Here is a 72,089-nt window from a genome sequence, read left to right on the forward strand (position 1 = left end):
ACCATCGGAAATTGTTTTACCTACCTCTCAGAGTTATGCAATGAATTCGCAAGGCTTGCTTACCTGTAACAATGCAGCAGTAAACCCGAAACGTGCTTGCATTGTTCTGAACTCAGCGCTGTCGGTCCTGACATCGCTAAAACGGCCTGGAGGCGCTCGACGTGCGGTTCCTCTTCCACAGCTGATGTTTGCAGACACAGGACGACAATCTAAATTTTGTCAATGGTTCTGTACTTAACACCAAATATTACAAAGTGTTTAGCTAATGAATGCTAATAAATCTTAGAGTTAATTCTAGCCGGGCACGAAATTCCTGGAATGCAGACATCTACCTTCCTAACCCATTGGCGTCTGCAATTAAGCTTGATGCCATTTTTGTTTCTGTGTGATGCTTGTGGAATTAGTGAGTATGAATATCCTGTTTTGTAATCATGAATTCCCAAAATGCACTAAAACAAAATAGTCGTCCTTATTTGTGCCCCTCCTAGCATTATGCAGGGTTTAAATCGACTATCGAGGGCTTGATGAGTAATCCAAATATGATTACAACATCAACAATCAGCCTAAAGTTGGCAAGAAAAGGGAGATAATTTGCCACCAGTAAGCATATCAAAGAGTTTGCAGCAAGGAGAGTTGTGCACTACCTCGAAGTTTTAGTCTGGGTGGAATATTCCTCTTTAACCCGACGAAGATAAGCATAACGCTGAGCGATGAAATAAAAAGTGGCTAAAATATTCACACTGCTCAATAAAACAGGAGATAAGGTAGAAAGCCAATGCGCTGGCGAGATATGAAAGCAAAAGGAAGATTTTCAAACAACTACTGGGGTGTGAAAAGGGTGAACCCCGAAGATAGAACTACGTGAGCTGTCCAAGCAGAAAGTAAGTGAGGTGAAACATCTACAACTCAAAGTTCACTAAAAAATGCCACAAGGAGCCAGCATGAAAGTAACAATCAAAATATTGAGCGTTGATAGAAGCTAGATGTACAGCCTTTGTCAAAAGTTTAGAGCCCAGGCGGTTTGCTTCTAAGCACTATTGTGGCGCTCCTTTAGCACTCGTGGAAGTCCTACGCATCGGAGGGAGCAGGACCAAAAATCTTCTTACCTTCAGGAGATTTGGGACGCTGAGGATGCATTACGAGCAAAGCAGTGTGGCCCAGAAGCAAACCTCCTGGGCTCTATAAACTTTTGACAAAGGCTGTACGTAAGATAAAGCTAAGACAGCCATGTTGTTATCTATTCGCATTAGACAGCAAATTGGCAAACGAGTTCTTACGGCACATATACTAAACGTAATTGCGCGTACGAATTAGAAGCTTTGTCGTTTATTAGAGAATTATTACAACCATTTAGTTTAGGCAATTGGTTGTGTAAAGAGGAAGACGCTTAGCAGACGGAGCAACAGAACCGATGCGCGGCGCGAGGCGAGAAGACGATCGGCAGCTGAAGCAGCAGAACCGACGCGCGGCAAAAGCATCAACTGTTCCGGGACCGGACCTGCCCTTGCCCGCTCTAACCGGCCTTAACAACCGGTCATCTCTTGCCAATAAAGGCCGCTACATCTTGGTAGCGGCCTTGGTGGCGCCCCCAAAGGCACGATAATTTGCGAATTAGCGGCGCGAAGCATAAAACCAGATAGCGGAGTCATCACTTTTCGTAACTGGCGGCACAATTTTGCACTGAGTACAGATACAGCAGCACCGGTGTCAACAAGCGCGAAAGCATCGGTGCCCTCCACGGAAACGGTGATAAGATTGGCCGGAGAAAGTCGAGGTCTTGAGCTTGGCGACGAGCACGCAGTTCTTGCCTCCGGAACTGCGGGCACTAGTTTTCCGAAGGGGAAGAGGGACGACGGCGCATCGGGGAAACCGAGCGGCGACGCGGAGTTGGAGAACGGCGGCGAATAGAGGGGCTGTAATCGGAGGAACCAGTGGGCTCAGAAGGCGACGTGCGGTGAAAAGGCTGGGGAGGGGCGTAGGCGTAACCTCGAGGGTCGGTATCCGCAGCAGGGGACGAAACTTGGCGGCGGCAGTGACGCATCACGTGGCCAGGAATGCCGCAGGCATAACAAATGGGTAGGTTGTCTGGTGTGCGCCATGGGCGGAAACGTTGCGGTGGTGGCCGGGCAGGACGAAATGGGGTCGACTGCGGTGGATGTTCGTACGACACGAATGTGTCTGGGCGGGGACGCCTGACTGCTTCGGCGTAGGTTAGTGGCGCAGCGACGGGTGACTGGGAGGAAACCGGCGGCAGGGCCTCGGACACTTGCTCCCGGATCACGTGCTGGAGTGTCGGAGTTAGGTTAGATGGACTCGGAACGGTAGGAAGAAGCGAAAGCTGCCGCGCAACCTCCTCACGGACAAACTGCTTGATCTGGAGCAGTAGCGAGCTGTCCTCTGTCGTCATGCTGTCTGTCTGTGCAGAGGGCTGCCGAGTGAAAACGCGCTGTCGGCGGAGCTCGTCGTAGCTTTGGCAGTGGTCGAATATATCGGTGACAGATGTGACGTTTTTGCCCACAAGCATATTGAAAGCGTCGTCTTCGATTCCTTTCAGGACGTGTTTAACTTTTTCGGCCTTCGCCATGGACGCATTGACGCGCTTGCAGAGATTGACGACATCTTCTATGTAGCTGGTGTACGATTCACCACTCTGCTGTGCGCGAACGCGAAGACGCTGCTCGGCGCGAAGTTTGCGTACTGCCGGACGGCCGAAGATGTCGGTGAAGCTGGTTTTAAATTCGGTCCAGGTGGTGAAGTCCGATTCGTGGTTTTGGAACCAAAGGTGGGCGACGCCGGTTAGGTAGAAGATGACGTTGGTGAGTTTCATAGTGTCGCCCCAACGGTTATGAGCGCTCACCCTGTCGTAAGAGGACAACCAATCCTCCACGTCGTGATCGTCCGTGCCGCTGAAGACAGCAGGGTCGCGCTGGCGGAGCGCACCGTGGCAAGCAACGGGTGCCGGCGAGGAGCTGGCTGGCTGGTTGGCGTTGGCAGGCATGGGGGTAGTGATGGTACGGTTACGTAGCTCCAGGACGGAATCCCGTAACCTCCACCAAGATGTAGCGGCCTTTATTGGCAAGGGATGACTGGTTGTTAAGGCCGGTTAGAGCGGGCAAGGGCAGGTCCGGTCCCGGAACAGTTGATGCTTTTGCCGCGCGTCGGTTCTGCTGCTTCAGCTGCCGATCGTCTTCTTCTCGCCTCGCGCCGCGCATCGGTTCTGTTGCACCGTCTGCTAAGCGTCTTCCTCTTTACAGTTGAAACAAAACAACTACTGAGATGATTACCGATAGAAGAAGAGTAGTACAAGGGAGGAGTCTAGCATTGGAAGGTATATGCTGTCGTAAACTGTACGCGAAAAGAGACGACCTTTCTGTGACAAATCTCATTAGGGAGAAAGGTAGTGAATACAATGAACCTATATATACGTATAGGGTTTGGTTTATGGTTTGTGGTGGTTTAACGTACCGAAGCGACTCAGGCTATGAGGGACGCCGTAGTGAAGGTGTTCTTTGACGTGCACTGACATCGCATAGTACACGGGCCTCTGGAATTTCGCCTTCATCGAAATTCGACCGCCGCGGCCGGCATCGAACCCGCGTCTTTAGGGTCAGCAGCCGAGTGCCGTAACCACTGAGCCACCACGGCGGCCCATATATATATATATATATGTATATATATATAGATATATATTCAGTAGGGGTTCCAATGGCCCAGTTTACTAGTTTAGGTGCAGTATTACGACAAACGCGACTGTTCTTTTAACGTTTATTTTGCCAACAGTTTCGGGAATGGTATTCCCTTCGTCAGGGCAGGCTTATCGTCAGGGCAGGCTTGTAAGCCTGCCTACAGCGAAAGTCTGCGAAGTCAGGGCATGGTCTAATGCATGTAAAAAAATTAAGGCGGGCACTTTGTTGACCTAAAGTGCAGTGAGGCGAAAGCCTTTATTTAGCGCTGTGTTGCTCCTTGTGTCACTGATGTGTGGTTAAGATGTTAATTAAGCACACAATTGTTCGTGCATCTTGAATGCTGGAGGCAGTGGAGGCCGTTTGTGAGGCATCCGTCTGATTCGACGTCTTTCTGCAAATGCTCTCCGGCGTCCTAGGCGAGGAGAACTACATATGCGTTGGCAGGAAGTAGCGTAGCCATTTGCACGCTCGGCTGCGGAACGGAAGGATGATGGTTCGAATCCCATTGTGCACGAAGATTTCTTTTCTGGTCTGACTAGAAAAAGCGTGACACCTCTGCTGACAACCTTCTGCTGACAACCTTCTGTCGAACGATAAGGCATTAAAGGCTTTCGCCTTAATATAAGTGACACCTGCAATAAATGTGCCTCGACCATAGGCGGCACTGGAGCATTTAGACAACAATAACTGGAAATGCTCATAAGGAAGGACGCAGTCGCTTCGATGTTATTCTCTGCATGCTGTAACGGGACCTTTTCAGAGGGGTTGGTTTCGAAGAACGTCGCTTTGGGCCTTAGCACGAGAAGAAATGAGAGCGACGAAATAAAGCTGGGCCACCAATTAATTTCTTCATATTATCAAATCTTGTCTTTGCTTGCGCGTCCAGCGCTACTTCCGCGTCACGCGTCAAGCCATGGTGCTGTGTCGGTGACTGCTTGAAATATTTTGGCCATAGAAAAAGATGCGAGAAAACCTGGTGTGTGCATGCTGCCAATTCCTCATTGCTTCAAACTCCCACACGACTGCTCTTAAGGATTTTCTTTTCGTTCGCTCACTCGATGCGCGTAGTTAGTCGGTGCAGAAGGAAATGTAAAATGTGTATGTCTGATGTTGTAATCATTTGCCACATAAAAGTAGGATGTCAAATCTCGGTCTCATTAACGGCGTTCGAATGTGCTAGAACAAAAATGCTTTGGAACGCAGAACATAGTCAGACCCAGTGAGGGACACGTTTTTTATTCACACTAAGCCACAAAATTATTTCTTTTCCAGTTCCGTCAATTGATTTCCTTGGCAAAATTGGACGGGTTTTCAGGCAGAAAAGCTCTTTTTCACAGGTAGAAGGGGCTGGAGAATCTTTAACAATTCAGTACGTGAAAACTGATGTACAACAATATGATGTACAACAACTTCACATACACTAAGGTGCAGTAGAGAATCAAGGCTAGTAACAAGGTGTACAATAAAAAGACAGGGAACTAAGAAATTTGTACATGTTTTACAAAAAGAACGCGACAAGGAACGAAGTAAATTTTGAAAAGAAAAATTAATTTTTTGGCATACAAAATATTAGTTGAAGTTAATAAGAGTAAAGAATTAAACGCATTGGAACAGCCAACACGAAGAATCGTAATGTCCAGTGAAAAAGTAGGATAACAACTTCATGAAAGCAGCAAGAGTATGAATACTCTCCAAATATACACTGTAGAATACTACATAATAATTGCACTTGAGCATAAGGGAATCCTTCGCAGAAAAAGTAATATCCATATTTACAAAAATAACTAAAGACAACACCGCTCAAACACCTCAAAATAACACTATTTGTCAAAATAACCACGTATGGAGACAAAACTACAGGCAAGCAATAAATCAATCAGGCCAGCCCAGTGAGAAGATGAAGCAATGTAATTATGGCAGTTTTCCTAAACGACTAGATTAGCTAGGTCATATGTGCATAAGCATTTGAAGCTGTGGAAGCTTTGATATTTGATATAAGATATTTGAAGCATTTGAATTAAGCAAACAGAAAGATATCAGTGACAAAACATATGCTTTTTTTTTTGGAGGGTGGGGGGGGGGGGGGGGCACTAGACCAAAGCGGTTGCCTTGGAAAACAAACGTAGAAGGAAATATACTAATTTCACGTGCCAGTAGTTGGTAATTCAGGCGGCACGAACTGCTAAGGTTTATTATTGTTCGCCTTCTCTGTTTAGTTTCGTAGGTTCAATTTTATCCAGTTTTACCATTAAATTGAACAGCCAGTCTTTATGCTATCATCGTAATCCAGAATCCGTATTCCATAATATTGTTGAAGGTGCTATAGTTTTATCAAACCGCGGCAACTTATTTTAATAATTTCCAACTTCCATATGGTACACCGGAATAAATAGCTACGCATGGAAATTGATACAACTGGGAAAACTATAAATACAATAAGACATAAATAATATAGTGAGCAATAATATTTAAGGATATAATGACGCAGTCTCGTTAAGTATACATAAGGAAAAACTGCGAATAAAAAAAGCAAGTTACACAAATACACAAAATATAGCTAAATGTAACACAAACATAGCTAATCATCCCAAAACAATGAAGTAAAAAAGGAAGCAAACTCATTAAAGATAACAAAAATAGCATAAACAGCACTTGATGTAAGAGAAGCTGCTGCTCGTCTCTTATAGTCGTTTGCCTCTATGCAACACAGTAGAGTACCTTATTATTGCTTTAAAACATACGCCCTCATGTTCATCCTGAACAAAAGCCTACAACCACGCTACGAGCAAGGCTTCACCCGCGTTGACAATGATGCATTCAGCACCCTCATTACTCCGAAGAGTCGATTATCATATGCCGGCTTCTAGACTACACGTGGGGACATTGTCAATAGCTTAATAAATAACTTCCTTTCGTGCATGCTTCTCTCTCTGCTTTTCTTATTCTCTCCATATTTTTACGTCTCTCATATCTCCCTCTTGTACCAGTGAATTGCAGGCGACAGCTCTTAACTCGACATTCGAGGCGCAGCCAGCCCTTCCTGAGCAAATAACAAACAATACAAGTGCCAGTAACATTAAAATCACCATCAATACCACAACCTCTACAACCACCATTGCCCTAGCCACTTAAGTTGCAGTGCCGCATACGTATTCGAGTGTAATAACCGAATTCACTGCCATAACGGGAAACTAGGTTAAGACGTTCTGTAGTGCAAGCAGTGAACGTCCAATGCAAGTAGTTCGTTGACCGGTGTTAGCCAGTGGTGGTGTGAACTAGAGCACTGCACGGGCCTCAGTCTGAGGCCCAAGCCCGGCCCGGGCCCGAGACCTGAAGCCCGAGCCCGGCCCAGGCCCGTGGCTTGAAGCCCGGGCCCGGCCCAGGCCCACTAAATTATCGCCCTAGCGAGCCCGGCCCGGCCCGTGAATCCCGAAGTGAAGCCCAGCCCGGGCCCGGCCCGGCCCGTTTGCTCCCACTGAGCAAGTAGACTGCTACTAGACCGATAAGAAACTGGTCGGCAAAGGTTCTGAAACCACAGTTTGGCTTGCAGAAAGTTGGTTCTTTTTAACCCTGAAGGAAGTGATTAAGAGTAGCTCTCGCCAGGCCCGTCTTTTGGACAGTGATCTCGTGAAAGTGCGCAAAGTTCCGAGAGCCAAATAAAAAGGGCTGCATACGGGCGCAATAGACTACTTCGCATTCCCCCATGATTTTAATCAATTATATATTGCCGCCTGGAAGTATAAACATTAAAGCTGCCTAGCAAGCAGTGGGATGTCATTTTTTTAGTGAACGCGATCTCAGAGGTTGAATTCATAGCCGAACTGGTCGCCTTTCAGCAGAAACGAACAGCTAAAAGGCTTGAGTATTTCATGGTGTATGTTTTGAAGACTATGAGCGTCCTAAACTAGTATGTTCTTCCCGAATGCATTTCTAATAGTGTATAGGTATGTTTTGGGATGATGAACGATCAACGGCCAATTAAGACCGGGTGAATTTTATTCTTACTGGTGGAGCAGAACATAACGCGCGAACCATGTGATAACTTACAGGGCAAAAGACTTGTCATGACAACCAGGCTGAAGAGGCGAAGAGGGATATATGTGGTTATGAGATGAGATTTACAAACTCACGCGAGCTTTCGTGGCTGTTTCATGTGGAGACGTTGCGGTCAGCTGATCAAAAAGAAAACCAAGCGCGCTTTAGTTTGCGAGTTTTCTCACCCGAGAAAAATATAGCTGGAAAATAAAAGTTATGTTTTTGTGGCTGAAGGGCCCAAGGGGAGTCAGGCTGTGAGAGACACCGAAGCGGAGGGCTCCGGATCATTTCGACCACCTGGGTTTCTACAACGAGCAATGACACTACAAAGTACATAGCTGTCATGCCTGCCGCCTAAATAGAAATGCGGCCGCCGAGGCTAGGAGCAAACCCAGGTTCCCTGGCTCAGTAATCAAGCGCCTTGACCACTAAGCCACCGCGGCGTGGACATAAAGAAATAAATATGTCAATTGATGAATAAAGCTTAGTTTTTTTCTCAGCGCGTCCTATAACCCATTGCTCATCCGTGTCGCTACTCCAATGCCGCAGTTGTGTACTTCACTCTGCAATAGTGAATGAATAGTCGGACACCAGCCGTTTCTGTACGGACCCAAGCTCGACTCGGGTACGCAGCTGTAAGCCCGAGCCCGGCCCGGCAAAACAGATCATGTCCCGGCCCGACCCGGCCCGCGGGCCGGGCCGGGCCCGGGCTTTCGGGCCGGCCCGAACCCGTGCAGTGCACTAGTGTGAACTGAACTATTTTTTACTGGGTAATAAATTGTTTGGTGCCCCGTAGCACTAACATGGTGGAAAGCAATACATTATAAAAATAAACATACATCCTATGGGGATCGGTTCTAAGCCACGCACACCTGGCTCATTTTGCACCGTCAGCATTGGGAACCACTCGAATGAAAGGGAGTTTCGTCGTCACTACTCCGAGGCTTGCACACGTTCAGGACAGCTAGAGAGCCGCAGCAAATGGATTATAAGCAAACCTCTTGAGTTTTATATTGACTGGCAAAGGCTACACAAATAGTCGACCGTGTTTTGGTAAGTATTCAGTTCTGCTCTCGTTCTTTCCACACCAATGCTATCACCTTCCCTCCTTCATATGATGGAGTGCAGCCGTATATTTTCCGCCTACACAAACCGCTATTGTCGTTGAATGAATTCGGGCGTCAGATGGCCGCACTTTTTCACGGTACAGGTTTATTTGTTTTTTCACATGAAAGAGTCGATCAATTCTCAGCGCACGAAAAGCACCGACAGAAAGCCGTCATGTATACCTTGTCGACCTTTAAACACTTGTAATTTCTCTTCCTATTGGCTGTTACGGAACAACCCACTTCAGCAGGAGGCCCAGTGCTTTCTTTCGTTGCATACCCAACAATCCTGGACAAGAGAATGTTTGAGCGGGAAACTTTTTATGAACGCATTTTTTTTTTCATATAATGTAAGGTTTTTCTATAACAATCAATACATCCGTATATCTCCCTACGGTAGTCTTAAATTTTTTTCTATTAACATTTTTGCTATCATCAAAGCGCTCCTCAATGTTTTTCTATATGGCAGTCTCAACTGTTCAATGCGATCGATGGAAACACTTTAAAGTAAGTTTTTGCTACATATCAGAAACATGGACCATTACCTTCAATATTTCCTTAACAGTATTTCAATTTTCAATATTTTGGTCCAAGAATGTTGGATATGTTTTGTACAAGTGTGCTTCAGTCGAAAGATGTTTTGCAGGCTGTGTGATTGCGGAGCCTGACCACACCTTAGCTAGGGAGCATTTGGGCTGCTTACGTGGAATTTAACGCCAAAGATTTCTGGCGTCGCTGTCAGTAACATTTAAAAGTGGTAATAGGATCAGTCATTTGCGCGGTGAACAGCATTCGACAATGACGCTGCCAATGGTACTTGATCATGCCACTTTCCATAGCACAGCATTTCATATGTAAGAGGGTCTAGGGTTTCCTCACTGCAATGCGAAATAGCAGCTATAACCTGGGCCCCCTCGATTTGGTTGCAAGCGTGTCCAAATAAATGAAATGAAATAATTCGGCTGGCCAGCAGCACTTGATCGTGCTGCTGGTGATAAGCATTTGATAGTGCAGTTGGTGGTAAACATTAGATAGCGTCGAATTATCGCTCACCGGGGAAGCCGACGTACATGATCTGTCGGCTGGTCCAGGGGTTGTCTGTGGCGCGGATGGCGAACCCAAGTGCTGCTCCGCCTACCAGGCCAGCAGCCATGAGCAGAGGAAGCAGCCGGCTGGACACGCCCTCCACCACCTGTTGTGGGCGTTCCTCTTCCACCTCCACCGGCAACGGACCGCTGCCGCCCGATTGGACACCACTCGACGACGACGGGCCTTTCTGCTGCTGCTGCTGCTGCTGCTGTAGCTGTTGCTGCTGCAGCTGTTGCTGGCGCTGCTGCACGAGCGAGGTGCCCGAATTCTGGACTACGGAGTTCCACGGAGAATTTTCGGCGCTGGGGCCACCGCCGTCCGCTCCGCCGTACCCGCGTTTCTGTGGGTTGGAAACCCGCGGAAAGGCAATGGACAAAACGGAACGTTTTAAAACATTTGAAGGGACACGCTTAAAGTCCGCCTTAAAGGGAGACTGAAGCACTTTTTCTGAAAATCGGGCTGGCAGCGGCATCCTATAGTTTTCCATACTGTATGCTGGAATATCGCATCCAAATAAGGCAAAAACAAGCGCGAATTGCCTTTTTTAGCCGAAATATGCGGCCTGTGCCGCGGGGCACGCCGCGCGGCGCGCCGCCGCCCGTGATTGGTCAAGAGAGGTCGTGACGTCACTTTGAGGACTGGAGAAGCTGCCGATGCGGATCTGGCGCTGCGTTGGGGGCAGATCGCAGCTTTCCGTGTCGTTGTAACAGCGAATACGGCGACTATTTTTTTTTACTGACCACCGAAGAAAAGGATACTACAGTTTGCTCATTCCACGTATCGCCTGAAACCAAAAAAGACACAAGCAAAAAATTCTATGCCTAGCACAAGCATACGCCAGCGTCAAAGACGCGATACAGACCATGCGTAAAAGGTGCCAGCACAACATCGGCTCGTATTCTCGGAAAGGAGGGAGGGCGCCACCAGCGCCACCGTGATCGGCTGTGCGCACACCGAGCTCCAGCAAAATCACGTCTACGTCCAGGTTCCTGACCTCGGATCGCCACCAACCGGTCTATAGGAGTGCTACTTCATCGCCTGTACGCCTGGTAATCAAAATTCCAAGCGTTCTGCGCCGTTTTCTGGCACATCAGCATCTGGCTGGCCGCCCACGCCGGGCGCGCTAAGCCAAGCCTGCATCTGCACCGCCGGGGCAACGCCCCCCGCGCTCGCCAGCATGCTCGCAGCCGGAACGGCGGGGAGCTCGCCTAGCCAGTCAGCAGCCCAGGCGCTGAATCACAAGCACTGTGCTCCCGCGGCGCCCCGGCAAGCCACCGCAGCCACGATCGTCATGAAATTTGCGAACCACCTCAACCTCGGCAACACTTTATTCCCTGTGCTCTGTCGGTCCGTCATGGATTCCGCCCGCCTAACCAAGACTGAACGTGACAATACCTACATCAAACTCCGCACCTCGCAAAACATCCTGGCCATCGATACCCACCGCCCAGCCGCTGCTGACAAGCTGCTCCAACTCAAGCAAGTTTCACTGAACAACACCCAGTACGAAGTCACCTCGTACGTAGCTAACGACCCCCTTAACGCCCGTGGTGTTATACACGGCATAACCATGGACTTTACCGAAGACGACTTTGCCGCTAACCTTCGTGTTGACGGCACCCGACTACTAAGCGCCCGCCGTCTCGGTCGTACCAACACACTTCTGCTCACCGTCGAAGGGCCCCGTCTACCACGCTATGCCGTCTTCTACAGCGGAGTGTACCGCGTCTACCCGCAAAAGCCCCACAGCAAACAATGCACGCATTGTCACGCCATAGGGCACCGTGCCGACGTCGGTCCTAACAAGCCTAGCCTTGCTCGGTGCTCGATTTGCAGCCAACCGTTTCCTCCTGACCAAGACCCAACGACTACCCCACATGAATGTGAACCACACTGCTGGAACTGCAAGGGCGACCACACACCGTCTCATCCTGAGTGCCCCGCAAGGAAAGACGCCGACGCTGCAGTCCTAAAGTGGCACCGCGCCCAACGACGCCATCGCGCCCGCGCCGCCCCTCCACCCCCTAAAGCCGACGCGACCATCTGGCCGCCCCTGCCTACCTCGAACCGCTACGAGGCCCTTCAGCTAACCTGCAGCAGCAACAGCAGCAGCAACAGCAGCAGCAACAGCCCGGGGCACGAGACCGCGCAAAGAAGTCAATCTCGAACCAAGCCCTCTGCCAAGCGGCCACCGTCCACCACTGCTGGTGCGGCAACCAGCACCTCCACCTCCTCTACTAAACCGCAAGCTTCCGTGATGCAGTCACAGACTCCACCAAGTCACCAGGTGAGCGGTCCATCTCCCACATCCATCGCACCCCCTCCCCCGTCCTTCCAACACCGGTTTTACTCACGTCCCTCCACACCTACTCCACTTTCACCCCTCCCTACCGACAACGCTATTGCTCTCATACAGCAATCCCTTGCTCCCGTCCTATTGGACTTACAACAACTGACGGCTCGCGTCGAGCAACTAGAGCACCATCTCCTCTCCCTCGCGTCCTCTGCCCCATGCTCTCCCGACACAGACTCCAATGCTCCCCCTCGAAAGCGCGCAAGCGCCCCTCCTGTGCCTAACCTCGACACCATGGAGGAAGACCCGCATGATGAGTGATATCATGCGACACACATCTCCACCCCAAAACCCTCTAATTATTTGGCAGTGGAACTGCCGCGGTTTTCGTCGCAAGAAAAATGCCCTCTTGCAACACATGCGGATTACTGGCGTTAACCCAGACGTCATCGCACTGCAAGAAACGCACGGTGCCTTTTCTCTTCCAGGTTACGACCATTTTACTCAACCAAGTATAGTCATGAAGAGAAAAGGACATCAAACGCCCCCTCCTCCGCCGACTTTGACGGTTACATACATACGGCGCACGATACCCACCATTCAGGAAGATACATCCCACCTCAACTCCGGGACGAAAGAGCATGTCCTGACACACTCCACCTATCAGGGTCACCGCATCACAATTTTAAACTGCTACTGGACTCCCTCCGACTCTAAAACCAGCATCCCACCTTTGCATACGGCCCTCCCTGCCTCTAATGTCCCTACTACTTTCGTCCTTCTTGGTGACTTCAACTGCCCACACCCTGCATGGGGATACGACCGTACTTCAGCCTCCGGACGAAAACTCGACCGCTTCGCCAGTATTCATCACCTCACCCTCCTGAATGACACGTTCATGCCTACACGTCTAGGATGTGGAGCACAATCCGACACAAACCCCGACCTTGCTTGGATTCGCAGCGATTTCCGCGCTTCTTGGAGTAATGCGGGTGACACGATGGGGAGTGATCACTGTATTCTTCAGATAACGCTCACGTCCCAGCGACCCTCCAGACCACCCGGAACACATCTACCTCCCACTATGCTCGTAGACTGGCCAAAGGCTCGGCCGGCCCTCGACTCCTTATCAGTCTCACTCGAGGACCCCGAAAAATGGTGTAGCGCCATTATGGAGACCGTCTCCCAACACACCAAACATATCCACCGATCTCCCGACTATCCATACATTGACACACACCTACTTGGGCTATGGAAACAACGTCGCCGGGCCATAAAAGCTTGGCGCAACTGTAGGTCTAGCCACGCACTGAAAAGAAAACTTGCTGAACTAACGCAAGCAGCCCAAGAATACGCTGACCAACTAGCCACGAACAACTGGCTTCAGCTCTGCAATGACATGGTCGAGAGACTCCACACTCCAAAAGTCTGGCACATTATGCGCACTCTACTTGGACAGGGTAAACCTCGTAACACACTTCAAAAGCTACAGTTGGCCCTCTCCGTCTCACAAGAAGAGCTGGCTGAGCAAATCCGAAATCAATTTTACCCATCCTCTACTTCTCCTGCCAGCTCCCCGTCATACCCTTACACCGAAGAAGAAGCAGACGAGCAAGGAATGAATTCTGACTTCACATTCGCCGAACTTCAGGCTGCTCTACGCTCCCTTAAGCGAAACACAGCACCCGGCCCAGATAAAATTACCTATGGTATACTCCGTAACCTCCCCGATTCAAAACTAGACGAACTTATTCAGATCATTAATACTGTTTGGCGCTCCGGGAAAATTCCCGCTGCGTGGAAAGAGGCACACGTAATTATGATTCCGAAACCAGGAAAATCCTCTGCGCTCATCACTAACCTCCGACCTATATCCATGACTTCTTGCCTAGGGAAGCTGATGGAGAAGATGACCCTTACCCGCCTCGAATGGCACCTGCATACCAATCGCTGTCTTGCTCCCACTATGGTCGGATTCCGCGCCCACGTATGCACACAAGACATTGGACGGCAAATCTAAGAGGATTTGTACGCCTTCCCAAGCAGCGCACAGCTTCGAGTTTTGACCGGCGTGGATATCAAAAAGGCTTTTGATAATGTCGCCCACTCCGCAATTCTCACCAACCTGGCAGACACTCTGCCTGGGGTCCGCATGTTCAACTACATCAAAGACTTTCTTACAGACAGGACACTCCGAATCATTGGCCCCGACGGCACACCTTCCGCCCCCTTTCCCCTCACCGCAGGTACACCACAGGGATCCATTCTTTCATCTATGCTTTTCAACTTGGCAATGAAAGAACTGCCCCGAAAACTCGCTGAAATTCCTGCCTACGCCACGCTATATATGCGGATGATATCTCTCTCTAGTCTACCACAGGAAACGCCGGGGAACTAGAATCCACTTTGCAGCAAGGCCTCGACGTCGTTCAGGAGCATGCACGCCGCATAGGTATGAGTTGTTCCGCCGAAAAGTCGGAATACATCGTGGTTTCTAACGCTCCTCAAAAAACCGCTTCTTCCTACCGCGAACTCATTCAACTCTCTCTCGCGCAATCCCCTATTCCCCGACGGAGCCACATCAAGATCCTTGGCTTCACTTTTCAACAAGATGGCAAGTGCAACGTGTGGCTTAGCCAACTCCTGCAACAACTGGACCAAATTCGCCACATGCTGTCCCGTATATCTCGTCAAAAGCATGGACTCAGAGAACACGAACTCCGTCGAGTTATAGAAGCACTCGTTTAGTCGAGGGTCATGTACGCCTACCCCTATCAACGCCTCACATCCTCTCAAGTAAGCAAACTGGAAGCGTCTCTGCGTCGCTTCACTCGATTAGCCATGGGAGTTCCCATCTACGCCGCAAATGCTCTGATCGCAGACGCCGCCATTTTAAACTGCCTCGAAGAACGCGCAGCAGCACACCACCGAGCCCAGATACACACCGTCTCTCTACCTCCGAGCAAGGCAGAGACCTCCTCAGCCTTTTCGGACACACCATTTCCCAACTACCCTCGCTTCAACCATCTGCTCCCCCGTGGAAAAGCCTCCCGCGTCTTACTGTAAAACCCATTCCACGCCACATGTCTCCAACGATAAATCCCGGGCGGCGTGAAGCACTGGCGAACCATTTACCCGCACTGGGCCACGACACTTACTATACCGATGCCCATATCCTCGAGCACCAAGTAGTTACTGCAGTAGTCGGCCCTCGAAGCACCTCCACGCATCTCCACACAGGAGTGCCCTCCTCAACCGACGCAGAAACGCTGGCCGTAGCAGAGGCGATTACGCTTCACGACCACCTTTCCTCCACCATCACCATACGTGCAGACTCTCAGGCTGCCATACGCTCATTCGAATCTCAAAAACTCCCTCCCCATATCCTAGACACTTTGCTGCAATACCTAACAGCCCACCCTACGCTCCATATCCGCCTTGACTGGATTCCTGGTCATCAAGGTATACCGGAGAATGAGCTTGCTCATGCTCTGGCCCGTGAAAAAATACCACCGGGCCCTCCGACTGCCTGGCCAGCCCATTATAATCCAAAGGCAGACCGCGCTACACACCGACAGGACCGCCGCGAACACCTTCGCAATTTGCGCCACATGCGACGAACCCTTCCGTCACCCTCCCATTTCCTTTGCCGTGCTGACGCCACTCTAATTCGACAGGCACAGACTAACTCCCTTCCCTGCGAACTGTATTCCCACTACATCCTTCATAAACCGGGCAAACCCGCCTGTCTCGTGTGCGGAGAGCACCCCTCAAACATTCATACATATTTGTTATGCCCCCGCGCCACTAACTCTCCCACCATACCTTCCTCGCATACCTTGCCTCCCCCCTTTCACCTCACGTGGGCCCGATGGACCGCTCCACCAACCTCTCTGCAGCCCACCCTCTGGCCGCTCCTCGCCGCCCACATCCGACGCATCCAAGGGACACGTGGCCCCACTCCGCCACCGCCGATAAATAACGCCCACCAAACGGGCAGATAAGAAGGCTCGGACTTGAGCTGAAAAATAAAAGTTATCTCTCTCTCTCTCTCTCGGAAAGGAAGGGGTGCGAACAATACTCAAGTCAATTACCACCACCGGACGCCTCCTGGCTCGCCCGGAAGAGCGTCATCCTAAAGAAAAGGCCCAAAGCACTGTGTAAATCCTGTTCTCAGTACCCGGCGTTGCAGGTTGGGGCAAGAAAGTATTTCAAGTGAACGATGAAGGAGCACAAAGTTGGTGTCAAAATTAGCGAAGCGCAGTGGCCAAGCACTGCGAGGCATGCGACCACAAGATAGTGACGCAATCATGGTGCGCTGGAAACCAAGCCAAATACGCGCACAAATACGCTTCACTCCTGGCGCGTTCAGCAGATGCCAGAAAATATTAATCGCTGCCTCGGAAACGTTCGCCCTTCCTAGATTTGCAGTTTAGGTTTAGTGAAGTAGTTGCCAACTATATGTGTGTTTAAAAGCCAAGCTAGCGGCAACTCAACCGCTGCCACAACTTGATGAAGAAACCGAGTAAGGTTGCGGTGCTTTTTTTGCAAAAACTCGGTTGGCATTCATTTCTCTCATAAATTTGCATCCGAAATCAACGTCGAACGCTTTCATTTTAATTGCTTAGCTAGGATTAAACGAGATGCCGCATATGAAGAGCTTCGATGCTTGCTTGCTTTGCTTTATTGTGATTTGCTCTGCTTGCTTGCTTGCTTGCTTGCTTGCTTGCTTGCTTGCTTGCTTGCTTGCTTGCTTGCTTGCTTGCTTGGACACGTCGAACCGAGTATAAAATCACTAACCGAGCCTTGCTGAGCACGTCTCAGGTGGTCTGGCCGCACCTAAGCTGAGGGAGCGACACATGCTTAAGCCTCTATATGGTTTCTTCAGGGGCTAAGTGAGCATGTTTCTACTTTTAAAAGAGGCGCTTCTTCAGAATGGTGACACGCCTCTTATGCGCGAGGAAATCGATGGAACTGTGTCATGGTTCAGCCGCGCCTTTTCGACAGAAATCTCCAGAAATCACACTAGGACACGCTCTGCCTGTAGCCGCTCTTACGAAAGTGTTTCGAGCAGAGTAAGCTTGCTTTAGTCGGCTTGAACTCTTCGTCACAGCAGCGAGCGGTTGCGCTGCGAGCTTGTGGTCTTGCGGAAAACAGTGGAAGACGACACAGTCGCGGTCGTAGTTGTTCGTGGACACGAACGCAGAGTAGCACCTGCTGAATCTGATTCTCAAGGTCGGCTGACACGCTTTGTACTTCGCAACGCACGTAGTACGAGGAACAACGCATGCAGCACGAGAAACAACGCGCGCTGAAAGCGCGCTCGGGTGCGCCGAAGCATCCCCGGCTCCTCAACATGACGTCACGCAGGCCGACATGGACGAGGTTTCCCTCTCCGCTGTTCCCCTCTCCTGCGCTCGCGCGGGGCGCGGTAAATTTAAACATCGCGTTTTAATTGGTGATTGCGCCACTGTTTTAGCCAAAATCGAAAAAATAATTTCACAGACGTGATCAGAAATGACACTACTTCAAAAGCCTAGAAGGTTAGCCGATTCGAAAACCGCCTCAGTATCCCTTTAAGGGTATGATGCGACAGCGTTAATGAGTGAATGCCCGTATATGCGGAATTGGTCACTCTGGATTTTCACCACTCCTGGTGCAGTGGTGCAACGGTTAAGCGATGCGCCACACTCTAAAAAAAAAAAGGTAGTTGAGGTTACTACATTTTGGGCTAGCAACAACCGTCACATATATGACTACCTATGTAGTAACTGTGCGTAGTAACTGGAAGGTAGTAACATTTACTACCTCTGGAGAGGTAGCAACTGTAACTACCTGCAGTAACATTTGCTAGATTGTTAGATTTGCTGCCATTCAGGAAACCCTTTTCATTATATAAAAACATGGGGCACTGAGTAGCAATCTCACCAGGAATGTTAGTGTACATACGTGTGCATATTCCTATCATCTATTTCCAGATCAACGTAGTAATGGATACTACCAGGGTTATAATGAGGTATTACAAGTGTAATGACTGCCAAAAAACGTAGTAACAGCAGAAGTCTCTACCTTGTTACTACTTAATTTTCTTTTGAGGTAGGAACAAGGTCGTATAGGAACATAGTACACAGGTACTAAGGGTTAAAAAAAAGGCTGCAACAACTACGTTTCCACTACCTTTTATTTCACTGCCCTGCCATGGCAGGTGCTGCCACCGGTGGGTCTTGTGCGACCACTCGTTTTGGTTTGGTTTGGTTTATGGCGTTTAACGTCCCAAAGCGACTCAGGCTATTAGGGACGCCGTAGTGAAGGGCTCCGGAAATTTCGACCACCTGCGGTAATGTCAGTGCACGTTAAAGAACCCCACTCGTTTTGGGATAGCTAATCGAATGTAAGGTTAGACTCCTGAGAAAAGAAAATGCGCGGGAACTTCCGCAATAAGATCGCACAGCGACTGGTTGTAGCTAAGCGCCGCTGTAAGGGGTCTGGTATTTCGATGGTTGCAGATGTCGAGAAGTCAGCCCCGCTCGTTCGTTGGAGTTCGCGGAGATCTCTGGGGTTCACGTTTGGGAAAGGGGTCGAAACGCGTCTCTTCTTTTGTCCTGTTTAATCACGGCAGCTATGCGAGGGGCTAAAATGCACGTTAATTTTTCACGCTCACCAAGTTACGGTCCTGCATCTTCGACCCCTTCCAGATTGTGGACCGAACACCAAGGAGGACAGACCGTGAAGACGAAAGCTCGCGCTTGCCGCATGCGTGATCGTTTTCGCTGCAGTGGAATAAGTTTTCTGTCGCGACATAATGCCTCGACCAAATGCGGCCCCAATGATGTTTGCGCAGAGGAAAAAAAATCCTACTGTCGTAAATTAAAGAGGTGGTTAGAGCCAAACAAAGATTGCTGTTTTTCTGTAGATTGGCCCCCTACTTCTGATTAAGAAGAGGAAGACGAGAAGCCATGCTCGCGGCTGCGCTCATTTTTTTTCTGTGCCTTGGCCACTCCCCCGTAGTGGGTATGTGCCATTTTGTTTGAGGCCGTCCAACCAACTCATGGTTCCATGCCGCACGAGCCAGCAGTCCACGTCGCCATCTACAAGACTGGTCGCTTTCCCTAGCAGCCATCTTTCTCGGATCTGGACTAACTGGGCGTTGCTCTAAGTGTACAGCATCACCACCATCATCATCATCAGCCTGACTACGCCCACTGCAGGGCAAAAGCCCCTCCCATGTCTCTCCAATAACCCTGTCCTGCGCTAGCCGCGGCCACCATATTCCCGCAAACTTTTTTATCTCACCGACCCACCTAACTTTCTGCCGCCCCCTGCTACGTTTGCCTTCTCTTGGAATCCACTCCGTTACCCTTAAGGACCAGCGGTTGTCTTCCCTTCGCATTACATGCCCTGCCCAAGCCCACTTCTTGCTCTTGTTTTCAACCTCTTGCCATATTTGCATTCGGGCTGGAAGCACTGTACGTCACGGGGGTATAACTCAGGTCGATCTGCACTGAGCGGCCGTAATTGACCTAAATCTGGAGCTGGACTACGAAGTGCGCACGCATTCAAACCGCTTTCAACTCTCGGTCCCGCCTTAGGGAAACCGTCCGTGACGGGTAATGTGCAGCTGGGTTTATCAACGTTGATGAAATCTTGCGCAAGGACCGCCGTTCATATGAGATGCGGTGCGATAAACCACAGGTGCAGTGAATAGGAAACGTCACAGCGGAAGTACCATGTGGTCATTTTTTTTTTCCTTTCTATTCCTGGCTTGTCTCGTTGTATATCACAGTGAATTGACCAACTTGCCCAGCTTTATAACCTTTCTAATCGGGGTGCAGGATGGACGCTGGTGGTTAGGCTAGCGATCTTCAGGACGGCGGTTTGTTATAGCTCTTCCGTAAATGCACGGGTAATTGCCATTGGCCGGTGCTCCAGAGAGAAGTTTATAGGCTGCTGAATAGTTCTCACCCATAGGCAGGATAGTTCTTACCCATAGGCAGGCCCATGAAAATCCTACTTTTGTAGGGGAGAATTTCTGGGCAGAATTAACGGCCTAGTTCCATCCCCAAACGTTGGTTGAAAGTATACATTATAAAGCTCATCATCCAAAGGCTCAACTTCGAAGAAACCTTACCGGCATTCCTCAGCTCTAAATAGATGGCGAGAGCGTTGTGCACGTAGGCGATGGCCACAGTACTTCGACTATTTCTTTCCTATTGTAGCCTGCTGAGAAATAAATTCCAACGTTTAAGTTGATTAAGAATGGAGGTATACCCTTAGATCACGGTACTCCGTTGACAACTCTACATTAAAACGGTAACGCATGGACACCACGGGCACTTACTACAGTCCATGTACTTGGGGTTTACGTGCCCTTCTGTGCGCTCCTTCCTCTTATAGAGAGACCTGCCTTATAGAGACCTGCATTTTCGGTTCGCGAAATTTAGTGCGTGCGAAATAATCTAACGGCGAAATCATTAGCAAGACTTTGAGGTATAGAATAATAAGTTTGCAGTATTCGCCGCAAAAGTAATGTGGGTGGTCCGTTACGGTGAAGTGATAGCACTCGACACCCCGCACTTCCGTTTATATACTCGCACAGTCAGATGTTGTCACGAAGGCAAAAAATGCACAGGAACACCTAATTACATTGACTTTTAATTCGATAGCATTAGAAGCTGTTGAGGGCCGCCGCGGTGGCTCAGCGGTTATGGTGTTCGGCTGCTGACCCAAGACGCTTGTTCGATTCCGGCCACGGGGATTGAATTTCGATGGAGGCTAAATACCAGAGGCCCGTGTGCTGTGCGATGTCAGTGCACGTTAAAGAACCCCAGGTGGTCGAAATTTCCGGAGCCCTTCACTACGGCCTCCCTCATAGCCTGAGTTGCTTTGGGACGTTAAACCCCAATAAACCAAACCAAGCTGTTGATATATTTAGGGATGTGACGTCACTTCCGGTCTAGTGATGTCCCTGCCCTCCAGCCAATGGGAATTATCAGGTGTGGTGACGTCACCTTCCTTCAGCCAATGACCCGGTCTGGTGAGGTCTCTTACCACCAGCTAACGAGAATGACCAGGTCTGGTGACGTCATTTCCCCCAGCCAACGGGAATTATTCGCTCTGGTGACGTCGTTTTCCTGCGGCCAGCGGTATAATTTTATGACCGATGGCACAATTTTTTTTTCCCCGATGACACTTTTATTGCCATCGCAATAACACTCCAGGCTTACTCGTGGGGAGCCGGGTAAAATTATCCTTCATGGTGCCGTGAATGACGCAGGCGTGATCGGTGCCCTGGTGGCCACCGCGGTGGACCTGCTGGTGTTCTCGGCGAGCCCGCCCACCCTGCAGGTGTAGATTGAGATCCTCATGACGGTGCCCATCCTCTGGCTTCCTACATACATCGTCACCCGCGGACTGGTAAGCTCCATGTTCTCGATGCGCTGTTAGAGCCCCGCGGGAGTAGGTCAAGAGCAAATTCAAGCACTCCTTAGAGCTGTCAGATCTTGATACTCGTTGGTGAACACCGGGCAGGGCCGGATTAAGAAAAGTGGGGGCCCTGGGCTAATGCGCATCTAGGCCCCCTCTCCCTTTTCCTCCACTGATCCCCGTGCCCCCTGCTGCACTACTCGAGCCGCCGCGGTGGCTCAGTGGTTATGGCGCTCGGCTGCTGCCCCGAAAGACGCCGGTTCGATCCCGGCCGCGGCGGTTGAATTTCTTTGTGGGAGAAATTCTAGAGACTCGTGTACTGTGCGATGTCAGTGCACGTTAAAGAACCCCGGTGGTCGAAATTTCCGGTGCCCTTCACTACGGCATCTCTCATAGCCTGAGTCGCTTTGGGACGTTAAATCCCCATAAACCAAACCACTACTGGAATGTATCCCATGTTTCATTGTAATTCCACCTAATTAAAATGAACGAAGTGCGATCAATGGGATTCGTGTAACAGTAACGCAATAGCATTAGTTTTGCGCACAAAACACTACGGGACTCTTGGAACGCGCGACACGTGTCCGTCGGTGCCCGAGCGCCGAACGCCACGGAAGAGCCGCGTGAGCCGACCGACATCATGCGAGGCTGCATTGCAGCTTAATTGCAGCGCGCTGCGTGCGCCGCCTACTCTCCTTTTTCACTGACACCGTGCACAAGCCGACAGACAGGTTTTTGTTCGCAGCACTGTTTTAATGCTAACGCATTAAAGAAAAGCAGGCTGAGCTAGCTTCCAACAGTCGAGCTGGGTGCTTCGGCAGCGACTACGAAATAGAAACACTCGTTAATTAGTGCCCCGAGAGGGTAATATTAAAAGTTGTTAAAATTAATTTGACTACACGATGAACGTTTACTGCTGCCCTCACGAGGCGCATTTGAATAGCAGAATTAAAGTCCTGGATGAGTGGTGAGCGTGCTCGGCGCTGAGCCGAGTATCCGGGTTCAAATCCAGCCGCACGGCGGCCGCGTTTTGATGGAGGCGAAATGCAAATAGAAGGAAAAGATGTTGTTAGTCGCGGCATCTACCGTCGAATCCTGAAGCACATGAGCTGCGGCTAGCGTGAGTAAAGGGACTGGGAAAGGACCGTAATAGGGGAAAGAAAGAAATGAGCGATAGGAAGAAAGGATCGATTTGTTTCAGGCTTTTCCTCTCAGTATTTCTTTATATCCTTATAGAGCTCCATCAGAGCGTCAATACATTACTCCGGCCGCCATGGCCATTCAATAATTTTTGAACACTTCAGGCGCTGTCGCTGCGGTGTTGTTGGCACCCCGAAATATAGTCTCCGGTACTTAAAACCCCTATACGTAGAGGTTCCGAGTAGTCGAAGGGGGCTCTCCGTAATTCTTTCATAATCACGTGATGCACAGGACTGTTGCGCATATTTTTGTTTCAGCAGTTTGTGTATTAAAGCGTAGGTGTGTAAACGCGCCTGGTTAGCAAAAAGTCAAAATCGCCGCTGTGAATAAACGGTCACATGGCGGGTTCGTCATACGCTGAGATAAAATATGTATGAGGCTTGCCGCATTGTTCCGGCTCATTCGGGACGTTACAGTTAGAGCACGTAGTCTAATACTATACGTGGTCTAATATGCCGGGTGTTTAAGCTAACACTTTCAAAAATTTTCAAGAATAGGCTTTTTGGGGTAAAAATATGGCTTTTGCGGCATAGTATTACCAATGTTGGCGGAAACCATAAAACCGATCAAGTAGTAAGCTGGTTAATTAATTATTAATAATGAAATTTTTAACTACTTCAGTTAGGCGACTAGTTGCGATTAGCGATTTGTAGCCGGCCGTTAGTAACAGCCATATCAGTTTTGATACCTGAGCAATCTCGATTACCTTCGTCCCTGTAGCTCGACAAAATCTGGCTGCGGCGGGCGAAAATACATGCACTTTCGAAAGCATGCAGGCACAGCAACCCCTCCAGTGCACGTAAATAGTCGAAAAAATTCAGGGGTTAAGCGCGGTGTTGCTGCTTGTGTCACTGATGTGTTAAGATGTTAAGCTTCGCCTCTTAGAGTGAAACGCGACAGCGTCTTGCAACGCTGCCAGGGAGCCCATAGAACGCCATCGTCTGTTCGGCTGTACGCCTTGCTCGTCGGTAAATTGGTTGTTGAGGAAAGGAAATGCATCTGTCTCGCATACCTCGGTGGACACCTGAACCTCGCCGTAACGGGAAGGGAGGAAGATGGGAGTGAACGAAGACACTTTATTCACTAGACGCGCCTTTGTTCATTCCAAACCATCGAGGTGGCATGGCGGAGTGGTTAGCAAGCTCGTCTCGCACTCCGGAGGCCGCGGTTCGATTCCCGAACTCGACCAATTTCCTGCTCGGCTTTATTTGTTTATTTGGCCTGACTAGAAGGGTTAATTAGGCTAATTGGGTAATTAAGCAGAAAATCTCTGCCTCTCCCGTAAACGAGAGTAGAGTAAGCATGAAATGTTTACGGGCCTAATGTCATCTCGGTGGACACCCGAACCGCACCGTACAGGAAGGGAGGAACGCCACCACCCGTTCAGCGCGATGCCTTGCCATTTGAACGCAAGGCTTTTTGAGGAAAGGAAATGGCGCAGTAATTCTCTGCCATCTCGGTGGACACCCGAACCGCACCGTAAAGGAAGGGAGGAACGCCACCACCCGTTCGGCGCGATGCCTTGCCCTTTGAACGCAGCGCTTCTCCCCCGGATCACGTATGAGAACGAAGTGTAACGTGGCATTTATGTGCTTTTTGCACGCGTTATTAGAAATCGGAAATTATAATTCCGTGCATTATCAAACCCACAGCTCCACTGATATCTTGATAAACATTGAGAAGGCACTGGCAGCAGTTATTTTTTGTCTCGTTTGGAGACCAACCGGCGCTTGCATGCCGGTCGCGGAGGAGGGCTTAGAGAGTCTCGTTAAATCTCGTTAAGTCTCGTACGGTGCCCGGATGTTCTCGTTTCAGAGCCCGGATGACTGGAATTCAGTGCCCGGATGAGTGGATTTCAGTGCCCGGATGAGTGGATTTCAGTGCCCGGATGACTGGAATTCAGTGCCCGGATGAGTGGATTTCAGTGCCCGGATGAGTGGATTTCAGTGCCCGGATGATGGCTCTCGGTCTCGGCGTGACGTCACCACACTGCCGACAACGGGAGCTAAAAGCATTTCATGCTTAAAATGCGCCCATATGCTGTGCGATTTCAGAGCACGTTAAAGATCCCCAGGTGGTCGGAATTATTCCCGAGAGCTCCAAAACGGCACCTCTTTTTTTTTTTTTTTGCTGCCGCGGTGAATCAGTGGTCATGGCGCTCGGCTGCTGACCCGAAAGATGCGGATTCGATCCCGGCCACGGCGGTCGAATTTCGATGGAGGCGAAATTCTAGAGGCCCATGTACTGTGCGATGTCAGTGCACGTTAAAGAACCCCAGGTGGTCGAAATTTATTGGCAGTCTGCTATCATTTTCTTGTACTAATGAATTATTTTTTGGGGCAAAACGTAATGCTCTTGCTTCACTGTCGGGCGACGTCCTTTGCAAATTTGTAGCTTGACACAGTAGAAAGAAAGACTGTGCATCCATCAAGGCGTTACAAATGCAAACTGTGGGCTTTGCACCAGATCTCCTTATTTGTTATTCAAAGAAAAGTCGTGGGAAAGTACATAACACTTGCCAATTAATGCTCCAAAGCTAGACAGAGGACATTGAAGGATGCCCTGCTGCGGGGTCCAGGTTACTTTTGACCACCGGCAGTTTTGTAATGTGTACTGGCATTCATGCATTTTAACAAAATATTGTTAAAATGCATAAATGCTGCTGTCAGTGTAGTCGGCATTAAGAGAAAAAATTCCGGTGGCCCTCCTGTCACTAAGTCACGTGACCTTGTGACGTTATCACAACCTGGATCTCAGAAACCCCACCAGTGGCTGTGTTTGAAACAGCCGCTGTTCCAAACATAGCCACCTTCTGTGGCAGTGGCACATCACTTAACCGCTCCTCCACTGTGCCAGGATCGGTAGGAGGACTTCCTCCGTTCAATGAATGTAAAGTAGGGAATGGCCAATATTGCATACTTGGGCATGTAGGTAGAACCTAGGCGACAGAGAAGGACTACTTGTGCGAGAGGTATCAGTAATGCTATTGCACTGTATCCTTAAGTGTGGGTTAAGCATTACGTGATGGCGAAGTAATTCTTAAGTTCAGGTTAAGCGTTACATGATGGCGTAGGAATTCTTAAGTGTAGGTTAAGCTTTACATAATGGCGAAGGAACGAATAGTTTCCATGGCTGTGAAGTGATATGCCAAGAAAACCCTAGGCCACTGAAGGGACCATTTACGCTATCACATCATACCCTGAAGGCGGGGCTTAAATGCTCCATCAGATTTTTGTCCCTAGCTAAATGCATATGAGCATTGAAACCGTGGTGTGGTGCTCGTCAGCTAAGTGCCTAAGCCACTGAGTTTTTGTGTAAACACTGGATTAGGGCGCTTAGCTTGTACTAGCTAAGTATAATAAGCCTCTTAGTAATCAACTTGCCTAACTTTGTTTTCTGGTGGCAAGATGTATTAGGCTGTTTCATTTCGACCAAGTTGTCTATCCACTGGAGAGAGAACTTAGAGCAGTCAGAATAATTAACACAACAGGAAGGGCACTTCTCACTGTACTTCCAGTGGTTGACCCTCTTGTCTGTCCTGGCTTCACTTGTTGCATCAAGTTGCTGATTGTATGGTTCTACACAGGGTGCGTGGCTATTGAATACTTGGATCCAAACCCCGAAGTGCAGAAGAAGTACGCCTTCAAGTGTCACCGTGCCAAAGACAGAAATGGCATCGAGCTCATCTACCCTGTGAACGCAACTGTGAACGCATTCCACAACTTGTACAACACATTTGCGGCGGGAGACAGTGACGGCCACGTGAACATCTGGGACGGCTTCAACAAGAAGCGTCTCTGTCAGTTCCACAAGTACCCATCGAGCATTGCATCCCTGGCCTTTAGCCATGATGGCTCGCTGTTGGCTATTCATTCCTCTGCGAACAGGGCGAGATTCATAAAAAACCGCACGACGCCATCTTTGTGCGTCGTGTCACTGATCAGGAGACAAAGCCGAAACAACTCCATTATCACTGACTTGTTTTTGTTTTATTTCTTTATTTTATTCAATAAACATGAATGTTTAACTCTGAACACCTGTACTGTCTCCACTTCAGCACCCCTTTTGAACTGACCTTGTGAATTGTTCTTTTTCCGTTTTCATTTTGCTGGATGACTTTTGAGCTTATAAGCTTTTAAGCAACAGGCATTAGCTGCATATGGAAAGTGTACAGCTTGGTTGATTTCAAGAAGCAAAATTGGTTGTTAGTAAGTGGAGCTCAATGCTCACAGTACTTTCATCCAATATTTTCCTTGTTTGCATTAGCTGAACTCAAATTAGAATATCGAAAATTCGAACTCGCCAGAATCGAGCTTTTGGTTCATTCGAACTGACGAATTGGCCGCGTCTGAATTACGTGTATCTCAGTAAGAAAAAATGCCCACTAATTTGAATGCACGAGCGAGTGCCACTGTTAATTCGCTCAGTCTGAGCTGAGATTTGCCATCGGGCATCCGCAGGCCAGAAGTTGAGTGGTCGCACGGCGAACGAGTAACCACGGCGAACCACGGCGAACGATTGCATAAGCTGCCACGCGCAGTCTGCTGCGCTGAAATTGGCCATGGTTTCTTTGCGGCAACCGAAAGCTCCTCGCGAACATAAACGTAAGCCCAGCTGTGCTGCTGAGAAACGTAGCAAAACATTTTAAAATTCTATGTTTTGGGCATAGGAACGTTTCTTTCCGCTTGGTAAGCGGCTTTGGGCAGAGTTTCGTGAGAATAGTATGGCAACACTGGGATAGCAGACGGCGAGTACGTCTCACGAAACTCTGCCGCGGCTTTTGTGGAAACCCTCGCACATTGACTTACATTAGAGGAGTGAAGACTGTCACCAGCGCTGAAATCACATACACAGCCAGTTTAAACCACTAGAGTGGTTTATCACTGAAACAATGTTATTTATTTCTGTCACCAATATCGGCAACTGTTATTTTGCTGGTCCTGGACTAGGGTGACTCGTATCCCCATCGAGGCGCCCAGTTGTGGACGTGATGTCACTGCGTTGTTACCGTGGTAGCAGTCGTAACTTAAAAAAAAATATATCTAGAAAATCAGAGCTAAATATAACGATTTACTTGTAGTGGCAAACAAAAAAGTCAGTGGTGGGAATGCTGCGGCGATTGCGCAAACTTGCGCCTTTATATTAAATCTGATACATGCTGCTACAAAGTGCCGAGGGGCTGCACATGCGCGGGAAGGCTTAGCGCGGTTTACGTGTCCGCTGTTTGGAACGCCTTTGTCGGTGACTGCTTTGCACCCGCCGCGGTGACTCAATTGTTAGGCGCTCGGCTACTGTGCCGCAGTACCTGGGTGCGAACCCGACCGCGGCGGCCGCGTCTCAATGGAGGCGAAATGCGGAAGGCGCCCGTATTCTGCGATGTTATTGCATGTTAAAAATCCTCAGGTGGTCGAAATTATTCCGGAGACCTCCACTGCGGCACCGCGGGTGCACAGTACCATGTAGTAACTGAGCTGACGTCGCATGAACAGAGGCTTCGGACGACGTAGGCGGGACTCGTCTCAGGATATTAGGGACGGAAACTACCTCGACCGGGTAGTTTTGCCGGTAGAAATCCGTCAATGCATTAGAGTCGGAGCGCTCCCTACCCAATGGGCATTGGAAGTCCCATGGATGTCCTGCGGATGTTTAGGATGCCTGCAGGACGTCCATGGGAGGTTCAGTGCCCATCGGGTAAGAATGTGCTGGTGGGTCGTCACGATGGACGGAGAGGGCCAAGGCGCAGCTCCTTAGAGAAAAATACTCGGGGGATGGAAGCACCGTGGAGTCTCCGCTGGGAGCATTTCCCGCAAGGTAGTAGCCTCGGCAGTTACGCGAGCAGAGTTGGGATGGCTGAAGAGGATACTACAACGCTAGGAATTACTCAGGAAGGCGCCAGCACCATTCTTTGCGATTACAAGACGGTCCTCCGCAACATTGCGCGAGGGCGAATCTCCGCCACCAAGTACCACGATGCCAAAAGGCAGGAAAGTTATTGGCCTGGTTTGGGTCCCGGCTCATGAAGGGGCCGCTCACCAGTACGCTCGAGGTTTTGTCAGCCGTGCTGGTGAGGAAGACTCCGACGCGGGGACCTTGCGAATTGAGACGCTGGACAGCTGCCAGGCCATTGCGAGTTATTACAGAGATCTTAGGGGCGAGTCTGCCTCCCCCGAATACGTCGCTGAGCCGAGATCAAGAAACCACGGGGAGGCGACTGCAGACACGGTCGCGGCCAAATTCATGGATCAGTGCGAATATATTTCTGATCTAGTAAATCCTTACTGCCAGCGTTGCGGTGAACTAGCAACGCTGGATCACATAATTTGGGATTGCGCGGAGGATCTGTCTCCAGCAGGCCTGGTTATAGCTCCCTCAAAAGCATGGGAAGCGTACAGTCCAAGGCCGTGGCAAGAGGTAGCCAGAAATATTTTTCGAGGGTGTCATTCGCCGCCGGTAGAAAAGTAAAAGAAAGCCTGCGCCCAAACAGTATCGTAGTCCATAGAGTTAAAATACTTTTAATTGCTTTCATAAAGCCGAAGGGTCCGTCGTTTCGTTCACTCTAATCTCTACATAAAATACTTGTGCACACAGGATTCCGTGAACTTGATTCGCAGATAACATACGTAAAAAACGAAAAGTCGCGGCAGTTTCAACTATTTTCATGTGATTTACAACAACACAAGAGCTTCTGCTCAATAGCAAAGTCAGCAACTGCGAACGAATGGTATTTGTCAAAATTTATACTTCATGCATGTAAACCTGCGCCCGGCCGCAGAGGCGCTTAAAAAAAGCACTTTTTATTTTCGTAATAGTTTATGATCATTTGAGGACAACGCAAAGGATGAAAAAGTAGGCTGACGTGAAAAGGTATGTTTAATCGGGTGAACTGTGCCTACTGTTAAAAGGAGTGCCATACTTCGTGCGGTATAGCGAAAAGGTGTGATTCTTCTCAGCAATAAGTTCCGCTTCCTATTCTAGAGCCACGACAACGTAGTACATACATCGATCTTTTTAGGAATAAACCGACACTCTTCTTATTTTTGCTTTTACATTTTAATATATCGATGCGGTGTGTAAATAGCATCGGCGAAATAAAAAGGCCGAAAGGTGTGTGAGAGAGAGGAGATGCGGCACTCAGAAAATTTCGGGGGGGGGGGGGGGGTGCTCTGGCACTGACCCCGCAATGTGCAATATTCGCAACATTCGCAACATTCGCAATATCCACAATATTCGCAATGTGCTTTCCTTCACTGTTTATGCTCTAGTGATATAACGGTAACGTTCCAAGGCGCCCGTTCAAGTGAGCGCGGTTTCATCGATAACCTGCCTTATTCCGTTGCCGTCTCTCCTATCGGGGTGAATAGGTGACGTTGCACTTGCATGAAGCAGCCTGAAAAAAGTCAGTCGAGCGCGGTAGGGTGAGAGCCTAAAACTTAGGTGAAACAATGCGATCACCGCCTAAAAAAAAAAGAAACAAAGGTTTTTGCTGTAGCCTCAGATGGAACACGTGCGAAGTAAGGCAAAAGATAAGGTCACACCCGCTTGTTCTCGGCACGGCGGGCGAGAATTCGCGAGATTAGGCCTAAGTCTACCGGGCAGTAGCGATGCGGCGGAGCATGGCCGCGCCCTTTCAGTGGTGCTCGGGTGTAATTATCTTAATTATTGGTGACGTTGTTGGAAACTGACCTTGACTGAGTGAACTAATGAAACCCTTCCTGCCTCGCTCGTCGAACTGTGATGTCTCCTGAAGCCCTGCATTAATTGGGGCCTTGAAACTATTGTCAAGTTAGAGTCGGACCAGAATTGAAGAACCCAGCTATTACCGCGGCGCCTGACAACGTCGTGTTTGTGCCACCTGTTCGCCTGTCCATCGCTAAACACGGCGGATAACCTCTTCAATCACGAAACAACGAACTTCTGCAAAGGTGCCACTGCTGCCAGCCTGTCAACAAGTGCGGTGTTTTCGGCGTCGCCCCTTCAAAGGGGGAACTCGGCTTGCATGGACGATGCCTTCCCAAAGCTTCATCCGCGGCAGCAAGAACGGTAAGTGCGATTACAATCGGTCCGTTCTGCTACTCGCACTGCTGGATTCGCGAGTTTTGCAATACTCGAGCTTCTGTTAGCGTAGAAAATGCGCTGAACGCACTTACGAAGATAGCGTAACAACTTTTATCCGGAGTGATTTCTGGCGCCAGTCGCAGAAGCACAGCTAGCTGTAAGCAGGGATAGGCAACATGCGATCATGTGTAGCGGAGGGGTGATCGCGTGTCTGTTGTTGGTCTAGAAGTTAGGGCACAGCTGCAAGCAACGATAGGCAGCACGCAGTGATGTGTAGCTGAGAGGTGATCGCTGATCTAGAAGTCAAAGGCACGCCCTGAGACGAGCGTCTCTTCTAGAAAGCTGGGAGGGAAGTAAGCACCGAAGTTGACGCTCATCGATTACTGCAGATTAAGGAATTAGAAGCACTGTTTTTCCCGGTACCGCAGGGATGGAACTTTCGTACCAGTGGGTTTAAGCATTCTCCTTTAGGAGAGAAAAGGAAATGTGGGGAGGTTAGCATGAAGAGGACACCGGATCGATACCCTGCACTGGGGGAAATGGATGAGAGGATGTCCAGGTGCACAAGAAACGGTAAAGCGCTGTTCTCTAAAGAATGAAAGAGCCGTTCCACTTCGTAACACCTTAGAAGCCTTCATTTTTTAGGTGATAGAAAGGCACGAGATTGGCTAGCATCGGCCCGAATGCTCCGTCTTTTGCATCGATTGCACTGGCACGCATATATTGACGAGGGGGCCCGAAGTTTCGCCGAGACTTCAGCCCACTCAAGTTGCGCTACTATGAACTATGTCGAGGGCATTTTGTTGGCACTGTGTGGGGGGGGGTGGGCATTTTGTTGAGCTGCGTGGAGGGCATTGTGCTGCCGGCTGCCAGCCTCAGCTTGATGTGCCGCTCTGCGTTCGCACAACAGAGTACGCGGCCCTGTAATTAGCCACAATGTGTACGCAGAAGCAGAAAACCTTCGCAACGTTGTCGCAAAAAAGCCCTTGGCGTGAAATTCCTAACTATTCGGCTCCGGCATACATGATCGTATCGCACAGATCTTCATTAACTCGTCGCGTTCTTTTATTTTAGAGCGCAGCTCTTTGGCGTCCGTTCCTGGGTTTCGCGTCGTCGTCGGCGTTGTCGTCGGCCTCGTAACCAGCTCCGCCCCCCTTTCATCCGCAGCTGGGGTTGACTCACTATCGGCGTCAGCGGCATCAGTCAGTCGCTGCTATCTCTTCCCTCCTCCCTTTATCGTGTTGTCCGCTTGCTGCGCGCGCTTCTGCCCCCATCGTTTGCCGCTGGGTGTACACGCCGCCCCCCTCCCCCCTCTTCCTGCGAGTCTCCGGTTGTCAAAGCGCCGGCTCGAACTTAATTCCTTTCTTCGCTCCTCCTCCAATGCAACCCCTTTGCGGTGGCAATCAGAGAGCCAGATCGGTGGCGGCGGATCTGTATATGTGCACCGCCCGAGCCGAAATTGCCGCTGCCGTTCGCCCTGTGCGGTGGCAATCAGAGAGCCAGATCGGTGGCGGCGGATCTGTATATGTGCACCGCCCGAGCCGAAATTGCCGCTGCCGTTCGCCACTGCGAAATTATCTGCCAGTTCTTTCTGAGCCATGAGCGAGACGACCGATGGAAGTCCTCCGTCTGCTAAAAAAAAAAATTCTGTGATAGCGCATACATGTGTTGCTCGATTTCTTTGCCTCAATCTATCGAAAAGGTGAAACAGCTTATTTGCTGCGCTCAAATTTCGCATTAGGAAGTAACGTAATCGTCGGTAATTTTTTGATACCTTTTGATCGGCCACAACAAGAAGTAGGACCAGATTCATGCCAAGCTGTCGCAGACACGATGCGCTGCCAAGTTCCAATGCTATCGGGATTTGTTCGCCTATCTACGTAGCGGTTTGTTGCGATTATCTTTACAGTCACCATTCAAGTTCATCACCGCCGACGCGCGGTCTTAGCAATCGTCTTTCGCCAGGACTCGCGTATGCGCGCCAGACGTGATTAGAAGGCTGGCGAAATGTCGCAGTTTTGAAGCGAAAAGCTTCACTACCCGCACTACAGCCGCGCTTAGCGTGAGCCGTCGGAGCCAAGATTTGCCGCAGCTGCGCATGCGCGAAACCGAGCGACGTCACGCGCGGCGCAGGTGGCCGCAGCCGCCGCCGCGCCGACTCCGCCGCCTGACCGTTCGGCGCAGCCGCGCGCTACTGCGCATGTGCGCCGCCTCCTCACCGCCGCTACTACTGCGCGCTCGCCTCCTCGACACCGATTGACCTTTCGCTGCAGCCGCGTGTTTACCACAGTTACTACGTATGCGCAAGGAGGGCTATATAACGCGCTTGCCTACACCGTTATCGTGGTGCTCCCAGTGCATTGTGCGCGAACTGCGACAGCCATGACGTGAAGCAAAGCGTAACTGCAGCTTTTCGCTTGTATATCCAGGCTTAACCAGAGCTAAGCCACTGCCATTTTTTTTCACTTATGATTTCGCAATGTTAGAAACTGTTCGCAGAGAAGTATGTATACGGGCTTTGCCAAAAACACCATATATGTTTCACCTAAGATGTTCAGCAATTTTTTAATATGGGCTTTTTCAGTTAGAAGAGTGCTTTTTATCTGCATAGCATTGTCAGCGGTATAGCTCATCAGAGTACTGCTAAAACATGCTAACTTGTAGGCTGGTTAACTAAACTTTGCAGTTGTTGCTCAGTTTTATTTAGTGAGATGCGTGAAATCCTTCGTGAGTAATATCCATGCCAGGTTTTAGAATTTCGAAAACGCATTTACTTTCGCCCCGCCACGGTGGCTCAGTGGTTACGGCGCTCGGCTGCTGACCCGAAAGACGCGGGTTCGATCCCGGCCGCGGAGGCCGAATTTCGATGAAGGCGAAATTCTAGAGGTCCGTGTGCTGTGCGATGTCAGAACCCCAGGTAGTCGAAATTTCCGGAGCCCTTCACTAAGGCGTCCCTCATAGCCTAAGTTTCTTCGGGACGTTAAACCCCAATAAACCAAACCAAAAGCATTTACTTTCGGTGCTGTGAGCCAACAATTTTGCCTACGTCGCGTCAAAATACACGCGCTCTCGAAAAGCTTGCAGGCGAAGCAATCCCTGCAGTGCTCGTAACTCGTCCAAATAGCCAAAATATGTTGGGCCATAGCGCGGAGAGCAGCTGCGTTTCAATTCTAAAAACTGATATTCATATTATTTGCGCTGGGCCACATGCCTATCAGTAAATAAGGAGACTAACAGTAATAATTAAAAGTTCACTATTTTATATCAGTTACCATCCTACTAGTTAGTAGTTCTTAACTGTATTCTGATGCACTACACTGCGGACAATGCTGTGCTGAAAAAGCGCTCGTGTAGCTCAAAAAACCCATTTTAAAAACTCGCAGGTGCTCTTAAGTGAAAAACTCGGTATGTAGTACAGCCTGCCTAGTTCGAATCCGGGCCATGCACCGTGGCTCGCTTTGGCGGTCCAAATCTGTCGGCTGTGAGGCGAACTGTTGCTCACCTGTCCGGGACTTCCCAGAGTGCTATAGACAGCCCCAGTACATGACATATAAACAAACTTTTTTTGGCTGTTTTCCTACAGCGGTTGCATAGTCCAGCGCAACATTAAGGTTCACTGTCGCTTAGGCCGAAAGGCACCAACAACTTTTTACTGGTGTAAGGTTCGTTTACTCGCCAGCCAATAATAAAAATGGCGGTACAGTGTTGAGAAACCTAATGACTAGCTGTGCTGATGTGTGCTGTACTCAGCCTTCTTGAGGCATTGCACAGCGTTAGAGTACTTTATTTTAGGTGAATTAGGCCCGAAGTGATCGCCTGCAAATCGCCAGACTACGTATTATCGTGCTCAGCATGCAGTTCAGCGCCTGCATTCGACGTCGACCATGCAGCGGTATGCGCTACGCGGTCGCAAGGTTAGTTGGTGGAGCGTTGTCTAGGAAAAAGTAAATATAGCTGTAATTTAAACGTACACTGAATAGTAATCTGAACTCGTCTTTTTACCGCGGGAACTCGATCTACACGTTCTAGGAATTCTTAGAAATTTCGAATTATAGTCCTGTGCGACCGATTTCCTCAATTTAAATCGAATTAAACTTCCGTCTCCCGCCTTTTTTTGAACTCGCCGCAGACGGTAGGAGGAGTCAACCGATATTTCAACCAGTTCCGTGGCGGCTTGCCGCTCTGCCATCGGCGGAATGATACGTACCGGTCGGCGAAAGCAAAGAGTCCGCGCGTATTTTTATTTCTGTGGGCCTAATTTGCGGCTATGTAGCCTCTGGCTGGAGTAATTTATTCACGGCAACCTAAAAAACAAAATACAAGCGAAAGCGAAGCCGCCACACGACCGCCTGAAAGGCACTTCACGCGTTAGTTGACTCCTCCTACCGTCTGCGGCGAGTTCAAAAAAAGGTGGGAGCCGGGACGTTTAATCCGATTTAAATTACGGAAATCGGTCGCACAGGACAATAATTCGAAGTTTCCATGAATGCTCGGAACGTGTAGATCGAGTTCCCGCGCTAAAAAGACTAGCTTCGATTACTCTTCGGTGCACCTTTAACACACACCACACAGAAAGACTGACGGGACGGGACGGGCTCCGAACGACAGCGCCCGTCCTGTCCGCCTTTCTGTGTGCTGTGTGTTAAATTAGCCCTGTTTTTACCTTTTGTTAGATAGACACCGCTTGAATGTGTCGTGATGGACACTGCAGAAGACCATGCACTTTCTAGTACCAGCTGCGTGTATAACTTTCCGACACCGCCGGGCGACCGCTGCTTTGTGATTGGAGCTCCGCCTATAACTTGAGTATTTCAAGACATAGTGAGCGCCATGGTGTCCGTTCATGGCGTCTGTGGCAACAGTGTTCAGAGTTTCGCTTGAACAGCGTGGGATCCCCACGACTGTATGGTACACGAGTCACTGTCGCTGCTATGTCGACTTTCTTTCGATGATCCCAGGCAAAAGTTAATTCACCCAAGAAATGGTTTGCTTTGGAAGTCACATTTACAGACCTGCCTGCATTTTGTAACCGTTACGTAACTCTATGCTGAGCCACGTTGCAAACTTTACTACGTTTTCTGGCGTGCAGGGGCTTGTCAGTTCTGGTGAATGACCGTGACGTTTTCTCTTTACCGCAAAGTCAGTTTTTTTTAGTGCTTCGGCAGTAGACGGATCAGTACCGAGGCACTTGATCGTCATTACCTATGGCGTCCTAAAAATCACCCTCAGTTCCCTCTGCCTGCCAGGTAGCACCGAAGCATTAGACCAATGTGACATTTTTCTTTTGGTCAAACGTTAATTAAGTTTTCTTAATGACCGTTTTTAATAATTTCTTTACGTTACAGATGAACATCCTAGTAAACTTTTTCTAACATTAATTAAACATTATAACAACGTAAATGTAATATTGTCGAAAATAATGAAGCAACCCTGCACTAGTATGCAGGCCCACCATTGTGACAATTTAATCAACGCTTTGCAAGGACCAGCAACGAAGGCGACACTTCGTCTCCACAGTAGAGCACAACATGCGACTAGAATGTACTTACCTCCGAAAGCATGCAGTGGAGTCAAGCTTACACGCCCATTACTGAGAGGTGTCCCATGAGTGGTAGTAGCGAAAGGATAATAAGCAGTTTAACAAAATAATCTGCTTGAGCATGTTACCTATGGCGGGCACAATCTAAGAGATTTAGTTGCGCGAAGCACTGCTAGTTGAAAAACATGTTTACTGTAAAATTAGTGGAGAGTGTTCTGGGACTCGGTGCTAGAAATATATCTGCAGTGTTTTATAGTTATGATTCAAATATAATAATGTTTAATAAACAATAAGGAGACATTGCTGACTTGGAACGTTAAATATATGTTTATGCTGCAGCGTTTACCATCATTTGTTCATTTTTAACATTATAACAAGAGTTGAAAGCCAGGATTGGAATAATATTTATGTTCAGTGTTAAACTAATTTTTATGTGTAACATATAAACTTAAATATTAATTTCTAACAGTTATATGCAACGTTTCAATGTAACAATGTTACTGAACTTGCATAAATTTTGATAAGATTGTTCTAATTTTCCGTGCTACCTGGGCGTGGCCAGCATATCGCCTTTGACACGTGTGGGGATGTGGGAGGGACAGCTTTATTTTAACAAAAAGGATCCTTTGTTCTTGACCAAGAGTCCAGGCGTCTGTGCTTCACTGAGAACTCTGTACACTTGCCATGATTGGCTAGCTGGTTGAGCAACTAGCAGAATGTCATTCCATGAGGAGGCGGACCGGTTGGGTATGGGGGACCTGCCATCGGTTGGGGGCATTCCCACACCGTGTACTGTGCGATGTCAGTGCGCGTTAAAGAACCCCAGGTGGTCGAAATTTCCGGAGCCCTCCACTACGGCGTCCCTCATAGCCTGAGGCGCTTTGGGACGTTAAGCCCCCATAAAACGTCCCCCACAGGTTGTGTATGAGGGTGCCTTGGCCGCCCCACATGTTGAGCAGAGTAGGGAGGTCAAGGTGGGGTGGTGGCGATGAAGGAGGTGCGATGAATGTCTGCAGTTGCCGCCAGACTGCACTGTATTTTGAATTTCGTGTACGGTGAGGTGGTGGGAGGGTAAGCGCCTGTTTTTGTAATAAGTGGATTTTTTTATGTGAGAAGAGCCCGAGAGGATTCCTGCGTGGGTTTGGGTGTCCCATCTTCTTGGGGCCTGAAGGATAGTTCTCGAGTCAGCGTATGAACACGCTGGTTACCGGGGATCGATACTTACCCAGGAACCCACGTGAGGGTTATCTCTTGGGTAAGCGTATGTCCTGATGCGAGAATGCGTCGGGCGATTGACGTGATAACGCTTTGCTGAGTGACGGTACACAGCTTTGGAGACGGTGGAGATATCCGTGATGTTGGGATCTTGTGCATAGTGTATAAGCACCAAGCCCATGGCCGCGCCTTCAGCCTCCGTGGGGAAGGTGGCTGCGGCCCCGATGGTGCCATACTCGATAGTAGGCGGGGACAGCGGCATAATAGCCCGGTAGGGTGCGTTGTGCCGCGTTTACATACATGTCGGGTCTGCCTCTGTAGTGCTTGTTGTAATACTAGGCTCGTGCCTGGCGTCTGGCCCCGTGTAGCTCGGGGCTCATATTTCTGGGTAGAGGTTTGATGCGCATTGGACCCTGGATGTCAGGTGCAATGATTTGATAGTTGGGGGCAGGTGAGCAGGTAGATTGGAGCCTGGCGAAGATGCCGTAAGAGATGTTGGCCGGTTTCTGTGCGGGTTAGTTGAAGTATCTGGTTGTCTCGTTTGGCTTCGTGGAGTTCCGAGATAGTTTTGTAGGTGCCCGTTGAGAGTAGTGATTTGTGCTAAGCGACTGTGGTAGGCGGAGCGTTGAGATTATTGCCTTTCTAATAAAAGCATCAGCTTTGTCTTGTGAGAAAGCGGTAAGGAACGTGAAAAGTCGTGTCTGGTGATGAGGGCGTCTGTCATATTAAAGGTTTCCCTCTCCGACAGTCCATGGTTGCATGTGGCTACACTGTGGACAAGACCCTCAATTTGTTTGGTTCGCTTCTCTAGGAGTTGTACAGGGAAGGTTGCATCCAAAGCGTCCTGTATGTGCAGTCCAAGGACCTATGGAGTCAAGGACGTTGGAGTCCAAGGAGTCTATTGACCAACTCCAGGGGACCAGCGGTATGTGGTCGTCGTACATTCGGAGGTGCATGCGTGGATCCCGGGGAAGTGGTCTGATCATCAGCAGTTCCGATTTGAGCGGGGAGCACATAAGGCCCATATTGGTCAGGTTCGAGGTGATGATATCAACTGCCAATTGTAAGGTGTCTTGCGCCTCTCCTGTGGAGCCTTCAGTCGTTGATGTCGGCGTATATTGCCGAGTGGAGGTCAGGTATGTTGGTCAGTTGTTTGGCCAGCGGGGCTAGAGTTACATTAAATAAGAGGGGGGAGAGAAGAGCTCCTTGTGGAGTGCCCCGGTTGGGGAGGGAGAACGGAGGTGACGGTATAGTGCCGAGTTGGATCTGGGCCGTTGATTGTGTCTTATTAAGAAGGCTTGGATGTAGCGCCACATTTGCGAAGGTTATGTTCGTGGCTAGTATTGTTTCTGGCTACTTTAACTATCTTATCCATATTTTTATTTATTTTATTTACATGATACTGGAGACCTTTTTGGTCCAAGCAGGGAGGCAAAAGCAAATTGTACAAGAAATTGTTACAGAGCATTGAACAAATGCAGCTTACGTACATACATATGTTTAAAATTCATGCATGCAGCTATAAAAGCACTCCGAGATACATCTTCGTCAGATCTAAAATAGTCACAAATGCAAGTTTCAGAAGGGCATTTTGAGTGGTTAAAAGATATATATTGCTAATGACATTTCCCTCTTTGTCTCTTAGCGCATACATCTAGTATCTACCTATGAGTAGTTTTTTCTTCACTGCTTTTAGGCTACCTCCGTTCCACTCCTACCTTTATTCCTTCCTTTGCGGCGCTTTTCGGGTTGTCCACCGAGATGTGTGATGCAGTTACTGCAACATTTCCTTTCCTTAGAACCAATTCTCAAACTAATTTTGTTTTCTTCAGGGCTCGGCTTAAAACCTCGAAGTCCGTCTCAAATACAGGAAGCATCCAGTAGCAGCCGGCCTCAACACGATTGATTCCTTGTTGCGTGCTGCCCCTTTCCATGTTGATCGTATTATTAACTCTTCCTCAAAACACATTAAAAAAAGTAATCAAATCAGTTCCAAAATACGATGCACAGAGCGATCTCCACAAAAGCGATTGGCTCTCCGAAGCGCGCGTCCCGCCCTACAACTTTGATAGGGCACACTACACTCTCTCTTAAAATTAAAAAGAAAACAAACTAAACTGACCCCGGAGTTGAGTTCTACACGGGTCTATCCGGCGCCTTCCTAGAACACATTCAATTATGACCTCCCGAGCGTTTCCCACGCTTAAGACGTTGCCGTAAACCGGAAGGCTCACTGTCGTGCGATCTCCCCTTCGGAGTGTGTGTGTGTGTGGGGGGGGGGGGGGGGGGGGGGGGGGGGATTTGTAGTTGGCCGTTTGCGATCTGCTGTCGCTTGCCGTTCTGATCTTCTTTCTTAGAACTGTCCTATCTCCTACTCTCTTCTTGGTTTTTCCTTTTTTCCTGGCGGCGAGGGCTAACATTGTGTGGCTGACGACCCTGTTTCGCGCCATATTAGGTTACAGTGGTGGTGCGCAGTTGGCGTGCGTAGGGCTTTTTAAGGACTCCTGTCCAGTCCCCATGTTGGGCTCCGCGGTGGGCGGCTGGCGCCTTTGTTGAACACCAAAACTTTTTTATGGCTTCTCATTTTTTAACGCCGATCTCCGCTGCAAAAGAGGGCGCACCGAGACAGCAAAATTCTTCCCAAATAACCAAAACAGCTTAGAACGGTTCCACGAAGTGCACTCTGAACACGCAGAGAAGAACGGCTAGATGCATTACACCATTTCTTGTCACCAGAACTTTCACAGATAGCATAGGCCAGGGCTATAAGATAAAAAAACCAGCAAACGGTGACCTCCTACTAGTAATCGTGTACAACCACCAGCACGAAAAGTAAGCAGAAGTCACCTCTTTTGGAGACACACCTGTGACACTCAACCCACCCCGATCCTTGAACACAGTGCGAGGAGTTAACGCAGACGACGGCCTTAGGCATGTAACAGAAGCACTTCTTGAAGGACTAGAGGAACAAAACGTGACTAACGTGTAGAGAATAAAAATGAGGAGAGGCGACCAAGAAATAGCCACGAAACACATCATCCTGACTTTCGCATCAAGCATATACTCCCAGAATCCGTAGAAATCGGCTGTATGAAACTTCACTTCGGGCAGTACATACCAAACCCACGACGTTGCTTTCAGTGCCAACGGTATGGCGACAGCTCTCAGAGCTGCCGAAGCCAACTGACTTGCGCGAAGCATGCTTCACACGAACATGATTCTGATAACTGTACACTTGAACCACATCTGTGCGTAAATCGTGAGGGCAGCCATCCGACGTACTCATGCGCATGCCTAATAGCGATATGCGAAATACGCAGCGCCAACTCTCGCCGCTCCGAGAACCAAGTCCTCCGTGTTGGTTCCGTACAGAAAACGAAACCGCGGCCCAGCGTTTCGTTAAAACTGCTGCGCTTCGTTTGAAAAGTGAAATGCCGATGGGCTTTTACGCTACGGTGTCCACTATACAAAGAAACTACGATGCGTGCCAGAACCTGGTGTGTTCTAGCTTGTCGGTTTTCTATTTCTTTTACTCTGTCCCAACGTTCTCCAAATGCCATGCGATCGAGGTACAAACTTAGGCTCTAAGCACGAAAACATTCTAAAAAAAACTATAATATCTTCCGCCGCAACCGAGAGCAGGTTAGCAGACGTTCGGATGGCGTTCCCATCATCGTTAAAAATGGAGTTGCATTTCGCGAACACAAGCTTAAAACTAGATTAGAAACTGTGGCAGCCATCCTACAAACATTTAAAACATTTACGGTATGCTGCGTGTACCTGGAGCGACATGTTAATCTAAGCAATCATGAATTAAAAGACCTTTTGGAGCAGCACCCAGAGCCATTTCTAATATCTGGAGATTTTAACGCGCACTCCAGCTTTCAGGGTACTGACAAAACTGACACTAGAGGACAATTCATTGAGGATGTTATACTGTGTAATGACCTCTATCTATTAAACACTGGAAAACCAACCTGTTGTTCTCCTAGCTCAGGACAAATGAGCTGTATAGATTTATCTTTTAGTTCGCCATCTATTTTTAGATACAAAATTTGATGACCAAGATAACCCACATGGAAGTGATCATCTGCCTATACTAATCAACATCTTCACTAGAAGTTACTCCATCAAAATCATGACGTTGGAAGCTGCATCTCGTCTACAGGGCACTGTTCCGAGAAAAGGCCAGCCTAGAAAAAAATAGTCACCGACAACCTCAGCTTTAGACAACCTTAACGAACTTTTCACGACGTGTACTATTACCGCTGCGCGCCTAGTCATCCCTCAGTCCTCTGGAGTAGTAAAACAGAGTAAAAAAGTATTGCATACAAGAACGTAGGGAAGCTAAAAAGATAGAAAAGAATGCTTGGGGATTTTCCCGTAGGTATGCAACGCAGGATAATTGAACAAAGTTTTTTTTTTTTTATGGGGTTTAACGTCCCAAAGCGACTGAGGCTATGAGAGACGCCGTAGTGGAGGGCTCCGGAAATTGGGACCACCTGGGGTTCTTTAACGTGCACTGACATCGCATAGTACACGGGTCTGTTAAGAAGGCGAGAGCGAAAGACCGATGTATCCGTCACAGTGCCGCAAAAACTTCTCGGCAAAATTATGTGTCGTCATAAACAGCTCAACAACATTAAAACACATATGGGAGAAAGCTCTAAAGATAAATGGCAGCTATTCCCCATTCACAGTTCGCCTTCTGACAGCCCCTGCTGTACAGACAGATATAGAACAGGAAAGCATTTCGGGTGAATACTTTTCTGCAGTTTCCAGTTCGTCACAGTACACAGAAACAGTCCTAAAATACAAAAACACAGCTGAAAAACACGCTGACAACAAGTGGCAGCACAAATGAACCTTGCAATAGTTCAATCACGCTTCAAGAAATCCATGAACTAATTTCCACTGATAAAAAGGCTGCACCCGACCCATATGAAGTACCGTCTTTGTCAAAAGTAACCAGGCTGGATGGTTTGCTTCTAGATCGTGCAGTGGAGCCCTTACGGCTTCCCTGAAGCTGTAATGGTCGTTAAAGGTAATCACTGGGTGTCTTCTTACCTTCAAACCTCTTTTGATCTTTAGGAAAGCCCCATGGGCAAGCTAGAAGCAAACCATGCAGCCTGGTTACTTTTGACAAAGACGGTACATTATCAAATGCTAGCCTATCTCTCCAGATGTGTCGTAGATACACTTTGAAGACTTTTTTGTAACAAATTTTGGGCATTGGGGAAAGTACCCGAAGCCTGGAGAAAAACTATTATTGTGCAGTTTCTTAAACCATGAAAGCCACCAACCTCTCCTAACAATTATAGACCCATAGCCCTTACCGGTTGCCTCTCAAAATACTTTGAAAGTGTCCTGAATATGAGATAAACTTTCGTCCTTCTATCCTCCGAACTTGTTGACATCCGTCAGTGTGGTTTTAAAAAGGGATGCTCCACTCCAGATCACCTAGTTCGTCTTGAAATGCTGTCCGGGAAGCTCTTGTACACAAACAACACTGCAGTCTCTTTTGATTTAGAGAAGGCATACGACACAACCTAGAGGTTCGGAATTATTCAAGACCTTGCCGAGCTTGGCATCCGAGGCAGAATGTTGACCTGCCTAAAAGACTTCTTATCTAACCGTTCATTCCATGTACGCCTAGGCTCAACCCTTTCGAGGAATTTCATTAAGTAAAATGGATTACCACAGGGGCGTATTTTAAGCGTAACACTTTTTGTTGGAAAGGAGAACTCTGTTATTAAAATAATTGCAAAGTGCATTATGTATTCACTCTATGTAGACGTTCTTCAGATGGGCTGCACATCGTCCAATGTGCCAACAAGTGAAATAAACTGACAACATGGACAGACAGAAATGGTTTCCGCTTTTCTTTAGAGAAAACAGTGCCCATTTTTTTTCTCTCTGAAACGAGGCTTAAAGGCAGATTCCACCCTACACCTGAACGAAACTGAGCTACCCGTAAAAGATCAACATAAATTTCTAGGCATAACGTATGACATAAAGCTCCCTTGCCAGCCTCTCATAAACGCGCTGAATAAGAAAGCCTTCCGATCCTTGAGCATACACAAAGTACCTTCACGAAAACACTGGGGGGCAGATAGGACATGTCTTTTAGCAATATACCACTCTGTGGAACGCTCTGTCCTGGTTTATGGATGTATATTGCATGGTCAGCGAGACCATCGTATCATAAACGAGTGGATCCATTACATAACTTTCCACTGGCGCCTACAGGTAGTTGCCCATAAATAGTCTTGATGTAGGAACTAACCAACCATCATTTACAGACAGAAGAACCATGCTTACGTGTTCATATATTCTAGAAATTCGTTCACAACCTAAACACGTCTGTCACCAAATAGTTACAATGTGCCCTTCTAGAATACTTTTTAACAATAAACCACAAACTACCAGGCCACATGCTTTTGCGTTTTGAAGAGATGTGCCAAAACATCTTCGTAGAAGACACATTACCTGGCATTGATCGAAGACGAGATCCACTGCGGCCCTTGGTACAATTTTCGTGCAATCTGTGATTTCACTCTTGCAGAGTTCCGTAAAAAAACAAACCACAAAGCAACATGTAATAGAAGAACTTCTTGCGCTCGGGGAAAAGTACAGTACTTTCAGAGCTTTTTGTACAGATGGTTCAGAAACAGATGTTTACGTTGGAAGCACAGTGGCACAAGGGAATTTGAATGAAATAGTAAGGCTTCCGCAGTGTGCTTCCATCTTCACTGCCGAATGTTACGCCATCTGTGCAGCCACTGAAAGAATACTAAACAAGAACCTCACAAATAGCATTATTTACACAGACTACATTAGCAGGGGGACGTAATTACGGCAGCTTTTAACACATACAGCCGTTCATTTAACAAAAAAAAAAGAACGAAAAAGCAAGAGAATCGCAGGTTTTTAGGTATAATCGGAGTGCTTCCCTTCGAGTCGTGAACAATATTTCCGTGTATTCTCGTTCCATACATATAAATAGTAAATATAAATATAATGAACTCTTATCTCCACCCGCATAACCTAGTAGTAGTAGTAGTAGTACAAGACATTTATTCGGCCAAAATTTACAGGCCGAGCATGTCGACCGCCTGGGCGACCAGGAGTCGCTGTTCTGCCTCCCCTTCAGCGCCAAGCCAGTCGAGCCAGGTGGTGATGGATAAAGAAGGTGGGGGGTAGGAACCCGACTGCTGAGCTGCCGGGGAATAGAAGGGCAATGAGCCAGGTCCACATAGATACAGGGGCAGTTGGGACAGGAAGGGTCTGATCGATAGCGATAGAGAAAGAGGCGAGACGGGGTGATAGCTGCATTCATTTGGATGTGCCGAAGAAGGCCAGCCTCCGGCACCGTGAGCGATGGATGAGGGGCCTCTCCCTTGTTCTGGCTCGTAATTCCGGGAAGCTATCTCATGAGACTAAAGATCTGATTAAGAAACGGCAAAGCATGAGGACGTCTAACTCCATAGATAGAATAGAACTAATAGAGCTGTCGAAGTTAATAAATAAGCGCAAGGTAGCCGACATCAGGAAGTTTAACATGGAGAAAATCGAGCATGCTCTGAAGAGCGGAGGTAGCCTAAAAGCAGTGAAGAGAAATTCTAGGCATAGGTAAAAACCAGATTTATGCGATAAGAGACAAAGAGGGCAATGTCATTAGCAATATGGATAAGATAGTTAAAGTAGCCAAACAGTTCTTCACAAATCTATACAGTAGCGATTGCAATCAGAATGTTACTGAGAGAGGCAGTAGAGCACACCAATGGAACATCCCATCAGTAACAAAGGAGGAAGTAGAAAGCCTTAGGAGCAATGCCAAGAGGAAAAGCAGCTGGTGAGGATCAGATAACAGCAGATTTGTTGAAGGATGGAGGAGAGATTGTGCTCGAAAAACTAGCCACCCAGTATACGCAATGCCTTGTGACTTCGAGCGTACCTAGAGCTTGGGAAAACGCTAACATTATCTTAATTAATAAGAAAGGAGACGTCAGGGACTTAAAGAATTACAGATCGATCTGCTTATTGTCGGTTGCCTGCAAGGTATTTACTAAGGTAATCGCTAATAGGGTCAGGACAACCTTAGTCTTCAATCAACCAAATGATCAGGCAGGCTTTCGTAAAGAATACTCGACAATAGACCATATTCACGCAATCAGTCAGGTGATAGATAAATGCGCAGAATATAATCAACCCTATATATAGCCTTCATTGATTAGGAGAAAGTATTCGACTCAGTAGAAACCTCAGTAATCATGCAGGCATTGCAGAATCAGGGTGTAGAAAAGTGTTGTGTGAAAATATTGGAAGATATTTATAACGATTGCACACCTACCATAGTTCTCCATAAGGTCAGCAATGAAATTCTAATAAGGAAAGGTGTCAGGCAGGGAGATACGATCTCGCCAATGCTCTTCACTGCCTGCTTACAGGAGGTATTCCGGGGACTGGAATGAGAACAGTTGGGGAGAAGAGTTAATGGAGAATACCTGAGTAATCTGCGATTCACTGATGACATTGCCTTGCTCAGTCTCTCAAGAGATGAGCTGCAAAGCAGAACGGTAGGTCTTAAAATTAACATGCAGAAAACCAAAGTAATGTTCAACAGTCTGGCAAGGGAACAGCAGTTCGCAATTGGTAGCGAGGTGCTGGAAGTGGTAAGAGAATGGCTCTACTTAGGGCAGGTAGTGGCCGCTGATCCAGATCATGAGAGGGAAATAACTAGAAGAATAAGAATGGGGTGGAGCGCATATGGCACGTTCTCTCAGATCATGAATGGCAGTTTGCCGTTATCCCTCAAGAGAAATGTATATAACAGGTGTATCTTACCGGTACTCACCTATGGGGCAGAAACGTGGAGGCTAACAAAGAGAGTTCAGCTTAAGTTAAGGACAACGCAGCGAGCTAGGGAAAGAGAAATGATAGGTGTGACGTTAAGAGATTGGAAGCGGGCGGAGTGGGTGAGAGAAAAAACGGACGTTAATGATATCCTAGTTGCAATGGAGAGGAAGAAGTGGGCTTGGGAGGGCATGTAATGCGAAGGCAAGATAACCGCTGGACCTTAAGGGTAACGGAGTGTATTCCAGGAGAAGACAAACGTAGCAGGGGGCGGCATAAAGTTAGGTGGGCGGGCATACGATGGCTGCAGCGGGCAAAGTACAGGGTTAATTGGAGAGACATGGGAGAGGCCTTTTCCCTGCAGTGGGCGCAGTCAGGCTGATGCTGATAGTGATGATAATGTCCCCGTGAATGTGTCCATAAAGTTGATTATTCATAGAAACGAATATCCGGGAAAAACAAGCCAATTTATTACGAAAAGAAGTTGGTGACGAGAGTTTGCCTCTGTGCATACCGAGGAGAGCATTATTATTCAATGCAGACAAAGCTGAGCTACGTGAAGGGCGTTCTCTCGGTCACCATTGTCCCAAAGATACTGAAGCGTTTTCTGTGGAGACCCAAGCCATGGCAGCACTCTTCGATGGCTAGATTTAATCCAAGTGTTTTTTGTTTTCTTCATAAGCGCACTAAATTCGCATGTGTACTCGACACTCTTGCTCTTCATAGAAGCATTCAGTTCCATTCTTGATGATGACGATGAATTCTTATGGCGCAAGGCCATAAGAGGTCAAAGAGCGACACGGCACAAGGTTTTTTCGGTGCACAAGGTGGGGTCAAAGACCCATTTCCCAAGTATTTCACCCTAAAGAAGCCGAGCACCAGGCCAGGGGAATCTTGTGCCCATTGTATCGCCGGTGGGCATCCGGCGGCACTGGGGACATTCAGTTCCATTCTTCCGAACTTCATGCTGGCCATTGTAAGGCTTTCGACTGGCTTCGCATCGCCTTCACTAGACAGCTTCCAAAGAATTTTCTACATATTCATGAACAGCTTGCTTGGTTGAGATGTAGGATGTTCTGGCTGTTCAGAAAGAGTGGTAGCTAGTGTACTGACACCGTCGATGTGCATCAGTGGGTCGAAGTGCAACATCACAAGATAAGCTTACAATATTGTAAATAAACAAAAAAAAACGAAGTTGTGCAGCTTGGTCTAGGCGAGTGGTTGCGTTCCTTTTTCCTCCGAGGAATGCCGCAGGTTGTTTTTAGCGTTGGTGGCGTCAGAGTTCAACTCCCTGGACGAGTGTTCGCGCCCTGCTCGTTTCCGGTGTCCCCGTATACCTCCCTATACTAGATGTGACCGTGGCCGGGGCACAAACAGGTGCTGAGTTTACGTAGCCACGAGCTCAGTCATGGCTCAGTGCCACGAGATCATCGCCGCGCGCATTCGTACCGCCTTGTTGACTTCAAAAGTGTGCCATCGGCCTTCTCAGTTGACCCAAGTAACGAGCCCATCAGCCTGTATTCTGAGGTTTGTTCACCATTGCTGTAAATTTTCTGCGTGGACACGTCGACCTACGGAATGCGCTGTACGCCGCTTTAGCAGGCCACGAGACGACGTAACAGCTTGCTGCCTTTGAATACCCGCGCCTTGTGCATTCTTGCCTGCCCTCCGCTTGTTAGGGCGGTGACTGGAGAACAGAACAGTGGAGGGGCAACCCACAAGTAGGCGTGAAGTTATCAGCAGATCAGCTCAGGTCTCCTTGACGAGCCGTTAAAGGTTTCAGAGCCGCGGCCGGGCTGCAGCGGGGTGCTTTGAGGGCTCCGGATCCGTGGACCGTGCGAGTAACCCGAGAGACGCTTAGACAGCCATGCTGCTCTGTTGATACTTATGACTTGGAGGCAAGTGCTGTCTCGCTTTTCGAAGAAATTACTGAGCGCTTCTCCCGAGTTCTGCATGTAGTAGAGGGCAAAGGCGCGGTCGTAGTTTCCTGCCTAGCCGAAGGCAAGGAAGCTGTAGGCGTTCATTCTCTCCCTTTTGGTTTTGGAAGAACCGCCGCACGGGAGACAGCAGCGAACGGATTGCTCATTTGGTCCAACCACGTGACAGCTATTGTTTTTTTTTCGAATATTTTATATTGGTTGTACGTAAACCTAAGTTCTTGGTCTCCAGTACCGTTCTGCCTCTATCTAGCAAGCTCCCTCCCTGGCGAGGAAATTCATCGGCCACAAATCACGTCAGCCTCCGGAAAATTAAGAGTAGGGGATCGAGAGAAAAAAAATTTACTCGTGCGCTGCGACAAAGACGAGGTTACTGCTTTGCATTGGTCGAAATGCTTACTGAAACGCAGGAGAGAGAGAGAGAGAGAAACAACTTTATTGCCGTAGCTTGAGTGGATGCTTGTAGCGCGACAAAAAACAGACAAGGGACAGAAGACGAACGGGACAAGCAGCCGCCGCGGTGGCTCAGTGGCTATGGTGCTCGGCTGCTGGCCCGAAAGACGCGGGTTCGATCCCGGCCGCGGCGGTTGAATTTCTTTGGAGGAGAAATTCGAGGCCCGTGTACTGTGCGATGTCAGTGCACGTTAAAGAACCCCAGGTGGTCGAAATTTCCGGAGCCCTCCACTACGGCGTCTCTCATAGCCTTAGTCGCTTTGGGACGTTGAACCCCATAAACCAACCTACCAACGAACGGGACAAGCGCTCCCGTTCTTGTCCCGTTAGCGCTTGTCCCGTTCGTCTTCTGTCCCTTGTCTGTTTTCGTCGCGCTACAAGCATCCACTCAAGCAAAATGAACCAACTCGCCCAGCAAAAAGTGTTATTGAACTTTATTGCCATAGAGTGGCGGGATTTAGGGCAGGTGGGCTTGGTGTGGCCCCCAGGTGGGGGCGACTTCCTGGGCCCACGAAATGAGTGCCAGTTGGATGCTCTTGTCTGGCCTTCTGAGGAGTTGGTTCCATCCTTCCTCGGAGGGAGCTGGCAGTAATGTTCTAGGGGGCGGATTTCGAGCGCAACCCCAGAGGATGTGCGCCTGGGTGGCGATTTCTCCCTGATAACAATTTTGGCAGACGGGGTCGTATTCCCCGTCTGTGATGAGTGAAAGCCTAGAATGGCTAAGGATGGAGTGTGTCTGCAACCTGCGGAGAAAGGTGGCTTGCGCTCGATTCAAGTCGGGGTGTGGAGGCGGGAACTGGCGTCTCATCTCTCTGTGGAGGTTGGTAATTTCGGCAAAGGTCTGGGGAGCCTCGGCAAGAGCGTCTGGGTCCGTGGGGCCGGCCGCCCGGTTGGTTAGTCCTCGGGCTAGTCGGTCGACCCCTTCGTTTCCAGAGTTTCCCGCGTGGGCGGGTGCCCAGACGAGGTTGGTCTTATGGTCGGGAGTGCAGCCGCGAAGGATGCGTGCAGCGGGGTGGCAGATAACACCTGCCGAGTAATTTTGTATTGCTCTTTTGGAGTCGCTGAGGACTGTGCGGGTACGTGGGTCAGCGATGGCCAGCGCGATGGCGGTTTCTTCTGCCGCTGTCGGAGAGTGAGCTACTACTGTGGCGGCGGTGACGAGAGAAGACTGTGGCGTGGTTGCACAAGTCACGTATGTGTTTGCACTTTGCCGTGCAGCATCTACGTATATTGCGTGTTCGTCGGCAAGGTATGTGGCATCTAGTGCTTGGGCTTTCAGCTGACGGCGCGTATCATGGCGGCCAGGTAGCATGTTTTTGGGGATTGGTTTTATAACTAGGCGGCTATAGACCCCTATCGGAATGGGCGTCGTGGGGTGGACGTCGCCTATGGGGTTGATGTTGAGACGGTCAAGTATGAGCCGCCCGTGTTTAGTGCGGGAGAGGCGGTGGATTTGGGCGGTCTTGTGTGCCTCTATGAGTTCTGTGAGCGTGTTGTAGATGCCGAGTTGGAGGAGGTGCTGTGTGCTGGCGTACTGAGGTAGCCCCAGTGCCGTTTTGTACGCTGAACGTATAATGCTGTTCACAGCTTCCTCGTCCTTCCGGCGGAGGTGATAGGGGTAGGAGTAGACTATCCTGCTAATGAGGAAAGCTTGCGTGAGCCGACAGAGGTCATCCTCCTTCATACCTCTGCGGCGGGTGCTGATGCGGCGGATAAGTACAGCGTTATGAACGCCGCTGTGAGGTTCTTAGCTTTGTTATTCCATTGCCCAAAGTTTGTTTTCATGCAAAGAAGACGTAAACACACTGAGAAAGTTAGGCCCTTGCGAAAATTCTCCACGTATACATAACGAAGTCCGTACTAGCGAGGTACGACTATATATAATTGCGAACCACGATGAGGGTGAAACGCCGTGCCATGTTTGATGAATACATAGTATAGCGTTGTGCTAAAATAGGCTAGTGGGAAAACAACTCAAATGAATAAAGAAGGAATGAAGGGACGGTCTAGCCAATACCATGCGACTGACATACACGTCGAATGCATAAGCTTTGACTGATTCGGTTGCTTCGTAAGCAGCGTCACTTTTTCCCGGACCATTTGCGTTGGGAACTATTATTTAGACGCTGAACAAATATATTCCAGATGCTACATCACGAATAGTTCACCTACCACGTGTTTTTTTCGCCACATTTTGCATTGGGCTGATCATGGTGAAAAATTCGTGGTCGGTGTCGCACAAATCTATTCACTCAATTTATTCTTTTCATTCACAGTTAGTGAATCGAATCGATTACAAAGGAGTTATGGAGTGCATAGGCGCGCAGTTGTCCTCTCCTTTTTAATTTCTCCGGCACCAGTCCTGTTTTTAGTTTGCGATTCTCGTGGGCATGGCTTCGTCATCATTCTTTTCTTTCCCTTTCCTTCTATCATAGGACATAAGTTAGGTTGGCGAGCTGTTTTCGTAAGGATCGCCAGCACACTACACTTTTCTTCAGGCGTTTTGCAGGGGCTTCAGATGCCTTGCAGAGAAGCGAGAGGTTTCGCTCAGGTGGACTTTGACGGGCGAGCCGATGTAAAAAACGCGCATTCCAACCTATGCGCCGTTGTGGCCTACCTGTTTTCACGAGTGTAATTTAAAGAAAGTGGACATTTGTGATAAATAATAAAAAATAACAGCCAAATATACAACGAAGCCGCTTACAAATACATATAAATGAATACAACTTGGTTATGTCGTGCCTTAATGAGCGTTATTCCTGTCGCGTGTGTCCTGCAAAATTTGTATGTTTGCTCATGATTGTGTTTTTTATCAAACCGGTAATATAACACGTATCATCAAATATCCCTCAAAAGCGACCTTAAAAAGCGGTATTAGTTGCTGTCGACATAGAAGCCATACATAAACGCTCCGAGCTCTCATGCCAGAATACCGGCTTTTCTTCTTGCGTATACTTTGGATAGTGTATGCAATGCCGGGTGCAAAAAGTGGTACGCAACATTAGAGGTTGTATGGCTTGCTGCTTTTGCGGCCATTTTCGGCATTTAGGCCAAGCTGGAGCGCCACTCATCGAAACGAGCAAAATGACTTGCCTCTGGATCAAAACGGTCTCCTTCGATCACAGTACACCACATATCTAAGGTGCCGTAACTAGTTGTTACCAAGCTTCTCACATGAGTCTCGGTCGATAGATTTTTATTTGCCTACTCAAATTTGTTCTATTTATTTTTGATTTTTTTGAAGCCGGTATCCGACCTTGAGGTCGCTAATGGAAACCTCAACCTCAGATGCTTAGAAACACTTCTAGAAAAGCTACCAGAGCCATATCTGTTAGTCGGAGAACTCCTCTTTCTGGGGAAGTGGAGAAACTAATCCCAGAGGTCGCATTTTAGAAGATTTTATTCTGTGCAGTAATGTGTACCTACTGAATTCAGGAAAGCGCATGTACTGCTCCCTAAAAACTGCCAAAATTAGCAGTTTAGATTTATCGTTTAGTTCACCATCACCTTTTAATGATGTTAAATGAGATCTTCTGGACAATCCACGAGGAATGGATCATTTTCCACCCATTATTATACCTGAAGAGATAACTGTACAGCAGCTGTATCCCACCAGTAGTCACATACGAGGCAGAAACGAGGAGGCTAACGAAAAGGGTACTGCTTATGTTAAGGACGACACAGCGAGCACTCAGGACCAATGCCACTCCGCTAGCCCCGATTACACTGTGGAGGTCGACAGGACCAACACACCGAGGTATAGCCCGCAGGCAAATCGTTTATTTGGGGTGATTCCAAAATACGATAACCGCCCTCGGTAGCGCAGGCAGCAGGAAACGGGCACGGGGAAAGCTCGATGTCACCTGGAAAAGCCGCGTTTGTCTCATGGCTCCGTCCATCCCGTCCATCCCGTCACGCGTTGTCTCATGGCTCCTTCAACTCTCTCCCCGTGGTGGGCTGCCCGTGCGGCCACCGAATACACGAGGGGGAAAGGAGGGTCGCCCACGTGACGATGTGGATGCTGCTTCCCAGCTTTCTTCTCTGCCAACCCCGAGAGAGCCGGGAGGGTAAGGGTCGCTGTAGGCCACTTGAGAGAGTTCGGCAGGATATGCGCCGCCTAGGGCGGTCGAAGGGTAGACTGGATGCTCGCAACTGTTATCCCCAACCGTTCCCAATCTAGGTCTCCGAATACCTCCAGCAACTAGGCGGTGAATAGCATTGGAAATATAGTGCCTCCCTGTCTGACATCCTTCCGTACTGCAATTTTATTGCGGTGGTTATGGAGGACACCTGCGATCCTCTAGTCAAGTGCACCCTCGGAGGGCGAAGCCCTCCTCTAAAATAAGCAAATCACGGAACATGTGCTACTCTCGCTTGCACACACTTCCTTCTCTCGACCTCATCCCCTCCGTTACTCGCATCCCCATCCCCCGAAAAATTAATTTGGGCCCACTGCTCTCTGGAGTCCCGTTGTAGTTTTTTCGGGCGCGTTCCGACTCGCCCTATAGAAACTGCCCCCTTCCATACGCCGACCTAGGACAATGCCACTTCCATTGTCTTATCGCCCTCCCAATACCTATACTTCTCTCAAAATCCACCTAGCGTGCCTGGCTGGGATCGGCACAGCTGGCCGACTAAGTAGCCCTGGGCGCTCTCCCAATGTCGTGCTGCTCTACCCTCCACCATGCTTTCCATCCGCCACCATGATTTTCATTACAATAATTCATCAATATGATGGCTTCCAATATTCCCTTCATAAGCTGTTCTAGTGTGAAGACAGTGGCATTCTTCGGCATTGAACCCCAGTCCTCCGGCTCAGTAGCCGAACACCCTTACCACAGGGCTAAGGCAAAATGCAACAGCAGCCATGGGCTGTGCACTGTCCGGGCGCGTTAAAACGTCGGGTGGTCCAGATTATTGTGAAGATCTTCACTGCGGTGTCTTTCATAGCTCATGAGCAGTTTGGGGACGTTAAACTGAGCACAGCATGTAGCACTGTCACCTTATAAAAGCTGAAGCTGATCCAGGGGTTGCCTGGATCTTTTCTTATCTTGCCCTTAATTCCCTTACTCCCCCCCCCCCCCCCCCTGGTAACAAATTTGTGCAGGTCCATGCTGTACCCGAGCGCGGGGCTGGATGACCGGAGGAACAGGAGAAGTTGTCCACGTTGCTGCGCCTGAAGCCTTGGGCGGCAGAGCTCACCGTCTCCGAGATCCTGCACACGGTGAGCACATCGCGCAATTCAGCCAAAGCTAAAATGCTGCGGAACCATCTAAATGCATAGTCCGCAGGAGCAGGACTAAGGAAAGCGAACTTTTTTTGGATGTCTAGAGTATATGAACTCCCCTTACTGTCACAGTTGTATTGTGGCCATGATGTTCATGAATTATAAAAGATCAGTTGCGTTTGGTATATTTGAAGGACTGGTCATGCTTGCAGTCTTGCTTTACATGTTGTTTGGCACCTGTGCACTGCTGCAAGCGCGCTATAGTAGAAGATATACGCGCAGTGCAAAAGCAAGGAGGTGACACATCAGGGAAAAAAAAAAGGCGAGGATCCGTGTGCGAAACTACATATACATGAACTACGCGGACGACTGGATGCTGTGTGAGTATTTGGAACCCCGGGGCCTGCTGAACTAGTTGCAAGTGAAATTAGTGATGACACATTGGAATGATGCGTGAGTCACGGATACGCTGCGAAAATGCTGAGAATGATTGAGTAATTGGGTGCGATGTCAGGCGTCACTGCAATTCAGCAGTGACGCCGTATGGCTGCTATTTAGTAATTACTTCCTTATTATAAATTTACTTCACCGTGGGGGATTTCCCTAAACATCGCACTACTCCTGTCTTCTAAGGTCCCTATAGTGGCATGCTAATTGATCGCATGTATAAAAAGAGAAAAAAATTCCAGAAACAGAAAAGAACAAAGAAAATACCTGAAGAGAACCGTAGCAGGCACCGGGCTAACCGTGACGAAAGTTGACAATGGGCTACAGTTTCAAACCCCCATAACGAATTTGCGCAGGTCACGACTGTAGGCAGACACGTGGTTGGATGACTGGAGGTGCAGGACACGTTTTCTACGTACCCGAGAATCTTTGGACGGCAGAGCTCACCGTCTCCGAGGACCGGCACACGGTGAGCACGTCACTTATTGCATTCCGTGCGACAATGCCGCAGCGTCAACGAGATGGTCTGTAGAAGCAGCAGGATTGTGGAAATTGCAAACTTGACTTGGCTGCACAAAGTACCTGCGCTCCCCACACTCCCACAGTTGTGTTGTAGCCTGGGTGTTTATAATATATCTCAAGGCAATGATGTTCGGTATATGAACGGACCAATCATGCTCGTCAGTGGGAATTTCGAACTGCATTTTCTATGACTGCTCAACTGTGAGCATTATGGAGTAGTAGTATAAACTTCATTCCGCAAAATGGGACGGGGTTTAGGGGTTGGGGTCTTGAGCAGCAGGTGGTGTTCCTAGGTACAGGGTCCCATTGGTTCTTGCTGCCTCCTCGGCCCGCTCAACCAGCGCAAGCTGATCTTGCGGGTCGGAGCTGGACAGAAGCTCCTCCCACTGCTCGACTGACGGGTTTGTAATTTTGGGCTCTATCGGGCTCGCCCGACAGCCCAATGTGGAGTGGTAGAGGGTGGCTATCTCTCCACACCACACGCATTCTGGAGTGTATTGCGAAACACAAGGCGCCATGATGTGAGGAGAAAGAGGCCTAGCTTCTCTTTCGAGGGTGACAGCGCCCGAGCAGTTACTTTTGTGAGACAGGATGAACATCATAATCAGAGAGGGGGGGGGGGGGGAAAGGAACGCGGATTTCGCGCGGACTGTTGACGACGCGCAGAGACATTGCAGAATCGTTTGGAGATAGCGTCGGCCCCACGGAAACGTTTTCCCTTACAATCAGGCTCATCCTTGCATTGATTCCGCGGAACAAGAATTCGTTGCTGCTGGAGGCTAAAAAAAAAATAATGTGGCTTGTAACCGCTTATGAAGTGAATGAACGTAATGGCCTCATTATACGCGGAAAGCTTACAAGAAGGTTAGGCCCTAGCGTCCAATGGTGGCCATCAGGGTGGTTCCTGGTATCGTGTTCTCCCCGCCTTTTCGGTCGGGTTTTGCACGTTGTTCGGCGGCTGCCGGCATGGTTCACTGGAACAAATTATTCGCTTTGTCGCTTTGGGGACCATAGACGAAGACACGTACAAACTTCGAAAACGAAGTGCCCACAGTAATTTTTAACTGGCTAGCGAAGCAGCACTTACCACCAATTCGTTCTGCACTGTTTAGTTCACACGCTTCTACTGCAAAATTACAAGACATCAACATGACGAAAGCCGGCGCTGTGGCCGCTGGGCCCAAAAGACGCTGGTTCGATCCCGCGGCGATCACGTTTCCACGGAGGCGACATGCTAGAGGCCCATGTGCTGTGCGATGTCAGTGCACGTTAAAGAACCTCAGGCGATTAAAACCTTCGGAGACATTAACTAAGGCATAGCCCATATCGTGAACATGAAGACAGGAGGGACTCCGACTTATAACTTTGTTTAATGAAGGTACAGTCGGGGACAAAAGTCTCCGGACCACGTGTTCCTCTAACGAAGCCGATAGCTTTGCTAATATTCGGCGGCTGGGGACCACCCTTGTGGAGGTAAAAGTTAAATTTTTGTTCTTTCATCTCCACAAGTGCGGTCTCCAGCTGCTGTCTGATAGTAGAGCTATAAGCTTTGTTTGAGGAACACGTGGTCCGGAGACTTTTGTCCCCGACTGTACCTTTATATTTCTATATCGATCGGCACACTGCTGTAGGTACCGAGGAAGGCCACAGCAAGGACACGTGGACAAGACATCCGAAAGATACCACGCACGCTTTTTTCTTTTTACTGGACGTTTTGTTTCATAAACGTTCATGAAACAAAACGTCCAGTATAAAAAAAAAAAGTCTGTGTGGTTGCTGCGGGCTTCTGCGGTACCTGCAGCAGCGTGCACCCTCCTCTTGCGCTTCGCTTTTTTTTTACCCAAACAACTTATATGGTTCCAAAATTTCCTTGGCCCACCTTTAGCTGCGCGATCAGGGGATTACTTTATTTTACTCTCGACGAGGACCTATAGAAGCAGTTTCTATCATCGATAAGATTCCCATTTTCGGTCTATTCCTTCCTCTCTGTTTCCCTGAAGCCACCCGTAGTTGTTCAATGACCTCCTTAAATTCCTTATTGCGTCAGCCTCGTGGTTTCCTTCCCAGCGGTTTGTAACTTTGCTTGTTCCATTTCCATACTGCTGAGTAGTTCTAATTACAATCCCACTTTTCCATGGGGCGTTAATCTTATGCTTTCTCAACGCCTGCTGCTATTAGCGCTATTTGTTGGACGTTGAATTTTGCTTTCGTTTTTTTTGTGTTTTATACATTTCTCTTTTGATCAGGGCACGCATATGCAGAATAATACATCTATGATCACATCCTAGGCTACACTCTCCCTCCTCGTCTATTTACATTTTGGAAAGCTTGCCGTACAGGGTGTTTCACGTAACTTGAACCAGTGATTAAAAAAAGTGGTGAATCGGATCTGGGTGCAACCAAAGACATATTGTTTCCCGTCGTGTGGCGCTCCTCAGTGTATCTTTAAAATTCTGTTTAATTAGTTAAGCATCAAATTAAGCAAGTTTCCTAATACTCACTTTAGAGGCACGTGCGTTCTGTTAAGTGTGTAGAGGGGGTTTAGAACGAATCGATTCAGTTTTTTGTAGCAACGTACTTCCTCCTGATCATCATCAGCCTGACTACGCCAACTGCTGGGCAAAGACCTCTCCCGTGTCTCTCTATCTAATAACCCTTTCTTTTTGCCAGCTGCGACACCCGTATCCCCGCAATCTTCTTAATCTCATCCTCTCACCCAACTTTATGCCCCCCCCCCTCCCCCCCTACTACGTTTGCCTTCTCTTGGAATCCGCTCCGTTACCCTGAAAGATCAGTGGTTATCTTGCCTTCGCATTACATTCCCTGAAAATGAAAATTGGTTTTGAGGAAAGGAAATGACGCAGTAATTGTCGCACATATCTCGGTGGACACCCTAACCGCGCCGTAGGGAAAGGGATAAAGGAGGGAGTGAAAAAAGAAAGGGGGTGGTGGTGGTGAAAAGCATTTATTCGGCTATATTGTAAGCAATTTATTCGCCTTCGTCGTCGTCGCCTCTCTGGCTGCGACTTCATTCTCTTTCACCTGATGATTCCCATCGTCATCGCTTGAGGCTGTTCGCTTGGAAGACGTCTCTGGCGAAAGGGCTAGAATAAACGTCTTACGTGAAGTCTTCCCTTACAATATTTACAGAGAGGTGCTTGCCCCTGAGAGGCCCCTAGTGGGTCTCGCCCCTTGCAATACTTGGCGGACTCCCTCATTCCGGGATCTCGTTGGTCATGACCACTGCGCACGTCCTCCGAACCAGGCCCTGTTGGGCGGATAGTTCCTGGCAGCCGAGCAGGGCCGCCCCCCAATCCTCGCGGGTAGGGGAAGGGGTGATGGGGGGGAGAGAAGGATTTTTCATGCATGCCCAAACCATGTGGAAGGTGTCGGCCACCTCCTCACAAAATGAGCAGCGGCCTTCCAAAAAGGATTAAAGTGCTTGAGAACCGCCGGACACAGCAGGGTGTTTTAATGTTTGTAAAGAGCCTGAGGAGAGTTCGTTCGCCAGCTTTACCCAGTCCCTTCATAGGAACCGGGTAGCGCCGGCGTGCGGCACGTTAGTGCTCAGCAAAGTCTTGAGAAGAAATAAGAGGGCTGTGATCTGGGTTAAGGTCCTCCGAAGGAATGCCTGGTGCCCGGTGAGTGAGTGCGCGGGCTACCTCATGGGCGGCTTCGTTACATGGCATGCCTTGGTGGCCGGGGACCCATATGATTAAGCGATGAGTTGGATCGCCGTCGCGAGTACTATGGTGAAGAATTTGGTAGAAGAAAGGAAGAGGGGCCGTCGTGGCGGTGGCGAAAAACATTTATCAACAATTAAACAATTACAGAGATGTGATTGGGGTAGGGCCCTATTGGCACCTTCCCCTCACAATACTAGGTGAAGCCCCTATTCCGTAATCGCATTGGCAAGCAACGCCATCCTCGTCCGTTGAACCGCGACCTTTTTTGGGTCTTGAGGTCTTGACAGCCGAACAGGACCGCCTCCCAGTACTCTCTGGTGGGGTTGAGGCGGGGGGGGGGGGGGGGGGGGGGGGGGGGGAATAGATGGGCACTCCCAAACCATGCGGGAGGTGTCAACCACCTCCCCACAGAGCTGGCACGCGCCGTCAAAGGATGTGTTGAAATACTTAAGCCCCGCCGGGCACAGTACAGTGTTAGAGTTTTGATGAGGAGGCGCTCGTCAGCGCGCCCAGTCTCTTATAAGGGGTCGGGTAGTGCCGGTGCTCCTCCTTGTAGTAATCGGTGATTTGTTTGAATGTAAGGGCCAGATTGTCTGATTCGGAGTAGGCTTCCAAGGACAGGGAGATAGCCCGGGGAGAGAGTGCGCGAGCGGCCTGATCGGCCTGTTCGTTTCCCTGGAGTCCCTGGTGACCGTATGCCCAAATCAGGTTGCGTGAAGCTGGATCTTCGCATCGGCAGCTAAATTGCAGTATGCGCCAGGCAAAGGAGGGCCACTGAGCCACCGCGGCTCCGCTTAGGCCCCATTTATTCCTCTTGATTTCATCTACGATGTCCTTTGCCAGTTGCGGCCACCGTATCCCCTCAAGCTTCTTAATCTCATCCGCCCACCTAACTTTCTGCCGCCCCCTGCTACGTTTGCCTTCTCTTGGAATCCACTCCGTTACCCTTAAAGGGCAGCCCGCAAGGGCACCTTGTGTAACGAGGTGTTGGTGCTTGGCGCCACCACGGACCCTTAGTCCCCATACCGAAGCTGTCATCCGTACCGTGGCGATAGGTTGAAAGGTGGAGGGAAGAAACCTTGAACGGTGGCGGTCGAGGAAGTGGTCAATCCTCGGCCGATGGGCTCCTCGTCTGTCTACCAGGCGGGGAGTCCCGGGACCTTCCTCTGTGTATAAGGGTGAATCAGAGGCGACAAAGTATCAGGAACCCTTAGTTTATACATGCCGTATGGAAAAATCTGCAAAAAAATCTGATCGACCCCCGAAAAGGGGCCGCACCGATGTGAAGAAACTGAGTCCACAGAAGCCAGAAACGTTTGCGAAGTTTTTTATGCTGCACTCAAACACTAATGTACCGGTAGCCAACCTATCTGCATTTGTCATCGCCAACACCCTAAAAAGTTGTGTAGGCAAAGACTACAAAGCAAAAAAGCAACGAACCGGAGACCTCCTTGTAGAAATAAACACAAAAGAACAGAGCACCAAACTGATGTCATTACAGAATCTTGGAGAAATGAGCATACAGGTAACCCCGCACCGCACCCTGAACCACTCAAAGGGCGTCATATCTGAATATGAACTCCTATTTATTTATTTATTTATACAGAATACCCCTAAAGGCCCTCGAGAGGGTATTACATAGGGGGGGGGGGGGGGGCACAGGCAATTGAACAGAATAAAAAAAAACCACAAATATAAAACAAACAACAAAAGCACAAATAAGACACACTGTATGAAATAAGTAAGCAAAAGAATCAATCAAAGGCACAAATAAGACACTTTGCATGACATATAAGTAAGCAAAAGAATCAAAAGAATGGCAGCGCGGCAAAGAACGAAGATTACTGCATTATTAAAATTATACAAACAGAACACTAATACAATGAATCTTTTTAGTAACAAACCCTGCAAAAAAGGAAGCCATGAACAAAGAAAATAACAATGTATGCGAAGAGTTAAGCAGTAGTTATTGAAGATATAAGTTTAAAATATTTATCAGGATCAGTGGTGGTTGCGATATGTGAAGGCAGAGTGTTCCAGTCAGATATTGTGCGTGGTAAGAATGAATGCGCATAGATAAATGTCCTGCACGTGAAGCGTCTAACTTTAAAGGGATGATCGCGGCGGTCAAAAATCGAAGTAGGCAAAGAAAAAAAGTCGTTATGAAGTGATGGATGATGATAAAGTTTATGAAAAAGTGACAGTCGTGCAATTTTACGGCGGAGACATAAATCCTGGAGACCTGCGCGTTTCTTTAAGGCTGTGACGCTGGTGTTACGTGAATAATCGGAGTAAATAAAACGAACGGCGCGGTTCTGCAATGATTCAATGTTATTTATTAGGTAAGATTGGTAAGGGTCCCAAATAGCCGAGGCATATTCAATACAGAGTACCGATGCGGAAATGGAAGAACTAGCCGAACAGGGAGTAATAGCAGCCCGACGAATAACCATCCGGAGAAACAATGCTGAAATCAAGACCAAACATATTGTACTAACTTTCAATAGCACAACTCTGCCTGACTCCATCCATGCCGCATACCTCCATTGTAAAGTCCGCCCATACATACCGAATCCGAGACGATGTTTCAAGTGCCAGCGCTTTGGACACAGCATGTTGGCCTGCCGAGGCAAACCCACTTGTGTCACATGCGCAGAAGACGCACATACAGAAGAAAGATGCGAACGCACACCAAAGTGCATCAACTGCAATGGCGCACATGGCGCGTACTCCAGGTCGTGCCCAGTCTGGAAAACAGAAAAACAAATCATAACTTTGAAGACCACAGAAAACCTGTCCTACCTTGAAGCAAAAAAACGCGTCTCTTTCCAACAGAAAGGGACATACTCTGAAGCGGTGACGCGGGGACCGCCGCCGCCTTCAGTTTCTGTCGGCACACAGGTCGATCCGAAGGACCTGGGGACGACAACCAAGTCCCCACCACAGAAGTCGGTGACACAGTCCACAGGGCTGAAAATTTCGCGGGAAGACCACGCGATCCTCGCCGGAGGCCCTCAGGCCCCACTTTCAGCAGCGGCATCCTCGGCGACAGACACCAAGAACAGCTCTGCTGAACTGGACCTGTTGCCCCACCCCTCTAAGAAGGCAACTGCTGACCCAAGAGACTCTGCCCCTGGAGCAGAGCATGATTCACTATTGCCAACAAAAAAGACGAATGCGAAGGCCACGGGCCATCGCAAACAAGAAACATCCTCCACGTCCACCGTGGAGGAGATGGATGTCAGCGAAAGTCCGCTGACATCTAAAACACACGTATCCGCGGATTCTCCGCGGAAATCCGGCGCCACGAAAGTGGCGATGGATACAACTCCTGGTTCGCCACCGCTGCAGCGGCGGCGAGACTCCCTAGAGAAAAAAGGGAAACCACGAATCACTGCCCCTGAGAATAAGTAACTTTCCCCAATCCCCAACTTATCACAATGGCGTATCTAATACAATGGAACTGTAGAGGTCTACACAGAAACTACACAGACATAACCGATATGCTCAAAACAATAGCACCTACAGCTGTGTGCCTGCAAGAAACGAACCTTGGGCCACAGCACACAAACATCTTAAAAAAATATAATATTTTCCGGAAAGACCGAGTACAAGCTAGCCGACTCTCAGGAGGCGTCGCTATCATAACGCAAAGCGATGTCCCTGCAAGAGAGGTATCATTAAAGACGAACTTAGAAGCGGTCGCAGTAAACATCATTAGCCATAAAACAATAACAATATGCTCTGTGTACATACCACCACACAACACAATAGCCATGCATAACATAGAAGAACTTCTGGAACAGTTGTCAGAGCCATATGTAATAATAGGGGATTTTAACGCACACTCCTCATTCTGGGGAAGTGAGCATACTGATTCCAGGGGTCAGCTCATCGAGGATTTTATTCTTTTGAATAACATATGTTTAATGAATACGGAAAAAGCCACGTACTGCTGCCCCAGCTCTGGAAAAATGACCTGCCTCGATTTAGAATTTGCATCACCATCTGTTTTTAATGATTTTATTTGGGATGTTTTAGATGACTCCCGGGGAAGTGATCACTTACCTACGGTTTTAAAACTAACATCAGCTACATTCGTCCTCCCTACGAAGCCACGGCGATCGAAAATTCACCTCGCCGATTGGGCACTTTTCAGAACGAAGGCCACACTAGAAAAAGAATATGCCGAAACCCTTACTATAGAAGAACTAAATGAAAAATTTTTCACATGCTTAATATCTGCAGCAATAGAAGCCATCCCACAAACATCTGAAATTTCACGAAAAACACATAAAGTTCGGTGGTCAATGAATGCTCAATGGCTAAAAAGCAGCAAAACAAGGCTTGGGGCAACCTTCGCAGATATCCCACTGCAGGAAACTTGCTCATCTTCAAAAGGGCTAGAGCCAAAGCACGATACATTAGACGCAGCGCAGAAAGGGCATCATGGCAAGAGTACATATCCTCCATAAACAGCTCAATATCATCAAAGAAAATGTGGGAGCAGGTGCGGAAATTCACAGAAAATTTTACTCCGTTCACATTTCCAATGCTAACAACACCCGCTACTCAAACAACATTAGAAGAGCAGGCCAACATATTGGGTGAGCATTTTTCCACAGTTTCAAGCGCATCCAACTACACACACACATTTCAAAAGCACAAAACAATAGTAGAAAAACAAAGCCTGCCCTTTGGAACATGCGTACATGAAGACTACAATCAGCTTATTACCATGCAGGAACTAAACATAGTACTAACATCCGGTAAAATGACAGCACCAGGCCCAGACAATATACATTATGCCATGCTTGCTCACCTCTCTGAGGCTGCCATAGAGGCTCTCCTAAAATTTTTCAATAAAATATGGATGAGTGGAGAAATCCCCCAAGCATGGAAAGAAGCAATCATAGTACCCTTTCTAAAACCTGGCAAACCACAAACTAGTCCCACCAGTTACAGGCCAATAGCACTAACTAGCTGTATAGCAAAATCATTCGAAAGCATTCTAAACATCAGACTAACCTTCATACTTCAGTCCCAGCAACTTTTAGATATACACCAGTGCGGTTTTAAAAAGACATGTTCCACAACCGATCACCTTGTACGCTTTGAGAACACAGTCCGGGAAGCGTTCATCCACAGCCAACACTGTATCGGAGTCTTCTTTGATCTGGAGAAGGCTTACGATACCACGTGGAGGTTCGGTATCCTCCGTGACCTAGCGGACCTAGGTATCCGCGGCAGGATGCTGAGCTGTTTGAGCGACTTCCTGACCAATCGAACGTTCAGAGTCCGCCTAGGCGCAACCTTCTCCAAGACTTTTATCCAAGAAACTGGAGTGCCCCAAGGGTGCATCCTCAGCACGACCTTATTTGTCATCAAAATGAACTCCATAGGAAAAGTAATCCCAAAATCGATAATGTACTCAGTTTACGTAGACGACCTCCAAATAGCATGCACGTCTTCCAGCATACCTATCTGTGAGCGGCAAATACAAATAACAATAAATAAACTGGCTACCTGGGCAGATAGAAACGGATTTAGATTTTCCCCTCAGAAAACAGTAGCGGTTCTGTTCTCTTTGAGACGATGCCTACAGGCCGACCCCACACTATATTTAAACCAAACCCCACTACCTGTCAAACAAGAGCATAAATTCCTAGCGATAACTTTCGATAAAAAGCGCACTTTCTTGCCACATATAAACAGCTTAAAGAAAAAAGCTTCCCTGGCCCTCAATGTGCTGAAAATACTATCAAGAAAACGCTGGGGGTCTGATAGAGCTTCCCTGTTACATATATATCGTTCTCTGGTTCGCTCTAAGTTAGACTATGGGTCCATAGTATATGGCTCAGCAAGACCGTCCTACATAAAACGACTGGATCCTGTCCACAATTTTGGTTTAAGGTTGTCTTCCGGTGCTTACAGAACTTCACCAATAGCAAGTCTGTATGTGGAAACTAATGAACCTTCCTTAGAAGATCGAAGAACAGCACTAACTTGTACATACATCCTCAAAATCCTTTCTCAGCCCAAACATCTCTGATACCCAATTGTCGCGAAATGCCCATCCCGAATACTATTCAACAACAAGCCCCATGCGATTAAGCCGTTGCTCTTGCGCTTCGAAGAAAAATGTCAAACTCTGAACATACTAAACGAAATCAAAAATATTGCCCCAAGACACGAAGCGCTACCACCGTGGTACACTCTCCCCACAGTGTGTGACGTCACACTAACACGCCTCAGGAAAACCTGTACACCACACGACCATATAATACAAGAATATCTAGCACTACAAGAAAAATACAGAAATTACACGTGGAATGAAGAAGATGATACAGCACCGCCACCAACGACGACGAAGCGCTAGCGCCGCCCGTAGGAGGCTCGTGCTGGAGAACTGCCGCTTGTGTGCCGGTCCCTCGCCTCGCTCGTTCCTAGACTTCTTGCGCCAGGGTCTTCGTCGCCGGCGCTTGAAGGTGCCAATAAACCGCTCTACATTTGGTGGAGGTTGCTGCGGTCACCACCGTTCCCCCTCATCGTGGAACCTCGCAATCGCACCATCCCGATGTCCAAGGCCGGTCAGCAGCCCCCCAGTCAACAGCCAGCCCCCCCGCCGGAGCCCGTCATCTGCTCCGGTGCCGTCCGGCAGCGGGACCCCGCTGTTTTCAGCGGCCACAGCGATCAAGATGTGGAAGATTGGCTGGAGTCGTATGAACGGGTGAGCCGCCATAACAACTGGGACGACCGCGTCACGCTCACAAATGTGATATTCGGGCGCGAAACGGTGCCGGGGAGCAGCAGGCGCAGACACCGCAGGAGGAGCGTATGCATAGGCCTGCGGCGGCGGTGGTCTTCTGACAACGTCGGCATATGTGAGAGGCACGGGTGCGGGCGCAGGCGGCACTGTTACTGCAGGATCGTAGCTCAACGGGGCGGCAACAGGAGTGGGCTGGATTGGGAAAAGACCGGCCTGGGGAGCCAAGGGTGCCGATTGCCGAAGACTAGGAAGTGCATCGGCGACCTCCCGCGTGATGGCGTGCCGGATCTCAGGACTGATGACGGCCGGTGACGGGTGTTGATGCGATAGGAGCGAGAGTTGCCTGGCTACCTCGTCCCGCACGAAGTCTTTGATGGTAGCGAGTAATTCATTGTTGATGCTCAGGCCGGAGATGGAGTCGGCAGGTGGGGGAGAGCGACGAGCGCAAAGGCGTTGTTTGCGCAACTCATCGAAACCTTGGCACAAGGTGTACACCGAGGCAACGGTGGTGGGGCTCTTCGCCAACAAGATCTGAAAGGCGTCGTCGTCGATGCCTTTCAGGATGTGCTTGATCTTCTCAGCCTCGGTCATAGCCGGGTCAACACGCTTGCAAAGGTCTACTACATCCTCAATGTAGCTCGTGAAAGTCTCATTGGTGTGCTGAGCTCGGACACGCAGGCTTTGCTCAGCGCGCAGCTTCCGCACGGCGGGACGACCGAAAACCTCCGCGAGGGTGGTCTTTAGAACGGCCCAGGTGGGAATGTCGGCCTCGTGGTTTCGGAACCACAGGTTAGCGACGTCGCCCTCTTCCTTCTTCATCACTTCGTCCTGCGTCACGGCGCTCCGCGAGAACTTCTCAGTGACCGCGGCCGTGTTTTCTTGTCTGAAGTTGTTCACGAGCTTCTCGATGCGTGCCACTCAGTCCACCGTACCACTACTGCTTACCACCCTCAAACTAACGGCCTCACTGAACGATTCAACCGAACTCTTGGGAGCATGATCGCCATGTACATTAGCTCCGACCGCACTAATTGGGATCAAGTAATTCCGTTCGTGACCTATGCATATAACACCGCATCTCAGGCAACCACCGGCTTTTCCCCTTTGTTTCTTTTATTCGGGCGCGAGCCTTCCCGCCTCCTGGACACCATCCTTCCCTACAACCCCGACAGCTCAGAATATACTTCCCTTTCTGACATTACCCGCCATGCTGAGCAGTGCCGCCAGTTGGCTCGCTCTTTCACCGCCGAACGTCAAGGACTCCGCAAACATGAGTCCGATCAAGACACGCCCGCTGCACACTTCTCCACTGGATCATTGGTCTGGCTCTCTGTTCCGGCTGCGTCCAAATTTTCGGCCAAGCACATTGGTCCCTACCGTATCTTAGAGCGTACGTCACCTGTCAACTATATCATCGAACCGGTGACACCTTCTTTGGACCATCGCCGCCGTGGTCGCGACGTCGTTCATGTCAGCCGCTTGAAGCCTTATTACAGCCCTCTCGTCGTCTCCTCGCCCTGAGTCGCCAGGATGGCTCCCTCTTTCGGCCGGGGCAGTTGGAATGAAGAAGATGATACAGCACCGCCACCAACGACGACGAAGCGCTAGCGCCGCCCGTAGGAGGCTCGTGCTGGAGAACTGCCGCTTGTGTGCCGGTCCCTCGCCTCGCTCGTTCCTAGACTTCTTGCGCCAGGGTCTTCGTCGCCGGCGCTTGAAGGTGCCAATAAACCGCTCTACACACGTCATTTTATACTGACGGGTCAAAAACTCATGCTCATGTAGGAAGCGCAGTAATACATGGAGAAAATAAAAATGCAGTACGACTGCCGTCTTGTGCTACAGTTTTCACCGCTGAGTGTTATGCCATTTGTGTTGCGGTACAGAAAATAACAAATGAAAACATCAAAAACAGCATCATTTATACAGATTCACTGAGCGTTCTTACAGCATTAAAATCCAAAAATGCCACGGAGTCACTGATAGGAAGCATCATACACAACATAGTAAAGATCACAACACAAAAACATGTTATAAAATTCTGCTGTGTTCCCAGTCACGTTGGCATTAGGGATAATGAGAGAGCCGACATGTGTGCTGCACAAGCCGGAACCATGGAAATAAAACATGTGATTTTGCCTCCTAGGGATTACATGAAGTTAGTACGTAGCAAACTAAGAGCCAAATGGCAAGCTTCTTGGGAAAATGAAGGAAACAACAAGCTGCATACTGTAAAGCCCATTTTAAAAGAATGGAAATCATGCCGCCATAAAGAGCGTTTTATCGAAGTAATTTTATGTCGTTTACGCATAGGTCACACACACATCACCCATAACTTCTTATTAACAAAAAAAAGACAGACCTCTGTGTGAAATGTGTGGTGAGGAGCTCACAGTAAATCACATTTTAATTTCTTGTTCGCATCTCGAAGTACTTAGAAAAAAGTTTTTTACGGCATTTTACAATGAACACATTCCATTTCATCCCGCATTGCTTTTAGGCGAGCGAACACTTGTCGAGTTTTCACTTGTTTGTAAGTTTCTAAAGAAAGCCAATGTTTTAAATCTATTATAATGTAACCTCTGTACACTTGACATAACATCATCTAACCTTGTGTTTGGCGCATGATAGCCGTAGTTGCTTATGCGCCATAAAACCCCATATAACGTAACGTAAGCTTAAAGGGCAGCTGCACCACTTTTTGAGAATTTCGCGATGTTCAAGGATTCAAATCTATATAGGCTGTAGGTAAAGCATGCCAAGTTTTTTTGCACTATCATTTAAAATGGTCACGTAATCGACGATTGAATTTTGCGCTTCTCCTCAAAGCACCAAAGCAGTGCGGGGAAGTTTAGCGTGACGTCACAGAAGGTATGATTTCAAGTTACCGCTGCCGTCAGCCACACACTAGCGTTCCTTGTTGAATGCTGCCTAACAACGTTCGGAGAGCATTGCCTTTGGCGACGTTGGTTTTTCCTTCAAATTGGGCGTGTATGCATTGAAAATGTACCGATACCTTCGATGACGTCATCATGCCCCCCCCCCCCCCCCTTGGCGTTGTGCTCTGCGGAGAAGCCCGAAGGCCGTCGCGATTTTAATCGGCGATTACTTCACCATTTCAAATGCTAGCCCAAAAGGACTACGCATGCTTTACCTGCAAGTTTCACACATCCGACCCATTTAAGCTCATCGATTTCTGAAACCAATGCAGTTGCCCTTTAACGACAACCGGTTATTTTGCTTTCGTATTACATGCCGTGCCGAAGGCCATTTTCTCCTCTTGATTTCGACTGGGATGTCCTTAACCAGCGTTTGTTCTTTCACCCACTCCGCCCGCTTCCGATCTCTTAACGTTACACCTATGATTTTTCTTTCCATAGCTCGATTCGTCGTCCTTAGCTTAAGCTGAACCCTTTTCGTTAGCCTCCATGTTTCTGCCTCATAGGTGAGTACCTGTAATATACATCCGTTGTATACTTTTCTCTTGAGGGATATTGGTAAACTACCATTCATGATATCTGAGAGAGCCTGTCATATGCGGTCCACCCCATTCTTATTCTTTCAGTTAATTCATTTCATTTATTGTTTTCTTAAACGCCTGAAGGCATTACATAAGGGGGGACGTATTGTTGAAACGGCGTAAGGCGATGTGAACATGCATAACAAACAGGAAATCAAACGTGCACACTCACATGGCAAGGGCTCCAACCATGACAGGATTCGACAACAGGTGATACACCACTCTTGAAAGACAGATTAAACAATATTTGCTGCAAAGTGCGCTTATGCGACCAGGATCTGTATGAGATGAATTTTTATTTTCTCCCGGAATGTTTTGTGATCAGTGCATGAAACGATGTCGTTAGGCTGTGAATTCGAGTGTTCTCGCGTTGGCAAAGAATGGGTTGTTGTAAGCATTCGTGCGGGCACCCCATGCGTGCTATCGGGTTTCCGTGACTGAGCCGTAAGGACGTTCGTAGTGACGTGGTTAATAGAGTGTGTCGTGTTCTCGTGCTATGACAAATGTATTGAGTAATCATAGGCGGGAAACGACAGGGCGTGACTCGGAGGGACTGCTTGAGGGCGGTGACGCCGGTTTCTCTTGAGTAACATGAAGTAATGAACCGAGCTGCACGATTTTGGATCGATTCCAAATCGACGGTGAGATATGATTGCCATGGGTGCCAGATGGATGATGCACACTATAATTTTGGCCGTACAAATGTTTCGTACGCCAGCTGTTTTATGTTAGGGGATGCAGATTTCAGATTACTTCTCTGGCAGCCAAGTGTGAGTGAAGTATCGGAGCAAATAGTTGTAATGTGGGTGACCCATGAAAATGATGGTGCGAGATGTACACCTAGGTGATTATAAGATATTGCAGCGGTGATCGGCACTGATGAGATACTGTTAGTGTGCACATGCGATATGGTGGGTTTGTGAGTGAAGAAAAATGATGTGCATTCAGATAGATGTAATGGCGCTCGCCATTTTTCGCACCATGATGCAATAACGTCAAGGTCCTGTTGCAAAACAAGGTTATCAGTCGGGATATTTATTGCATTATAAATGGCGAATCATGCGCGAAGACTCGTAATTTGCATTGAATGTTAGAGGGTAGGTCGTTAATGTATATTAAGAAAAGTAATGGTGATAGGCCGGCCCCTTGAGGGACACGTGATGTTACATCTCGTAAGGGTGACTACAGGTTTTCTTACTGAATTTGATCCTAGTGCCAGTGGAAATAATCTACGCGCTGACTGATATAATCTGCGTGCCATGAATTTAATCTGAGTGCAAAACATTTAATCCACGCGCCAGCGTATTTAATCCAAGCGCCAACTCAAACAATGCGAGCGCCAACCAATTTAATCCCAATGCCAACACAAATAATACGTGCGCCAGCTGTTTTAATCCAGGTGCCAACCAATTTAATCCACACTCGAAAAACGAATGCTGTAGAAGACTCCAAAGCATAGAACACGAATACCAGGAATAAAGATTAGATAATTTTTCAAACCATGCGATGCCTAAGCGAAGTGTCCACATATTGCATAGCTTTCATCAATATTATAACCAACACTACTTTGATACAAGTGTTTTAAAGCGCCGTTTAAAGCGCACAATATCAGCATTAAAAAGCTGCACAGGGGCTCAGTGCTATGGCTTACTGGCTCTTTATTACGACCATAGAACGGAGGAGGGCACAAATGCACACACTGTTTATAATGTAACATTTAATCCACTGTCTTCAATAAAAGATGCGATTATTTTGTCAGATAGTCAAAGAAAGTGTTAATAAACCGTACTTTAGATTAGCCCTACGTAGTTTCGTGTGAAAGAAAGGTACACAGCCAATGATGGAAAGTTCCAAAGCAAAAGGCAAGTTTTGCGCCTCCATTTCTTGTGGATTGTCGTCTGCTTTTGCAAAATATGCTAGGACAACAGAAAAAGACATAGATATGTGCACTCGTTATAGAAATCTGTGAACTTTCTTTTTCAAGAAATAAGGTTTATTTCTCAGGCACGTAAAAAAGCATTGTTAAAAACACAGAAGAAAAGGAAGTTTCAAAGCAGACGGCTTTGTGTGTGCCGCATTGTGGCTACATTTGCACAACGGAGTAGAGCCGGACGGTGGTGGTACGCACTCGTATACTATAAGCAGGTGATAGTGTACCACTTTTCTGACATCTCGCATGGATATTAACGCGCAGTATTTTCTTCCATGGAAGCCGATGAGCCGTGCTCTTAGGTCCTAATTGGACACCGAAAACGAGGACCGCCATTCAAGCTCCCAGATGCACCAAGAAGAAAGAACAGCAAAGTCTCTGAACATGACAGGGCCAGAATTCTCGATGTGTCAAGGCGTGGAGGAGATGTGAAAAAAAAATGGCAGACACGCTGGGCATCAATTTAAAGACAGCAAGATCAATTGCAGCTACCGATAGAGAGGTGTTGAAGAAAGGCGGAACGTCGAAGAAATTCGGAAATGAGGTTGTAGCGGCTCTCAAAATTATTATGGACAACAACCCTGCTTTCACTCTAAAGCAAATAAAGCAGGCGGCGGAAGAAGAATTGCCCGGAATTGCCATCAGCACAAGTAGCATCGATCGCCTACTGGATGCGCACGGCTACTCTATGAAGTTGGTGACTCAGAGGCCGATCGACCGCAACAGAGATGACGTGAAACGCACCCGCAAAACATATGCGCAGTGGCTGCAGTGTGAAGGACCCCGCTTGTGCAGGTTTTACGTTGATGAGACCAACTATAACATATGGTGTTCAAGGAGCTTCGGCCGTGCGATTAAGGGGCAACCTGCGGTGCAGACGACGACTGGCACCAGAGGCGCAAACCTTAACATTATCGCCTGTATGTCAGCAAATGGTGTTATACATTGGACGGCTGTCGACAAGGTTCACTGGGTCGTGTTTAACGAATTTTTGAGCGATATATCAGCCCGTGTCGAAAGTGAAGAGCCTGGTTCAGAAGCCGTTTTTATTTTTGATAATGCTCCCGCTCACAGCCAAGCGGAACAGGCAATCCTGGCCAGTCA

At 48.6% G+C, this 72,089-nt stretch overlaps 1 pseudogene; it reads left to right on the forward strand.

Moving 5' to 3' along the window:
* Positions 1-23,170: 23,170 nt before the first annotated feature.
* On the forward strand, positions 23,171-26,866 carry LOC149335274 (mitotic checkpoint protein BUB3 pseudogene; annotated as a pseudogene).
* The last annotated feature ends 45,223 nt before the right edge of the window (positions 26,867-72,089 follow it).

This window comes from Amblyomma mixtum, chromosome 7 (assembly GCF_055824585.1).
Source record: "Amblyomma mixtum isolate Tamu chromosome 7, ASM5582458v1, whole genome shotgun sequence".
NCBI classification, from domain to species: domain Eukaryota; kingdom Metazoa; phylum Arthropoda; class Arachnida; order Ixodida; family Ixodidae; genus Amblyomma; species Amblyomma mixtum.